The 69,973-nt window shown below is 46.1% G+C and overlaps 4 protein-coding genes and 2 long non-coding RNA genes across 8 annotated transcripts in view; 2 read left to right on the top strand and 4 right to left on the bottom strand.

Annotated features, from left to right (window-relative positions):
• Positions 1 to 395, bottom strand: part of LOC139216888 (heat shock 70 kDa protein 1) — a 2,052-nt gene extending 1,657 nt beyond the window's left edge. The window contains exon 1 of the mRNA XM_070848121.1: positions 1 to 395. This exon is cut by the window's left edge and continues 1,657 nt beyond it. Coding sequence (XP_070704222.1) covers positions 1 to 395 — 395 coding nt within the window.
• Positions 396 to 5,973: 5,578 nt separating this feature from the next.
• Positions 5,974 to 14,284, top strand: sh2b1 (SH2B adaptor protein 1). Its single transcript, XM_070848526.1, has 9 exons — positions 5,974 to 7,695; positions 8,416 to 8,517; positions 8,975 to 9,066; positions 9,814 to 9,896; positions 10,204 to 10,359; positions 10,554 to 10,765; positions 11,497 to 11,671; positions 13,120 to 13,210; positions 14,148 to 14,284. The coding sequence occupies exons 1-9, from the start codon at positions 5,974 to 5,976 to the stop codon at positions 14,167 to 14,169; spliced, it is 2,655 nt and encodes an 884-aa protein (XP_070704627.1). The 3' UTR covers positions 14,170 to 14,284.
• A 2,960-nt stretch (positions 14,285 to 17,244) lies between these two features.
• On the top strand, positions 17,245 to 37,057 carry atxn2l (ataxin 2-like). Of its 3 annotated transcripts, XM_070847964.1 has the most exons (24): positions 17,245 to 17,341; positions 17,733 to 17,790; positions 19,305 to 19,361; positions 20,753 to 20,824; positions 20,930 to 20,969; positions 21,000 to 21,143; positions 22,014 to 22,132; positions 23,094 to 23,185; positions 24,102 to 24,308; positions 24,600 to 24,910; positions 25,916 to 25,999; positions 26,651 to 26,791; positions 28,926 to 29,003; positions 29,799 to 29,860; positions 30,870 to 31,177; positions 32,068 to 32,137; positions 32,865 to 33,026; positions 33,125 to 33,188; positions 34,060 to 34,226; positions 34,355 to 34,487; positions 34,613 to 34,725; positions 35,383 to 35,565; positions 36,090 to 36,240; positions 36,627 to 37,057. In XM_070847964.1, exons 1-24 carry the CDS (start codon positions 17,325 to 17,327, stop codon positions 36,683 to 36,685), a joined length of 2,892 nt encoding a protein of 963 aa, XP_070704065.1. In that variant the 5' UTR covers positions 17,245 to 17,324; the 3' UTR covers positions 36,686 to 37,057. The 3 variants fall into 3 exon arrangements, with proteins under 3 accessions (XP_070704065.1, XP_070704066.1, XP_070704063.1); XM_070847965.1 differs by having other exon boundaries at positions 20,930 to 21,143; positions 35,482 to 35,565; XM_070847962.1 differs by having other exon boundaries at positions 20,930 to 21,143.
• Positions 37,058 to 38,558: 1,501 nt separating this feature from the next.
• LOC139217227 (uncharacterized) lies at positions 38,559 to 40,257 on the bottom strand. Its single transcript, XR_011585596.1, has 3 exons — positions 40,054 to 40,257; positions 39,589 to 39,619; positions 38,559 to 39,526 (listed from the first exon to the last, which is right to left on the bottom strand). It is a non-coding gene; the product is annotated as an uncharacterized lncRNA (long non-coding RNA).
• A 5,360-nt stretch (positions 40,258 to 45,617) lies between these two features.
• LOC139216170 (uncharacterized) lies at positions 45,618 to 50,597 on the bottom strand. Its single transcript, XR_011585561.1, has 3 exons — positions 50,515 to 50,597; positions 45,814 to 45,923; positions 45,618 to 45,660 (listed from the first exon to the last, which is right to left on the bottom strand). It is a non-coding gene; the product is annotated as an uncharacterized lncRNA (long non-coding RNA).
• Positions 50,598 to 55,470: 4,873 nt separating this feature from the next.
• Positions 55,471 to 69,707, bottom strand: spns1 (SPNS lysolipid transporter 1, lysophospholipid). The gene is made up of 13 exons (XM_070847534.1): positions 69,555 to 69,707; positions 66,262 to 66,471; positions 65,303 to 65,368; positions 64,250 to 64,386; positions 64,007 to 64,158; positions 63,094 to 63,160; positions 62,869 to 63,011; positions 61,506 to 61,658; positions 61,199 to 61,388; positions 60,528 to 60,593; positions 60,328 to 60,426; positions 58,293 to 58,461; positions 55,471 to 56,418 (listed from the first exon to the last, which is right to left on the bottom strand). The coding sequence occupies exons 2-13, from the start codon at positions 66,461 to 66,463 to the stop codon at positions 56,348 to 56,350; spliced, it is 1,515 nt and encodes a 504-aa protein (XP_070703635.1). The 5' UTR covers positions 66,464 to 66,471; positions 69,555 to 69,707; the 3' UTR covers positions 55,471 to 56,347.
• Positions 69,708 to 69,973: the final 266 nt, after the last annotated feature.

The following is a 69,973-nucleotide window of genomic DNA, read 5'->3' as shown; positions in this document are numbered from 1 at the left end:
ATCTCCTTCATCTTCACCAGGACCATGGAGGAAATCTCCTCCGGGTAGAAGGCTTTGTCCTCCCCTTTGTACTCCACCTGGATTTTGGGCTTCCCTCCTTCTCCGACCACCTTGAAGGGCCAGTGCTTCATGTCAGCCTGCACCAAAGGATCATCCATCTTTCTTCCAATCAGCCTCTTGGCATCAAACACAGTGTTGCTGGGGTTCAAAGCCACCTGGTTCTTGGCTGCGTCCCCGATGAGCCTCTCTGCGTCAGTGAACGCCACATAGCTGGGGGTGGTCCTGTTGCCCTGGTCGTTGGCGATGATCTCTACTTTTCCGTGCTGGAAAATCCCCACGCAGGAGTAGGTGGTGCCCAGGTCGATGCCGATCGCTACGCCTTTAGCTGCAGACATTTTCACTGGAGACGATCGACTGTGAAACAGTTCAGTAAAACTTTAGGAACAAGTTGAAGGAAGCAAACGTGTTCACTGACTCACAGCAAACACTTAACAGGCTGCAGTCTTACGTGTCATTATTTATGGAGGCTCATTTCTGCCAATGTGATGGAAAAAAGAACCTGAGTCGCTCTCAAGGTAATTGTTTAGTGTCTCAAAATAATGAGAAACTTTCTCAACATAAAAAAACTGATGATTTATTATTTTAAAGTAATGATTTAGTATTGCAAAATAATGACTAATTTGATCAAAATTAGAAACGTTAACAAAATAAAGAGAAAGTTCATCAACGTAATGACTTGGCGTTTCAAAATAAGACTTAGTATTGCAAAATAGAGAGAAAAAAATCTGAAATTTGCCCATATTATGCAAATATGAAAAACACATTATTTTTTACATATTAAGTCATTATTTGGATTGGAGGAAATGGGCTCCCAGAGTCATTATCTTAGTGAAATATTGTTCAATTTAATTAATTTGAGGCAGAAAATACACCAGAACATGTGGCCTGTGCATGGAAACATTTTTAAATGTTACATTACTTCAAAATAAAACACAAATATATGTATTTACCAAATCTTAAAGCATCAAACTTTCATTTCAAGATAAACTGAACTTTTCTAAGCAGAAAATGACAGTAGAACTTACAGTTCAGTGACTGGTGTGAGTGATGGAGAGGGTAGATCTTCTTCTTCCTCTGTGGATCCTCTGCTGCGGTCTGATGTGTCTCTGTTTCTGTCTCTGTCCTCCCATCAGCAGCTTTATACCAGACGAAGCGGACAATCTGGCTTCTTCCAGACGTTTCACACACACTAACTCCATCAAGCCGCCGTCTATGGCAGCTACAACTTCCTGCTACTGATTTCAAAATAAAATACCCTGCCATTAATACACTGTAAGCAACCTGCAATTGACATCTCTTTAGTCTTATTTTGAAGGCAAACTCTTCCGGTGTTGACCAATCAGCGCCGTGTGCGCAGGCTGTGTTTCCGGTTTGGTTACGTAATAAAACGAGTGTTTTCTGGCCGATGTCAGAAATTTCTGGACAAACGGAGTAAAACCGAGACAGAAACTTTTCCCTTTGAGTGATTCATAGTTTGATCCGTTGTTTTTATTCACTGGTTCCACAGTAAGAACGATAAAGTATAAATACATGTATATATATATATATATATATATATATATATATATATATATGTATAGATGTGTGTGTGTGGCATGTGACATATACACATCTTAATCTTTTAAATCTGTTTTTATATCTGTAAATAGTAGTTTAATGTCATGTCTACCTTTGTTCAGCTCTGATGTCTTTGTTTTAAGCTTGTTGTCTATTTCTGTGATTTCTGTGATTAGAGCTGGAAAGATGAGTTGGTTAATCAATTAGTCGATTGACAGGAAACTAATCGGCTACTGGTTTGATAGTCAGCTGATCATTTATGTCCATTTTTAAGTAAAAGTGTCAAAAATGTGATTGTTTCAGGCTGTCAAATGTGAAAGTCTGCTTCTTTTGTTGCCGGCCAGTGGTGGGATGTAACTTGCTCTCTACTTGAGCACAGTTCAGCTGTTTGTACTTTACTTGAGTATTTCCATTTGATCCTGTTTTATACTGCTGCTGCACCGCAGTTCAGAAAGAACCATTCACGTGTAAAGACCCTCCTCATGCTCACAGGTCTGGTCAATATTTCTGTGTGATATATATATTGTATGTATATTTAATGGCATATCTATTGAGTAATTTATTAAATTCTTTATTCAGTTTTGATTCTGGCAGCTTCGACCCTTCTATAAATTCATTTTTATGCCTCAGTGAAGTTTTTGCCCTTGTTGTAAATATATAAGTTTATGTTTGCTGGTTTTCATCCAAAGGTTTTGGGTTACATTTCAAAATAAAATGTATTTCATGTGTATTTAATGTGAAGCTTTGTGTTTCAGGTTTTATATAAAGGTGGTGGTGTTCAGTAATGACCCACAAATCCACAAACTTCCACCCAGCAGAAGAAAGGCCGTCGCTGCTGGAGCGGAAGAAGCCAGAAATCATTTCCCAGCTCTGGAGGTGATCAAATATTTGTCCTTGAGAAAACAGAAGAGCAGAAAACTGTTGGACTTCCCGACTCAGCGACACTTTACTTCAACAGAAACACTAGAAAGTCTTTGTGATCAGAGATCCGGACAGTTTGACTGTTAACTGATATTTGTCACCAAAGGAAGCTCCTCATGTGAGGCTTCTGTAGCTGCTGGATTTCAGGTCATTTTCTCCGTGGACTCCACCAAACAAACCAAAGCAAATATAAATCAATATTTGATCAAATCTGATGTTTTGTTGAATCATTTAAGTAATTTTTTCAGCGAAAACATTCCTTTCTCACATGTAAAGATTTGCTGCTAAAATATTAAGGTAAACAAACATAAACAATAATGATGAGAAACTTTCTCAAAATAATGACTAAGACTCTCAGAATATCGACATGAGTTCTTACTATGAGACACAAAAACCATTATTTTGACAAATGTTGTTGAGATACTGATGCTGCATTCACATGCAAACCAGATATCATTTCAGTAGACGAACTTCAAATATTTAACTTTTTGCTCTTCTCCATGACATCATTTACAACTGGATGTTATGTGGCCCCCCTACAGAATAGGGGAAACATGCAATAATTCATCAAATACTGTATAATGCCCTATTATACTATAACACTGAAATGCATATAATCATTTTATTCAGTATGTTTCTCCAATTTTGTACTCAATATGACAACACCACAGCAACATATGCTCATGTGTGTTTCATTTTGCCATCTGTCCACTCTGTTGTTCTCTCAGGTGTTATTATTCTGCATTCAAATGGATTGTGTGAATGCAGAATAAGTTATTTATTGTTTTACTAAGCCATTATTACCAGAAAGTTTCTCATTATAATGACTTTCAAGAGCTTATTTTTCATCACACTGACAGAAATGGACTTCCATGTTTAAGTTGAGGACTTCCTCCAGGCACTGCTGCAAATTGAATATTAACTAAAGTTTTAAAATGGACATGGTGGGGTAATATTTGTAGTGGTTTGTCTGCTCTGCACGGTGGAGTGGGATCAGTGATGGTCCAGCTCTGGGCTCCTCTGTCTGTTTGGAGGAGTGGGCTCTTCTTTTTGTGTCTTCTTTCTGTTTTTATTATAACAGTGTTGGAGGAGGAGTGGGCTCTTCTTTTTGTGTCTTCTTTCTGTTTTTATTATAACAGTGTTGGAGGATGAGTCCAACCTACTGAGTCCTGCAGGCGTTTGATTTCAACAGCAGGTCCAACAGCGATTCACCAAATATCGCGAGAAGACAGCACAGAGCGAGAAGAACGGGTCCAGGCAAGGCATAGCAATATTCATATTTAGCAACAACAACAACAAGCTTTGGGGAAATGAGTATTCCGTTATGTAGACTGAAAGAATGATGAAATGTGTGCCAGTTCCATCAAAAGACACTGATGAAAACACTGGACCGTGGTGTACAGGTAGAGGAAATACAGTTTCACTGTGGGGAAGCAATATTGATAGCTAGCTAGCAGGTTTATTAATAGCTAGCTAGCTAGCTAGCTGGCTAACGGTTAGCTTAGCTCGCAAAGAATCTTTCGTGATAGCTGCTGTTGGATGGTTCAATATGTGCGGCAGGTTACAGTAGGCATCACAGAAGAACATATACCCAGCCAACACTGCCAATTAAACATGCTAATCAATAGCAGGGCCAATAGCGAGCTGACGTGAGGTGTAGCTATTGTTAGCTAGCGAGCGTTACACGTCTTTAAAGAAGGCTCAATGAGCAACACTCACACATTGCTGGCTAGTTAATGCTACCAGCTAGCGAGTGAGGTGAGTGGGTATGATATTCATCTTTGTGACACATTACTAGCAGCTCTCAGGTGTGAATCTCTTGGGCTACCTGTCTTTTTGAGCAGCTGGTAGTTGGTTTGGAGGACATGTAACGGTGGAGTGTGCGAGCCTCTCACATGCCTCATTTAATCACATGGATGTACACTCAGTTTGCACTTCACTAGGAACACCTAGCTCCCACTCATGCTGTCTAATGCAGCTAATCCTGCTCCAAGGTGATCATGTTCAGCTTTTAGAAAAACTGAACTAGAAAGCAGTAACTGTGTGGTGCTGTTGAACTGTGCTGTGTTATAATGGCAGGTGCTTCTATTATTCTCTTCACCACACTTAGATCAGTGGGGGTTTGGCTAAATAACAGAAGAACCTCTCTGCTTACTACTATTCAGTGAGTGTGTGTATTGGTTTACAATAATTAGAAACCCCATCAGTTAAGTGCTAAGCAAGAGCCGACTAAACATCAACCAGCTGCAGGTTTATTGTCTGGAGTAGTAAATATTAAAGAAATGCTCAGATTTTACTGAAGTGAAGTAAAAGTAGTGCAATATAAAAACAGTTCAATTTCTAGAAAAAGTCCTGCATTTAAAACCCTAAAAATCCTGCTCTAGTGAACGTATTAGCATCATTATTGGTGCATAAGCATGTAAGAATGGTGTAGTTGTTGGAGCTGGAGATTATTGTAGCTGCTTTTTCAGTGCACTAGGGCTGCAGCTATGGATTATTTGCATTGCTAATTATTTTACAGTTGTCAGACAATTGTCTTGTCTGTAAAATGTTAGAAAATGGTGAGGAATGACTATTACTGTCTTGTTTTTGACTTTTTTTTTTCTTGGATTTTCTGTCAAATAATAGTGCAGCATCTCCTCCTGAAGTGTTGTGCAGTAGAAGTATGAAGAAGCACTTCATGTCTGACTTTAAATGAACTGGCTCCCCGCTACTTATCCAATTTTTTTTTACTCTACATGCTCCATCACGTCCTTTATGCTCCATCGATGCTGGTTGTTTAACTGGTCCAAGCTCTGTTTAGATTTTCAAATCCAGACTACAAACTCATCTTTTCTCTATGTGCTTTGGTCCTGCCTGGTTTCACCGGCTGATGTTGTAATAACTTTCTTCATTTCTTAACCTCCTTCATGTTGGAAAATTGCAGTATAAATAACCAAAAAGTTGAACTTAAAGTTTGTCTCTGTGCTTTTACAGGATGTGGCCACACTTCTCTGGATGTATGACAGACGGTGAAGAGGGAGCAGACCTTGTGAAACCACATCTAACCTCCTCTGATCGTCCTTTTACTGGCTCTCTGGATCCCATATTTACTTGGTGAAAAGTATTAAATGTCACAAAATAATGTAGCAGAAAAGCTCAGCCTTGGAGATATTTGACCTCTTTTATCCGCGGTGCGGTGCGGTGCGGTGCGGTGCGGTGCGGTGCGGTGCGGTGCGGTGCGGTGCGGTGTCTTTTTAACCCTTGGTTTTAGATGGGGCTGAGCACAACACTTCAGTTCACACTCGTTTGTAAATTATCAGACCAATGTGCCGTGTTTGCCCCCAGTCAGTTGCCCCAGCTGTGCTATCGCTTCAGGTTTCTGTTGTATGTCTAAAGTGACTTGATAGACCATCACGTCGATCAGCCCCCCCCCCCCCCCGGCCTTTCAGGAGAATGAACGGCTCTCTTTTAACCCCGCCCAGTCCACGGGCGGCAAACTCCTCTCCGTTACCTCCCTCCCCCTCCCCATCTCCGTCCCCTCCATCTCCCTCTTTGCTGCCCCTGTCCCCCCGGCCACCACCTCTCCCGCCTCTGGTGAGCCCTCCGCCCCAGCCTCACCCGTCGTCCCTGTCCGACACCCCCACGCCGTCCCCCTCTCCTTGCCTGAGCTGGACCGAATTCTGTGAGCTCCATGCCCGCGTTGCAGCAGGTGACTTTGCACGCCACTTTCGGGCTTTTCTCCTGGAGAACCCCCACTACTCCCCAGACTCAGCAGCAGCTTTCTGCCGGCGCTTCACCGACCGCTTTGTTCGTCACTTCCAGAGCGAGCTGGAGGGGGCGCTCCCACCAAGCTGTGCTTCTGGGAGGGAAGACATGGTGAGCTGGGCTCCCCAGTCAGATGCTACTTCCCTGGAGGAGGAAGCGGTGTCACCCCTGTCGGCGTCTGGGGGAGCTGTCCTACCGTGTCCCCCCACTAACACGACACGGGCCTTATCCAAGCCTGCACCGACTCGGCTGGTGTTGGAGAGCCGCAGTGGGGACAGGTTTCAAGACTCCTACGCCCACAGCCAAGTCCTGCCTCCATCTTCATCGTCGTCGTGTTGCTCCTCAGTGGGAGGGAACAACGGGAGGCGTGAAGAGAGGGGGGCCATTGTTGCCCCGGGGAATGGGGAAGCACCCGTTGAGGAAGAGGAGGACAGTTGGTTAGGGGTGTCGTCTGTGGGGGAAGATGTTGAGCCAGAAGAGAGGGAAGCAGAGTCCACAGAGGTGGACGGTGCAGACCCCTCCCACACTCCTCAGATTCCACCTTCCTCTTCCTCGGTCACTCCTCCACCTGGCTCCAAAGGTAACAGTACGCCCAACTCCTCCAAAAACAAACTGAAGAAGCGCTTTTCCCTGAGGAGTGTGGGTCGCAGTGTGCGGGGGAGTGTCCGGGGCATCCTGCACTGGCGAAGCTCCTCCAGTGACTCGGCCCAGAGCCAGCTGCCCTCCAGCTACAGCTACACGATGGGTGTGCAGGACGCCACCTTGGTTTCAACCTCAAAGAGGAACTCTGGTACGCAGCCTCCTACACCCACCTCCTCCATGCCTGTTTCTCTATCCATGCCCCTCTCTCTCCCCCACTCCTCCTCCTCCTCGCTGCCTCCCTCTTCTTCAAGCAGCGCCACCTCTCTGTCTCTCTCGGAGGCTGCTCGGGATCGGCGGCGGAGCAACGGTGAAGGAGGTGAGAAGGAGAAGTGGAGCCATCGTCTGGAGAAACTGCGACTGTCACGATCCCCTCCTCCTGTCCTCACCCCAACCACCGCTGGCGCTCAGTCCTCCACGCTGCCTCCCAGCAGCGCTGCCGCCGCTGCCATGGGTCCTCCGAGGAAGGTGGGCCGGCTGGTGCGGGAGGGTGGGGTGAGCGTTAGCTCATCCAGCGACGAACTAAGTGCAAGCCACGGCTTTTCCGGTTTCTCGTTCGGTCTACTGCATCACGGTACAGACAACAACAACGCTGCCTCAGCGTCATCTGCTGCAGCTCAGGCAGGACCAGTGCAGCCTCTGGCCAGCGGAGGGAACGTGCCCTGGAGGGGAGGACGCTGGCATAAATGTCGTCTGGTCCTCAGAGAGAGGGACAGAGAAGGTGGCGAGCGGGGAGAGGAGTACTACTTGGAATTCTTCATTCCACCTAAAGTAAGTGTGAAACACACTTGTTACACTTCTGATCTGATTAGGCAGAGATGAGATAAATGTTATTGATCCCATGCAGGGAAATGTAATCACCACAGCAGCTGAAGTACAACAGACATTAGTCTAGTATAGATAGGAAACTTATAAAAGGTGCAGATGGCAGCGTTGGCAGTCTGAAGTAGTGATATTCAGAGCCAACAGAGTTAATTCATCCTTTTCTTCTGTCATATGTGACATTAAACTGAATATTTTTGGAGGTTTTGAAACAAGCAGTTTGGGGATGTCACTACCATTTTTCTCTATTTTGTGACATTTAAAAAATAAAACGGTTAATTGAGAATATAAGCGGCAGATTAAGCAAAAGAATATGAAAATTATCATTAGCTGCGGTCCTAGTTGGCAGGTCTGTTTAAAGGAGCAGTTTGACATTTTGAATATGAAGCTACAGCCAGCAGTCTGTTAGCTTAGCTTAGCATAAAGACTGGAAATGGGAGGTGGGACACACCTGGCCTGGCTCCACCCAAAGAGAACAAAATCCACCTCCAATGCAGCTCTAAACCTCACTGATTCATATGTTATATCTCATTTGTTTAATCTGTGCCAAAACCTCAGCGTAAAAAGAACAGATAGTGATTTTATAGGAGGATTATGTTTTTGTATTGATGGCTAAGTAATGAACTCCACCGTAGAAACACCCGTCATGGATTTTGTTTGTCTCCACAGTCATCAAAGCCCCGGCTGACTGTCCCCTGCTGTTCAATCGTGGATGTGAGGAGCACCACAGCGCTGGAGGTCCCCGACAAGGAGAACACCTTCCTGCTGCAGGTAGTCACTCCGCCGTCACAGTCCTTCTGTGCTATTTCTCTTCACCGCTTGGTGTCTCAAGGGAAATACACAATAGCGGCTTTTTTAAAAAATCTCCTGCTGTCAACATGTTGTAACTTGTTATCTATACCTGTAATGATGGATCAAGGCCTCCAGTAGAGCTACAGTTGACATGGAGAAATGATAAGTGAATGAAAATAATGCAGTGTTCCTCCTGTACACTCCTCTTCATGGAGCCGACGGTAGAGCTGTTTTTGCCTGGTAAACCCTGCTGTCTTCTCTGCTGCCTCTGAGGACAGGGATGCTGTGACGGAGGACGGATTGACAAATGCACACAACAGCAGCATTAATTCTCAGTCAGAATGCTTTCACTCTGAGCGTATACTGCAGCGGTTTATTCAACCTTCAGAGACACCTGTGAGAATCATGTTTTTCCTCTGCTTTTATCCCCTCTCAGCTGGAGGGGACGGCGCAGTACGTGATCGAGACGCGTGACGCTGTACAGATGAGAGCCTGGCTGAGTGACATCAGGAACGGCATCTGTCTCAGGTAATGAATGAACAGAATGACAGGTGCAAAAAGTGTAGATCACCTCAGCTGGCAGCCACCAAACAGGCTGCCTTCAAGCCTTTGCTCTCTTCAAACACACCAGACTCCATTGACAATAATTGTAATCTTACCACGCAGAAGACAGGAGTTGCTGGGGTACTGTTCCGTTAGTTTGTTTGTGTTATTATATGACTTTGGTGTTTTAAAGGGTTAGATTGGATCCAACAAATATATTTTTGACACACACAATAACACAAACTAACAAATGAATCGAGGCAGCAGTTGACCAGCAGCTCCTGTGTCCTGTTCTCTAAAATCCCTGTTTTAGTGAATGTAGTCTGGTGTGTGTGCTGTTTGTGGTTAAACCAAAAGGATCTTCCAGGTCTCTCTCTGTAGGGATCCTTTCCATGATGCTGTCACACACTTAGAATAACACTCTGAGCCTGTCAGTGGATCAAACAAGCTCTTTTAGTGGACCTACTGTGATCAGGTGCAGTTGTCCCAAAGGATCACGTTGCAGCCATTGCAGCCCGTTTGGTGGCTGCTGGCTGAGGTGATCTACTGGACCAGTTCCAACACTTTTACCACCTACCAGTCACTCAGACACCAGGATGAGGACACAGAGGACCAGGGTTTTGAAATACTAGAGTTTTCCTTTAAAGTATGAGGAGGACAAAATGTGTGGGACAGTACAAAGCAGTTTGAAGTGGCTACTTGATGGTTAAAACCGCTGTTTTTCTCCCACAGTGAACAGGAAGATGCTGAAGGTGTGTGTGGGGGGCCGCTGGACATCAGTGGGACACCTGAGATAGTTGATCGTCTTTCACAAGGTATGTCTACGATACTGTGAGCTTCACAGTAAATCTCAGTGCGGTAGTGCTGCAGTGTTTGAGGACCGTAACGTCAGCTTCTTTTTATTCCCGTGGTTGTACTAAAATTAGTCATGAGAGAATGCACTCAGTCTTGGCTAAACACTTTGCGGGATGACGCTGTGCTCTTATTTTGAAATCACACTGATGGTGCTCAGGCTTGGAACTTTTCTTGGTTTTATTTAATTTAGCTTGTAGATGACAATGAACGGTTGTCTGGATCCAGCTGCTTTCTTTTACACGTCTGTGGTCCTTTTTGTCGTCTCAGTGTGTTATGGAGGTATTGGAGGCTCCTCACCTCTGATGGACCCTCTCCCACCGGAGCTGCCACCTCGAGCCCCTCTTGATGAACCGGACAGTCGGATTCTCGGCGGAGGCGGGGCTAGTCTAGGCACACCTTTTGCTGAAACACCAGACGCCACAGGTGAGTACAAAGACATATTTTTATCTAAAGCAGTAAACATTTAAATACTGAAAAACTGGGTTTACATGAACTGTTCCTAAGAGTCTAACTGCTTCGTCTTTTGTGGTTATAATAACAATGACTTGCTTTGAAAAGTGCTCCATTTACCATCTTTTTAAACTTTAAAGTATGACATGTACCATTTTCCCCTCTAGGCTCCTTCCTGTTCTCTGAGACAACCGCTGCAGAGACGGTGGAGCACCCGCTCAGTGAGTGTCAGTGGTTCCACGGCACCCTGTCCCGTCTCAAAGCTGCTCAGCTGGTGTTGGCTGGAGGCCCGGCGAGCCACGGCGTCTTCCTGGTTCGCCAGAGCGAGACACGGCGTGGAGAATATGTCCTCACCTTTAACTTCCAGGGCAAGGCCAAGGTGGGGCTGAGTGACTCTGTGTGTGTGTGTTCTTTTAAACTCCATTTACTGTCTTTTTGTACAAATACATTAATATCGCTCAGTACATACAAACCTTTGCGCACACATGCAGAGTTTCTTGGACGAGTCAGGTTGACTTCACACTAACGTTAGGGGTGTTTGACAAAATTTGAAAATTGGCACCAAATAATTTTCTCTAGTTGCCAGCGTTGTCGAGATGCAATCAGGCTGGCTGCTGCTTGGGTTTTGATGTGCGTCCGTTTGTGCTGTTACGGTAGCTGTGCTCTCTTTTTCTGGCCGCTCCAAGAGGCGCTACCGTAACAGCACGAATGGACACGCAGAACAGAACCGCTGATCCAAACAAGTTCACACTCAACGCTGCACTCCCCCAAGTGTGAAGCTGATCGGATGAGCTGTTCTGGAGAAAGTTGAAGAACAAACACACACACACACATTGTCACACACGGACAGACATCTGTAGTTAGACTTGAGAACAGTACAGACATGTATATCTCATGTATAGGAAGGGTAGAACCTGCTAATGTTTGTGTGTGTGTTCTGCTGTTCAGTATCTACATTTGAGACTTTAATTAACCTTCAAGAGCACATAGCTGCTTGTGTTGGCACATGTGGAGTAAAGTAAAACCATTGGCAGGGCTGCTTGATTTAATAAAACGCCAAAGACTGTTTGACCTGTGAGCCCTGGTCTGACTTTACTTTCTTCCCTTCAGCACCTGCGTCTGTCCCTGAACGAGGACGGTCAGTGCCGAGTGCAGCACCTTTGGTTCCAGTCCATCTTTGACATGCTGGAGCACTTCCGGGTGCACCCGATCCCCCTGGAGTCCGGTGGAGCCTCAGACGTCACGCTCATCAGCTTCGTGGGCGCCACCGCTGTTCGCCAGCCAGGTATGAGTAAACCCCACCCTCCTAATCTAAAGAGAAAAAAGCATAAAAGCTAAAACCGGCTGTGCGATGTTACTGTGAGCCGGTTTAATGCTCATTTCTGCCATGTCTGAGTCATTGACATAAAAGTCACAGTCTTGCCCGGTCGGACTGGTAACGTTTTATTAACACTTCCAACATGGATGTAATCACATTAAAGGAGAACAAAATCACACAAAGTCCCTTATTCTGCAGCAACTTGTGCCTTTTCTTTATTCATTTATGGTGGAAATGTCTGTTTTTATGTAAAGGAAGTTCTGGCACAGACCATTCAAAATGTAATGTAATGTAATGTAATATAATATAATAATGTAATGCTGTGAGGCTCTCTGGATCCTGTATCTCTTTCAAATATTTAATCTGCTGTAGATCAGCTTCCCTCATTTAATGTTCTCCACCTGTCGGCCTCATTTACTCTTCTGCTGTATCGTCTGTGTGGGGAAGTGACCTCTTTAAATGTGCACGTGGCACCTGTTTTAATTAATAATCCTCTGCACTTAAATAGCTCGGAAGTGTTTCAACAAGTAGGGCCAACATGGTCGCCTTTCATTGACCACCATCGTTAACATCGTGATTTTAAAGCTGCTGTAGCGTTCAGCATTCGTCGCTAGCTGCCAAGCCAGGAGCTCCTTGGACGTATCCATGCCTGAAAAGAACTTCATGTTACTATAATTATCAAAGTGTTGTTGTTGTACAGCAGCCAGTGTTTAGTCAGAGACTAAACCTCTCAGCCAGGTGTTTCACTGCCTGTGGTAACCTGGGGGCAAAAGCCAGCGTGAGTGTGTGAGTGTGTGAGTGTGTGAGTGTGTGAGTGTGTGAGTGTGTGAGTGTGTGAGTGTGTGAGTGTGTGAGTGTGTGAGTGTGTGAGTGCGTGCGTGTGTGTGTTGCTAAACTGGAACTAAATCCATCAAATGTCTTCTGTGTGTGTGTGCATGCTGGCCAGCTGTTTGTACATGCATACTGCACGATATCTACACGTCCCAAAAGCAATACCAGCCACATCATCTCTCATTTTGGGCCATGAACTCTCCTCCTTCATCGCTCACGTCATCCTCTGCTCTTCCTCTGTCCTCCACCTACCAGAGGATCAGGCTGTAGTGTAATCTATAGGAAGGGTTAGGGTTAGGTTTGTTTATGTGGATCATATAGAGGCATCACTATCAGAGTCAGACTGTTTCAGGAGCAGTTAAAAGTCCTTGTAGCTGCCCACTAAAAATTCATTTTGCTGAATGTGTCAAAGCTGATTTTCAGGAATGGACATTAACCACAAATATTTAATATTTTGGGTTAAACACAAACCGTTCACCATCGAGCTCCCGCAGCTTTTTCCATCTGCTCGTGTGTTACTGCTCCCATCGGTGTTCTGACCTCTCTGTTGTTGTCTGTTGTATCCGTTGGCTCATCCCTTGCAGGCCGGGACAGGGCAGGCAGTCGGCCCACAGTCTGTGAGGTCATCACCACGCGCCATCCTGACTCTCCATCAACCCCCATCTCTGACTGTGTGTAAGTGAGACCGGACTCGGCTGAGAGAGAGCGGAGGGGGGGGGGGCGTGTTTGGGAGTGAGTGGGTGAATGATTTCTTATGTGCTTGTTCAGAATGGACACTTTTATCACGTGTCACTTCTGTCAGGACGCTCATGTCGGGTTTTTAACCATTCGACCCGATTCTGCTCATGTGACCAATCTGAGGAAGCTCGAGTGACAAAAACAATGAATAATATTAACCGACGCTTTTATTCTTTTGAAATGTCTTTTACTTGAAAATGAATCCAGACAGCCGTTATGTCGCTCTCTTCAAAGACACCAGGTTCCATTGACAAAAAGAGGAATTTTACCTCACACCTTCTCATTGTGAGGATTTTTGTAACCGAGAAATTAATTTCTTTGGATTTTGGAATTTTGGTCGGACAAATAAGTCATTTGAGGAATAATTCTCTTGTTTTTCTGACATTTTATTGATCAAACGATGAATGAATGAATCTAGAAAACGATGGAAATAATCATTAGTTGCTGCGGCAACTGGATCTTGGATTGCTTGTGTACATCCCAGCTCTGTGTGTGTGAGTGTGTGAGTGTGTGAGTGTGTGAGTGTGTGAGTGAGTGTGTGAGTGTGTGAGTGTGTGAGTGTGTGAGTGTGTGAGTGTGTGAGTGTGTGAGTGTGTGAGTGTGTGTTCCTGGAGTTGGACTGCCTCCATGACTCCCATGGACTCCATGACCGCCGACCTCTTCCACCTAACAGGCCACTCACTGTCATTTTCTCTTTCTCCCTCTCCCACCTCTCACCCTTCTCTCCTCCGACTCCGTCACTTCACTTCTTAAACTTTTGGCCTTATTTCCTCCTCCTCCTCCCCCCTCTGCCTTCCTTTATTTACACTTTTCTCTCACCCCTCCCCCTTTTTCTTTCTTTTCTCTTTCTCTCCTCTGTTTCGTCTCCATGCAGACTTGACCAGCAGACCCCGTAGCCCTCCTCAGCCACCCCCTCCTCTGCCGCCAGGCCGGCCGCCACCCCCGACTCCTCCCCAGGAAAGAGGGAACGAGATGGAGGCAGCAGGAGGAGGAGCTGGAGGAGCTGGAGGAGCTGGAGGAGCTGGAGGAGCTGGAGCAGGAGCAGGAGCAGGAGCAGCTGGAGCGACAGTGTCAACGACAGGAGGAGGAGGAGGAGGAGGAAGTGGAGGCAGCGGCAGTGGCAGTGGAGGAGGTGTAGAGGACTGGGAGGAGAGGGACAGGGACACGCCTCTCCGCCAACTAGAAGCTGTGGAGGGGGAGGAGAGGGATGGAGCAAGGGTTCCCCGAGCCATCGACAACCAGTACTCCTTCTTCTGATGAAGGGAAGGCCAGGAGGGGGGAGGAGGAGTGTATGTATGTGTGCGTTTGTGTGTATCTGACAGAGCGCGTGTGAGCGAAAGTGAGATTGGATGAGGCGGCGTACATCATAGCCATTCATAACCAGTATTTTTATTTTGTTAGCAAGGTGGAGGAGAAGAGGAGGAGGAGGAGGAGGTGTAAAAGTACTAACACTATATGAGAGAAGGAGAGAGAGAGAGAGAGAGAGAGAAGACTAGGCAGACGGAGAGACGGGTGACAGCAGCTTTACAACACTAACGAACGGTACATTTCTTTTACTTCTTTAGACAGATAAGCTTGGTGTTTGCCGGTACGCCTCACAGCGGGCTCCTTCTTGTACGTGTAAGTGAAGCCCTGTGAATCCAGCAGTCCCAATACCTCACAGTGGTCCTGCCAAGACAGCACACGCTAGCCAGAGGCCAAACATACTCTACACACACCTGTCCTGTGGCAGGTAGACCCAGATTATTACACTCTCTCTGCTACGGAGGCGACGTCACAACAAGCTCCATTTAAAGGACTCTGCTGCTTTAAAAGGAGAGTTGGCGTGTTGTTACATCTTGATCCTTGACGTTTTCTCTGCAGTCTGTGTAATGTGTTGGGTCCATTAGAGCAGGCAGGAAGCATTTACCTCAGACACACTCAGCAGCATCGCTCAGTATATATATATATGTATGTCTCTCTCTCTCTTCTTCTCCCCGACACACACACACACACACACACACACACACACACACACACACACACACACACACACACACACACACACACACACACACACACACACACACACACACACACACACACACACACACACACACACACACACTACACTACACTACACTACAACACTAGCTGAACTGGGAGACGTGTGTTTTCTTTCACAGAGAAATTATTGATGGTACCAATAACAATAATATTGATGGAAATAATAATAATGACGGTCAGAATAATAGTATTAATTTTATTTGTTTTTACGACACCTTTTTATTTTGTATGCTTACTCCATGTACGTGTAACACTTGTTCCGACTCCATCTTGTAATTCAATTGAAAATGTGTTTGTGCCTTTTTTTTTTTATTATTATTTTCGGGGTAAAAAGAAGGAAAAAAATATTATAAGATTTGCTATAAATGCCTCATTGTCAAGGCGACAGTTTCCTAACTCTCTTTTCATGCTGTCTTCTCCTCCTCAACCTCATCCTCCATTCATCAAGGGTAAAAAAAATATATATATACAATTAGCAGAAAATGTCAATGAAAATACCTACTTTTTCTACTTGTGCCTTTTTGTGTCTGTCGTCCCGTCATCGGCCTATGCCTGCATTCACGTCGCTCCGTCTTCATCCGTCACTCGTTTTAGAGCTTTCCTCTTCCTTTATGCACCACATATAACCTCCCCAGTCATTTCTACCGGTCTTTTCTTTGCTCATGTATTTGTCTATATGCACCCCCCCCCCCCCTCCCCAGTCATCATGTTCAGTGTCCTTTTCTCAGTTTCAAAACTCTTTGTGCCTTTCTCTGTCTCTTTTCTCTCTTTGCTGGGACCGTGTGTTGAGGGTGGGCAGTGTTGTCTGTCCACCCTGTGTGGTTAGTTTCAGGTACTACATTGAATTTAATGATATAATATAAATATAGTGAAACATACTGCTCGGTGTGTGGTCTTTTTTTTTTTTTTTGTTTCTCCTCTCCTCCAAGCTTCAAATGCTGTTCTTCTTAAATGGCAGTGACACTGACGGGCCTTTTCGTCAGGTTTACATACGTCTGGATTCTGGTGTTTTTAACCTTGAGCCCTATTTGTACAGGTGTCTAGATGACTGGTAGGCACAAAACCAATATCCACTGAAGTAATCAGAACCTTAAAGAGCTTTATACTTGATTTTGACGATCGTTATTTACGCAGATTCTGTGTTTAAATGTTGCGCATTCCTAAATCAAGCTGCTTTAATCAAATTACTGCCAGAAGCACATCAGTATATGGACAATTTGCGAAAACACTTGTCAATATTACGGTACATGAAGTTTCTAGAATTGATCATCTCAGGCACGGACATCGCCAGGTCACCATCCACACCACGGGATGTGGTTGGGAGCTCCTTAAAAAAAACTATAGAATTACTTTGTCAAGGTCAACAATGAGATTTTATGCTGATTTAATTTGTATTCAAATTAATGTATTTGGTGAATAACTTATAATACTCTTTTATTACTTGTTCTGGGGATAAAACTGAATAAAGTTAGTATTTGTAGCTAAAGGCCGAATAAAAACATGCTCCAGCATCAGTTTCCTCAGGTGACCTTTGTGTTTAGGAATCAGCTCGTCAGATAAATGACTGACATCACAACAAACCAATCAGGAAGAAGGACGCACATGATTGACTGGGAAGCTGTCCAATCAGCTTCTATATTTAATCAGTAGGCGGGGTTTGCGATTGGTGCGTTCGTTTCAGTTTCTCGGCTGAGCCCGGCCGCTCTCTAGCTACTGTTGATAAGCAACGATCTTCACACTTTCTGAGTACCAACACCACTGAAAATGATGACTTAAGATTCAATAAAAGTATTTATAGAATAAATCCAAATGTTCTCATGTTTTTTTAATCCCTGGGGCCAGTCTGCTTGCCCGGTTGGTGCCGCATCACATGGACAGCACTTACCGGGTTTAGTCAAATCGAGCGCCCCCGCTGCTGTGTTTTGTTGTTTTTCAGCGGTGTATCGTGTTTGGCCTGTCAAACCGTGTGACTTTTCACTGGGACGACGAGACTGGAACACCAGGGATGCACATGACTAAAAAGTATAACTTCTTTACCAAGACTTCTTCAGCTGTCGGCCTCTAAAGAGCCGCCAGCACATTTATTAGCGGTTCCTTTGTGTCTCGGTTGGTTAAATTCGACGTCTGCGCCGAGCTAGCTCCGTTAGCCGATTTAGCTAGCTGATTGTACAATTCTGTAACGTACAACCAAAACAGAAAGCGTCTCCGACTTCATCCTGTAGAGATGCGGTTTAGAAGATGGTAGTTATTGCGATGTTTGTCAAAGCATGTCATGTCAACCTTTAAGTCGCTCGCCTGCTAGCTGCAGAGGCTGCCAGGGGCTTGTGTTTATTGTTCTCAGTGCTGGGGCAGCTGGCACCTTTAGCTGTTAGCTCACGTTTATTATCCCCCCCCCCTCCCTCCCTCTCTGCAGGACCAGGACCACCATGAAACCTCCATCACAGACCCAGTCATCCCCTGTCAGCAGCCTGGTGAGTAGTAACAGCTCAGTGCATGCTGTGTGTCCTTTATGACAGCCAGGTGTGCACACCTTTACCTGGACCTGAGCAGAACACCTCCCTGTCATCATGCTGAAGAGTCCATAAAGGTGCAGTCCGTAGACCAAATGTAAACACATGGGCGGACGTAAAGAGCAGGACAGGAAACTGTCACTAGTTACTGAGTTATCTGCCCACTAGTTTATGGATTAACACATTAATCACTCGGTCCTTTAAAACATTAAAAAAAAGAAATGTCCACCACCATATCCCAGAGATATGGGTGACCTTCAGATAGTCCAATACCAACAATATTCAGTAACGCTGTCATTGGGCTCTCCCAGAGGAACAAACTGAATTATTTAATACAAGGTAAGAACAAGGAAAAGAATAGAAAGCCTTTATTGTCATTCTACTGGGTACAATGAGATTAAAGGGCAGCTCCTTAAAGTGCACACAGTATACAAAAGGTAGCAGAAAAAGTGAGATTCTGGTATAATAAGTAATAAAAGGTTGACACTGAAGGACCTGGAGCAACCACATTATTAGAACCTTTGTTCAGAATAGGACTTAAATGATTAGTCAATTATCAAACTTGTTGATTAGTTTTCTGCTGATCTACAAATCGACTAATCGTTGCAGCTCTAACTGCCATCGTCTCAAATTTACAGTATCAAAAGTAGTTTGGTGTCATTATATCATTATTGGGTTGTTTGTGCTGATATGTTTGAGCCATTTTAGCTATTTTAAAAATAGATCTTAATTTTTAAACGAGTCACTGTGTTCTACACAGGGAGCCCACTGATCCTGGGATTTCTGGAAAGTCATGGAATTAAGCAAAGCCTGTTCCAGGCCGGGGAAGTCAGGGAATTTGTTTAATAAATCCTTGGGGCGAGTACTGGACAATCAGGGTTTACTTATTCTAAAAAATGAGAATTTGATTATTCACTAAACAGATATGTTTTGTAACATCTTTTTCAGGTTGTTAGCGCCCATTCCTCCTCTTCAGCTCCTGCTCTAATGTCAGCGACCTTCTGCTGTTTATTTTATTTTTCTTGTTTTACCGTTTTAAGTGTTATGGTTCTGTGCTTTGTGCTGCAGTTTGTGAATGAATTGTGCTGTATAAAGTTTATTATTATTATTACTATATATTACTATTATTTGGTCTTTAAAAATGTCACAAAATAGTTTTTGTCCAAACAACAGTTCAGAACACGGATACTGTCCGTCTGCTTTCATAAAAGACAAAGAATAAAAAGACTTTGAGACATTTTTGGAGAATTCAGACGATTTTGGGGAATTTTTCCTTGAAAGAAAATTAATTAGATGAATAATCATTCAACAAAACTTAATTGTCTCAGCTCCATTACAAATTGGCCAATATATCCCTATTAAACTCTCCAACATGATAAATGATAATGACCACGCCACCTGTCCTGACCTTTGACCCGCGGGTGACAGTTGATACTTCACTGTCCAACATGCCGACATGTCATCTGTATCTGCAGGTGTTTGAAGGCGTCTACAACAACGCCAGGATGCTTCACTTCCTCACGGCCGTCGTGGTGAGTACAGCTCTGTCCTCCAGTCCTGCTGCTCTGTTTTTAATGTGTTGATGCTTTGGTTTTGGCAGAAGCACCACATGCAAACAGACGGAGGCTGAACAAGGACAACGACGTCCATACTAACACGCCTGAAAACTCATAACCTCCCTCACTCACACTGAGGCGAATGTAGTGAACAAAGAAAGCAGATTTTATTCCTTCCTGGTTCCTGTCGCCTCCGCCTCTCTCACATCAAGCTTACTTGAATGGTAACACATCAGAGTTTTACTACCTGAAGGGTCAACACATGTGGTCAGCACAGCTCTCACATCGGTCTCTGCTCGGTTCCCTTGCTGTCTGCTCTCACGCTGGCGCCTCTGCTGGACGTCGTACTGGAGAGCAGGATTTACCTTTGTTCCCTCAGGTGTCCAGCCCTTTTGTTCGCTACCTGCGTTTCTTTGTGAACTGGCCGCTTGTATAATAGCTTTGGGATATCCCCATGCTGGTACTGGTACTGGATACAGACTGGTATAGCTGGACTGGGGATGGATCAGCTTTTAGCATTATTCACTTCAAACAAGCTGCCTGGAGAAGCTCCTGTTCAGCTGGTTCCAACGCTAACGCTACCTAGCCTACGTCCAGGTGAGTAGAAAGAAGGACGGGGAGGGCTGGATGGTGGTAGATTAGTGGTGCTGCCGCCTAAACCACCGGGTCACTAGACAGAACCTCTCATACCTACAACTATCGACCTTATGGCCACCAGTGCAGGCTGCCCTTACAGAACCAGGCTGAATGACACAACATTCGGACCGTCAGACCTGTAGGATGAAGGTCAGACGTCAGACAGACGACCTGCTGCTGCGTTTAAAACGTTTCAACACCTGAACTGTTTATTGCGTCCTATTTATCACTTTACTAACAAGTCGGTAAATGTGTATCTGTGTGTTTGTTTGTTGCCTTTTAGTTTTACAAAGTCAAGAAAGTAATGTTTCAGTCCAGCCTTACAAATAAAGTCTCCACTCGGCGAGGCTTATTGATTAAACCCTGGTAATTGATCGGTACTCGCTATCCGCCGATGCCCAAAGCTCAGGTAAGGGACTCTGAATCAGGACTGAAACAGCTGGATTGGTGCCTCTGTATAAAAGCTTGTATCCTGTGCATGTAGTCAGAAGCAGCATAACAAAGTGCAGAATGTAAAAGGCTGCTAGCACAGACGACCAGATCTGCTCTGGCGTCGTTTGTTTTCTTCCAGAAAAGGGTCACGTGATGTGGCGTGACGAATCAGGATAAGACCCAGTCAGGAAGCAGACGTGGGTGTCTGCGTCACTGTGTTAAATCAGAAGTAATGCTGTTTAAAATGAGAACATGGTGGCGAGGATGGAGCCTGAATCTCTCCCCCCTGATGGTTACAGGGCTCCACCTGCGATGTGAGAGTGAAAAATGGAGCAGTGTATGAAGGAATCTTCAAGACGTTAAGCTCCCAGGTGAAACACCTCTTTACACTGTGCTGCATCCTTCTCTCTTTGGCCCCACGTGCTCCGGGCTGCTGCAGTAACTGATTACTCTGTGTGTCCTCCTCCGTCTACCAGTGTGAGCTGGCTGTGGATGCTGTTCACAAACAGAGCGATGGTGGAGGAGGAGGAGGAGGAGGAGGAGGAGGAGGAGGAGGAGGAGGAGGAGGAGGAGGTGGCAGCCAGTCCTCTTCACCCAAGATTGAAGACATCACTGACACAATGATCTTCAGCCCCACCGACCTGGTGACCATGACCTGCCGCGATGTCGACTTAAGCTTTGCTGTCAGAGGTAACCAGACTCGTGGATGGAGTTTTTGATCTTGGTGGTGCAGAAGGAAAGTTCAAAGTTACACCAGCGCCTGTAAAACTTTTCTTTAAACCTCAGTCCTATCTCTACACATCCTGGTGTCTAAATGACTGGCGGGTAGGAAACGTGTTGGAGGCTGCGACGGCTGAAAAACAGTTGTTTTCCTCGCATAACATAGGACTTTGTGTGACTTTGATGTTTTAAAGGATCAGTTCACATAAGAACTAACCCTTTAAAACACACTGACTGATGGAGGCAGCAGCAGAGCAGCAGCTCCTGTGTCCTGTTCTCTAAAATCCCTGTTTTAGTGAATGTAGTCTGGTGTGTGTGCTGTTTGTGGTTAAACCAAAAGGATCTTCCAGGTCTCTCTCTGGAGGGATCCTTTCATGATGCTGTCACACACTTAGAATAACACTCTGAGCCTGTCAGTGGATCAAACAAGCTCTTTTAGTGGACCTACTGTGATCAGGTGCAGTTGTCCCAAAGGATCACGTTGCAGCCATTGCAGCCCGTTTGGTGTCTGCTGGCTGAGGTGATCTACTGGACCAGTTCCAACACTTTTACTACCTACCAGTCACTCACACACCAGGATGTGGACACAGAGGACCCAGGGTTAAAAAGAGGGGTGTTATCCTTTAATTTGGACACAAACAGAAACGTAGCGATGTAAAGTTTTTGGTTTTAGGTGGATTTACGTGTTTATTATTTTTCTCTTTTTGTTTTATTTTATTTTTCTAAAAGTCTATCCTTCCGCCCTGATAAACTTCTAATCTCACTCTTAGAAAAACGAAAATGAAAAACTGTCCATTTAAAGCTGAACCCGTTCATGTATTTGTTTGTCTGTGTGTTCAGATGCGTTCACTGACTCGGCCATCAGCTCGTCGCGGGTGAACGGAGAGCACCGGGAGAAGGTTCTGCAGAGGTGGGAGGGAAATGGAAACGGAGAAAACTTCGAGCTGGAGTCGGACGCAGTGAGGGAACACACACACACACACACACACACACACACACACACACACACACACACACACACACACACACACACACACACACACACACACACACACACACACACACACACACACACACAGATACCAGGGACATGAGAACATGGGAATGAGTCTGTATCAACGTTATACAGCATAATGAGACTGTAGGAGGACAGTGAAAAGTTTATTTATATGGAACCTTTCAGTCAAATTTTATTCATAGAACATCTTTCAAACACAGAATTCAATTAAAAGTGATTCACAAGTGATCAATTAAAGGAAGGATGTTTAAAAACTGATTTAGAGACTAAAGAGACACCAAAACAACTAAATAAGCATAAAAGTTAATTGAGTAAGACAACAATAAAAGATGTGCTTTTTTTTTTATTGTATTGTGTATTTATAAGAAATATATAATACAAGCAATAGAAATAACAGTAAAAAAGATAAAATACCATATAAAATAGAATAGAATAGAATAAATACTAAAGGATGAAAAATAAAAGGTATAAATGATAAAATCCTATAATTATATGAAACCAGACTATTTTATGGTTATAAAGTTCAATATTATCAGCTTTCAATTAAAAAAAACAATAATAGCAGCAAATAAAATCCAAAACAGAAAATATGAAACCAGATGAATTTAAAAAAAAAAAAAAAGACAACAAACATAATCAGTTTAGAAAAAGCTGGAAGATGAAAGAAGAGTTTTAGTGTAAAGACTCAGAGGGAACTCAGCTGATCACAGAAACAGGCAGGACTCCGTCACCCAGGGCTTTAAACAAGCAGTCGGATTTAAAGCTGACCAAGGTGGAGCACAGAGCAGATATATGGCTGCAGCCCCCACTGAGTCCAGTGTAAAGATGATGTCAGCAGCAGGGAGCAGAGAGAGTCCAGCTTCCACTTTAACGTCTGTCTACGTCTCTGTGTTTATTTTCAGTCAAACGGCTGGGACGCCAACGAGATGTTCAAGTTTAACGAGGAGGCGTACGGCGTCAAGTCCACCTATGACTCCAGCCTCTCCATGTACACGTGAGTCAAACTTTTACATTTACACTTACCCCTGGGTCCTCTGTGTCCTCATCCTGGTGTCTGAGTGACTGGTAGGTAGTAAAAGTGTTGGAACTGGTCCAGTAGATCACCTCAGCCAGCAGACACCAAACGTCTCTCTGTAGGGATCCTTTCCATGATGCTGTCACACACTTAGAATAACACTCTGAGCCTGTCAGTGGATCAAACAAGCTCTTTTAGTGGACCTACTGTGATCAGGTGCAGTTGTCCCAAAGGATCGTTTGGTGGCTGCTGGCTGAGGTGATCTACTGGACCAGTTCCAACACTTTTACTACCTACCAGTCACTCAGACACCAGGATGTGGACACAGAGGGACCAGGGGGAGAAACACCACAGTTTCCCTTAAATGCATTCAGGCTGTGATCTTATCCAAACTCAGTCACCAACATTACAAGAACAACTTGACATCCTGGCTTTATGATATGTTGTTATAATGTTGGCGTTTGCCTCATTCCTGTCAGCCAGGATAATATATTACTCACCACCTTTATGACTGAGACTTATGCTGAGGTATAAAAGAGAGCAAAATGAGGACATTTACAACAGGCAGGCGGGGATTTTAAAGTTTATCTCATTGAGTAGAATATTATCATAACTGATGGGAATGATGGCCAAGCTATAAATGTTAGAGAGTTGTTATTGTCACCTTTTCAACCCTGATATGAAAGTGTAGTAAGTTGTAGTGTTTTGTAGTCTGAGTGCAGGCCTCTATATTGGAGTCTTTTCATTTTCAGCATCAGCTACACTGTACAAGACGAAAGACCAACAGTGCTTCAGTCTAACTCTGTTCATGGCCAATCACTGCTCCACCGCCTTTCCCATCAGACAACATGACCCTCATGATAATCACGTTTGTTTCTCCTGTCTGGTCTCCCAGCATGCCTTTAGAGAAGGGGAACTCCGAGGTCTACCGTCAGCGGGAAGCGCGAGCAGCCCGGTTAGCCAGCGAGATCGAGAGCAGCCTGCAGTACCGCCGGCGGGTTTCTTTAGAGAACGACGAGGGCAAGAGCGAGGAGGACAAATACAGCTCCGTGGTCCGAGAGAGGGAGGACAGGGCCAGCCCGGGGTTCTCCTCCAGCAGCAGGTAAGAGCAACCCACAGGAGGTAAATCGCTGCCTTCAAATTGATAGCAATTCTACCTATCACTGAACTTTTTGTAGCGGCCATTTAGACCCTAGAATATGTAGACATAGGGCCCAGGTTTAGAAATATCTGAACTGCCCATTATTCCACAAGAAGTGAGAAATTGCCAGATGACATTTACTTGAAAACATCCGTCTGCTCTGCTGCCTGTGCACCTCCCTCTCTGATTAAAAACAGGATTATCCAATCAGCTTCCAGGAATTCCTCTCATTTCCTCCTTCTGGTTTTGCAGGGAAGGTAAATACATTCCTCTCCCCCAGCGGGCTCGAGAGATCGGCCTGTCTGGCAGCAGCATGAGGCCCGGAGGCTCCGGTCGGACCGCTGCGCCGCCCTCCGGCAGACACCCGCCGCCCGGCTCGTCTTCCCCGAAGCCGCCCTCCGATAGGAGCAGCCCGCTGTCCGTCAGAACGGCCTACTCTCCTCACCAATCACACAGCAGCCCGCCGGCTGTCGGCAGCCCTCCCTGCACCAATCACGTTCTCCCGCACTCCCTCTCCCACCCTCAGGCGCTGGCTGACGTGACGCGCTCGTCTGTTAATGGAGGTAAGGAACTGTTGCTCTGATTTCTGCTGTTCTTTAAGTGTGATGGTGAGATGGTCATTTGAATCCGGCGTGTTGGAGCAGGGAAACATCTAGAACAGTGCACCAACAGTGCCGGCACACCAAACGACCAAGTGATTTCACTGATTTCCAATGTCAGAATAAAATCATGAGAGTTTTGGTAGAGTTGGGGCGTGTTCCCGTCATCCCGATCATCAGGTGGTCAAAAGCATCTTTACAGACGTTGTTTTATGTTTCTTAATGGAAACTAGAACTAGATCTTCTAGAAGAGTGCGCTCCTCTTGTGTCCCCTCCTGGCATGAAGCAGGTGGGGGGGGGGTGGGGCACTTTCTCTAAGCATCTGCTAGGACCCCACATCTGCCTCCCCAGTCCTCTCTGCAGTTATTTCAATACAATCAGCTGTTATTCCTCCTCTGATTAGTGTCATGCAGGTTTTGTGGTGGAGGTCAGAGATCCAACGTTGCACTGAAAATACCAGGTGGAAATGTAAGGCGTGCTGGGGAAAAACAAAGTGGACTAAGACGACCACTACTAGGAGAGGAAATAGCTTGGGGAAGATTGTAAACATGAGCTGCAGGATCTGGCAAGGCTAGAAGCCAACAGCAGCAGCTTCTTGTCAAATACTGTATCGTCACTGAGCTCCATCACTGCTCTCACTCCAGCCAAGAGGCTTCGTTTTCACCTGCACTTATGAAACAAGCACACAAACACACTAGATTTCCTGAATGAGAGCTCATTCACTGAATCCATCCAGTGGAAAACTAGTGAATTGCTTTGCTCTGTGTGTGTGTGTGTGTGTGTGTGTGTGTGTGTGTGTGTGTGTGTGTGTGTGTGTGTGTGTGTGTGTGTGTGTGTGTGTGTGTGTGTGTGTGTGTGTGTGTGTGTGTGTGTGTGTGTGTGTGTGTGTGTGTGTGTGTGTGTGTGTGTGTGTGTGTGTGTGTGTGTGTGTGTGTGTGCATTGACTTCAACTGCTTGTCGCTCTCTCAGTTTCATCCAGAACTTCCCCCAAATCCCAGAGAATTCAGAGCAACAGAAGCCTGAGAACCCCAAACTCCCAGTCCTCACCTGCAGGTAGGTCCAGCACACACACACACACACACACACACACACACACACACACACAGACAGCTGTAAAAAGCAGACAGTTGGTGTGCAATCATAGTTCATAGTAAGTGAAAGTACTAATACCACACTGAAAAAAACCCCACTTTTACAACTAGAAGTCGTGCTTTAAAAATGTTCCTCCAGTGAAAGTCTGAGTTTAATCAGGAAACACGTCCTTAAATTGATAGTCCTCACTCTACCTGATGGGTTTGACTGTTTTCCTTCACCTGCACTTGTTTTTGAAGTTTAATCGTCTGTAGTCATCAATCTTGTCTGTGTTTGTTTGGCTGTCAGCAGAGACCAACCAGCCACTGCTAGGTTACAACTTTCCAGTTGGTAATACCACAGAATACTACAGATATACAGCAGTGGGCTAGATAGAGAATTAACATTTATTTGACTGAAAAACTTAAAAGTAGTGGAGCAGTAAAGTGTCCCCTGTGCCTGTTGAACTATTATAGATTCTATCAGTAGAGTATTGATCCCCATCATTGATGGAGAAGCAGGTTCCACAGCCGTAAACCAACTCACCCTTCACTTCAGTGATGAAGATGAAATCATAGAGTCGGGTCACTTCTCTTTCTCTCTCTGTTTATCCCTCCATCCTCCTCCCTCCAGTCTCTCGTGCTCCAAAACCAGACGCCCCACCTCAGGACCCCCCCCTGGTTGGCCCTGCTTCCTCCTCCCCTTCCTCCTCCACTGTCACCACGGCAACCACCACCAATCCCTCTGGCCCCACCCCGCTCTTCCCTGTCGATGGTGAGACATTTATTTTCTACGTATTTATTAATCAAGGTTTCAGATCTGGGATCATACAGATATTTAGAGGAAAGCTTCATACACAGTTCTGTTCAAAGGTCTTAGGCAGCTGTGAAAAAAGAAAGAATACTTTTAAAAATATGAAATCTAATCGTTTTTATCAATTTACAAAATTACAAAAGTGAGTGAACAGAAGCAAAATCTAGTTTTCTATATTAATCAATATTTGGTGTGACGTCCCTTTACCTTCTAAACAGCATCAGTTCTTCCAGGTTCACTTGGACAAAGTCAGGATTTAGTAGGATCATAGTCCAGTTACACCAAACAGGTGCTGGTGGTCTTCAGTTTCATGTGAAGGTTGAATCACAGTCATTAACTGAAACAGAAAGAGCTGCAGGAGGATTAAACCTGGGGGGGGGGGGGGGGGGGGGACAAACTCTGCTACCAAGGTGACAGTCTGATGTCACACAGGTCATCATGTTCACACTGAGCGCAGCAACAAGACACCAGGTGGTTCTCCTGCATCAGCGAGGTCTCTGCCAGGTGAAGACTTCAGCATGTGCTGTTCGAGCTCTCCCGAAGAAGCACAAAGAAACGCAGCGGTCGGCCGGAGGAACCTCAGTGCGGCAGATCAAAGACACGTTCTGTTTACTTCCCTTTGGGAGCCGAAGATGTCCGGCAGCCGTCGGCTCAGAACCGGCAGAGACCAGAGGGACCGGGTTCACCGTCCGCTGAAGTGTCTTCATGGAAGAACTGCAGCCAAAGAGCCAAACCTCTGACGTGGAAACACGGACAAGAGACTGAAGTGTGCATGAAACCAGGAGCTGTGGAGCAGAAGCACGGCAGCAGGAGCTCTGGACCGATGAGGACGTTTGTTCTCTGAAGGTCGGAGAGCAGAACGATACCGAGGGTCTGCAGGCAGCGGTGGAGCTGGTGGAGCTTCCTGACAAGACTGGGGCTGCATGTCTGCAGATGGAGCTGGATTTGGTCAGAGTTAATGGTGTCCTCAGTGCTGAGACATCCAGGCAGATACTGATCCATCATCAGCACCATCAGGGAGGCGTCTGATTGGCCCCAAATGTCTTCTGTAGCAGGACAACGACCCCAAACACACAGCCAGTGTCACCAGGAACCATCTTCAGCGTGAAGAAGAACAAGGAGTCCTGGAAGTGATGGTGCCCCCCCCCCACAGAGCCCTGATCCACCATCATCAGTCTGTCAGGGACCACATGAAGAGACAGAAGACCTGTGGTTAGGTCTCCAAGATGTTTGGAACAACCTTCCTGACGAGTTCCTTCAAAAGCTGTGTGCAAGTGTCCCTGAAGAACTGATGCTGATTTTAAGGCAGCGGCTGGTCACACCAAATATCTTCTGTTTGCTCACTTAGGATCCAGATTTAAAAGTACCAGAGTTCTCCATTAACTGTTTGTACTTAAAATAGTATTTCCATAAGGTTAACATGTCTCGAGCCAATAGGTTTATTTTGAAAAGGTCTAATTTTCCTGATCCGAAGGAAGGAAAGACAGAATTCCTCATTGTCTAAACGTGTTTGGGACTCTTTCAGCTCCTTTTTGAACCACATAAATAACAATTCATGTAAGATATGTCCTGTAAAACGTGAAGTGGCTTCAGGCAAAATAATGAGAGAATGAACACTGTAAAACAGACAAGACAAGACAATTGTCTCAATGGCAGAATAAGAAATGATGACTACAGAATACTGAGACGAAGAAATAAAAGAATAGGAAGGTAACTGCTTTAGTGCGACTTGTGGTGATTATTATTATTATTATTATTAATTTTAAATGATTTCCTAAGAATTAAAACAAAGAAAGTGGTCACTGTTTAGGAGAGGAAAGGTTTTTTCTATCTTAATAGATCAATAAGTGGTTATGAAAGTGAATGTGCCGAGTCTAGAAACAACAATGTACTTCACGTAAAAGGACGAGATGAAAAGATAAAAGTGACGTTTCTTAAAACAGTTCAGACATTCAACAGTCAATTATTCAGCCAAAGTGAAACATAGAAGTTAACGGGCACTTAGACCTTCAGAGTCCACAATCCCGATTTGTTAAATATGTCGTTCCTCTCCTGGTGAGAAGGTTTCAGCCGCCCCCCTCTCTGTCCTCCACAGTGAATGAAATCCTCGGCTCAGCAGCTAAAGAGCCGACTGAGAGTCTGTCCAGTCCACAGGAAGGAAAGACCAGCAAAGGTAAAACACTTCTGTCCTTCGCTCACTTCGCTCACACTCGTCCACTGGAGGAAAGCTTCACATTTAGACACATCGTTCAGACACAGTTCCAGAGAGATTAAATGAGTAATGGGTGTCTTAACGCATACATTAATATTTAAGGGTAACATGGGTGTTTTTAAACCTGCGTCCAGTTTGTGCACAAAGCTTCAAACGGGCTGCAGTGTAATGCTTCTGGGCATCTGCACCTCATTTTACCTCGCAGAACACAGGACTTTGTGTGACTTTGGTGTTTTAACACATTAGTTTGGATGTGAACTGACCCCTTAAAACAGCAAAGTCACAATATTACAATCTAACAAGCAGGCCAGCAGCTCCTGTTCTCTAAAATCCCTGTTTTAGTGAATGGAGTCTGGTGTGTGTGCAGAGAGCGATAGAACGGCTGTTTGTGGTTAAATAGAAAGGATCTATTTCACATTTGGTTGGATACTGAATTGGTAAATCTAATCTTGAGGCTGGACAGACAAGCGTGTTAAATTCAGTGTCAAATACCAAAATACAGACGTTTCCATGTTGTCCAATCTTATGTCCCCCTGACGTACAGAACAAATGTAGACATGAATACAAGCAGACAGCCCAGGTTGTCAATAATTCAGTCAGTTATTGTCAGAAATGGTTACCATGTCTTATTAAATGTACCTGTACCTCTGTGGTGGTGGTTCAGGCAGCTGTGATCCATCCACAGCTGTACTTCTGTCACAGTTTAAAACCTTCCCACTGTGGTGTGTCTGCACTGATCTCTCATCACTCTCTCAGCTCCCACGGTCCAGCAGAGATCACAGCTGGAGGAGCTACGCAAGTTCGGCAAAGAGTTCAGGGTAAGAAGAATGTGATGCTGGGGGTCAGGGGTCACGCAGAGGGTCCAGGATCAAGACATCATGGACTCATTGACATTTACATTCATTAACATGCAGTTAGTGCTACTTGCAAACAAACGACAAGAAGTGTCGGTGTCCTCTGGGTCTGAACAGTGAAGCCGATGCTGAAGAGCCTCAAAGCTGCTTCCTCTCCAGTGTCCAGCAGGGGGCGACTCCACTGGCTCCAAACAGGAGTCTGATTGGATGGAAGTCAATGAGGAAATGAGGAGACTTCTCTCCTGATTCATCAGCTCAGTGAACAGTTTCTGCTCTCAGTCTCTAGTTTACAGTCTTCTTTTAGTCAATGATGGTCCATTTAGAGGAAGATAGACGATAAAGCAGGAGAAGCTTAATGTGCCCAATTACCATCACAGTCACCATGAATTACACATGCACCTTGATAACCCAGCTAGCTCCACCCTCTCGTCCAAATATGGTCACTCCAAAAAAACAAGATGGGGACGGCCAACAGGTGACGTCACGGAGTAATGTGTGTACCACACAAGGGACTGTTTTACATATTGTGACAGTAGAAAAAGTAAGAGATGTGGAGGGTTTGGGTGTTTAAATCAGCTTTCTAAACAATTATTTACAGTAACAGGCACAAAGAAGTGGTTCAACAATGAACTAAACTGCAGCTGTGAGTCAAAACAATCTGGTAAGAGCTTATTACAGAGACAGACCTGTAAGATCCTAGTGGTTTAACCACTTCAACGCACCAGACTCCATTCACAAAAACAGTCATTTTACCTGGCAGAGCAAGAGAGGGGCTGGTCTACAGCTGCCTTGATCGGTTGGTGTTTAGTGAGGTAAAATAGCTGTTTTTGCCTACAGAGTCTGGTGGCTTTGCAGAGAAATATGTAGAAACAGGTCCCAGGTTTAAAAATCACAGCTGAGGGAAATATTGTGTCTGAGATGAAGATGTTGGATGTGTTGGTGATGTTTGAGTGTCTTCCTGTCTGTGTCTCAGCTGCAGCCCAGCTCCTCTCCCTCGGCGAGTCCGGCCTCTGCAGATCCTCCTCAGCACACCTCCACGTCACCTGCTGACTCCTCCCCCTCCTCCTCCTCCTCCTCCTCCTCACCCAAACCGCTCACCACCTCCGCCCAAGACCTGCAGCGCGCCTCAGAGACCGCTTCCCCCAACACGACCCCCGCCGCTCCGACCCCCGCAGCTCCCGTTCGCCCCCAGTCTTCGGGGCCAGAGGGGCCCGGGGCGACTCAGTCGGCCCCCGGCAGCGAGGAGGCCTGTCCAGAGGGCGGCGAGGCTGCGTCTGCCGCGTAAGTGACGACTGTAGGCGCCATGACAACGTCCACGCCGGCGGTGTCGACAGGCGTGCAGGGAGAAATTAAAGGACAAGTCTGATGTTTTTTAAGCTTCAGTCTTTGTCTGTTGTCGGTGTTCATAGCTGCTCAGAGCAGTCAGAGGAGGGGGGGAGGGGGCCGATGAGATTTTATTGGTGCCAATGCCATTATCGATTCTGCTTATCAGTCCGATACCTGATCAGCTTTCTTATTGATTCCTGATCAGTTTTTTCACCACGTCGGCCGAATATCATTTGAACATGTGAGAATAAATTTCAGTTAAAAAGACATAAACTGGAAAACAAATGTGAAACTGACAGATAAAACAAACAGTTCTTTTTTTAGAAAAACACACACCTGGTAACACAATCGCTAACGTCATTATAACAGGATATTTCCCCGCGGTTATGGACTAGTGGGTACAGAGTCCAATACGTGACGGGTTCGGAGGTTAAGCCCATGTTGTGTAGACCGATGTTTCAACGTGTTGCTCGTCTTTGCCTCTTTACTTGAAATGATGATTCCACAGACATCACAACCAGCACTGTTGACTTCTCTCTTCATGAAATGAAGCCAGTGAGTTTGACGTCACTGTTTTGCGATCTGTCAGAGTAACATGCCGGCATCGATTAAAGGACGTGATGAGCTCGGAGGTGTGCCTCTCATGTTATGAAGAGAGCTGAGAGTGAAGTGTTTTTGATCCTGACAAACCTTCAGACTGTTGCTCAGACTGGACTTCCTATTTGAATATGTTGTGTGTCCCATCTTCACCTGAAACACTCCTGACAGCTGCTTCTGTTCTGTTATGGCTGCCTGGTCTTTTTCTTAATATATTTTGATCTTTTCTGTTGTTTTCTTTGTTGCAGGCAAGTGAAAAACTCAACTTTGAATCCAAATGCAAAAGAATTTCTTCCTATAAAAGGAAACGCAGTCCTGGTCAGTTGGTCTCTCACACACACACACACGAACACACAAAAACTTAACATGGATATTAAACAGTGTGATTTTACATGTATTTATTAAATGTATATAAATTTATGAGAAACCTTTCAACCCCTCCATGGTTTGTAAAACCAACCAACAGTCCAGATTATCTGAGATGTGTTTATATGAGGTTCTTCTCCATAGACAGCCCTTTCAGAGGGGGAACTAAAGCTGTTCTCCCTCTCTCATTGCTCTCTTTAAAGCCACCAGACTCCTTTGACAAAAACAGCTATTTTACCTTGCAGAAAACAGTAATTGCTGATGTACCGCTGCCTCGATCTGTTAGTTTGTGTTACTGTGTGACTTTGGTGTTTTTAAATGGTTAGTGCAGACCAAGCTAACGGGTTAGTCTGTTGATTGAGGCAGCAGTAGCACAGCGATGTCCCATGTTCAGTGAGGTAAAATTACTGTTTTTGTCAATGGAGTCTGGTGGCTTTGAAGAAAGCAAAGGGAGAGAGAGGACCGCTTCAGTTCCCCATCAGAAAGGGCTGTCTGACAGCAAGGCAAAGTGTTGAATGTACTCTAAACATAGCACTTAAACTGATATGGATTCTTTTAGGTGGACCTTCACTCTGACTATAGAAAAGGACCCGATACAACCACACTTCAGATATTCTGGACTATCCCTTTAAAGCTACTTCAGATTGTCCTGACGGTATTCATTTCTCTGTGTTGACAGAAGCCTGCGACAACCCCCACGCCTCCCCGACCGACCCCCCCCAGCCCCTCTGTGGTTCTGCCTCCTCCGGGACAGCCAGGAGGGGGAGCCATCTACGGCAACCCGCCTGGACACTACCTGTCCTACGTCTCCCCCATCCAGATCCAAGGACCCTCAATCCAGGTTTGAGTCCGTCTCTTTGGTGAGCGTCATGTTGTCAGATGGCGGCAGAGAAAACTTAACTCTTTACTCTCTTTCATGTCTCCTTGTTTCCTCCTCAGGCTCCTCAGATGTATCAGTACGCCATGTCAGCTGTCAACCAGGGCAAATACGCCAGAGCCAAAGGTAAACACTTCACACTAAGACGTTATGTCTGTCACTTTGAGTGTTGAAGGCTAATGTCAGTACTTTCACAGATTTTGGTATCTAAATGACTTGTTACTAAAAATGTTGGAACTTCAAAGAACCAGACTTCAGTTGCCAGTTTACTGCTGCCTCGATTGGTCAGTTAGTTGTGTGACTTTGGTGTTTTTCAAAGGTTAGTTCATGCCCACACTAAACCTTTAAAACACAGCAGTTACACTAAGTCAGTTGTTCCACGGGGTAAAAGTGAGAGTACAACAGTGATGAGGACCTTACAGGTCTATCCCTGAAGGTTTACTAACACCAGCGTTGTTGTTGGATCTCAGTACACAATATGACAACGCAGTTATTGCAGTTTAATCAGTGACTTAAGCGATTTAAATCAATTGCTGCAATTTGTGTCAAAACCTGCACTCATTGTCCTCAAATCTGAACACAGACATGAAACACGTTTTTTATTCAGAGAGATGTACATTTTCAGAGGATATCATCATCATCTCCGTGGATGTCCATTACAAATAAACGTCAAACACAAATCTGCTAAGAAATGACAAAAAGATGCTCCTTATGACTGCAGAACTTGCCTGAGATTCTTCTAAATGGAACTAACCCTGGGGTAGTTGTCTGTACATCCAAGGCTACACTGCAGACAGGAGCTGCTACCAGCTGATTCGGCTCACTTTCAATGGTTGTAAACACAATCTAAACACACGTAGGCCCGCTGTGTGAATTTTGAATCCATGACAGCTAATAAGATTGTTCCTCCAGTTTACATCCACAAAAGCCCCACATATATATATAGAAATAGAACTCTATATATCGGAAACGGTGACCACGTGTTCTTCCTTTTCAGGCCCGGTGGTGGGACAACGTCCGGAGCACCACACCTCCCCCGCCTCCCCCATGATCTCAGCTACAGCCTCAGCAGCAGGACCCCCGCTGGTGGCCTCCCCGTACCCCCAGTCGTACCTGCAGTACGGCCAGGTGATCCAGGCCATGCCCCCACACTACCACCAACAGGTACCGAGGCGGCGAAGGGAGCGCGTCTTGAACATCAGACGCGTGCAGGACTGTTTAAAATCTGTGACCTGGCTTTGGTTTGATGTTGTTGTTTTAGATCTGTCGTCTGTCTCTTTGGTTGTTTCCAGGCAGTTTACTCGATGCTGCAGGGGGGTGCCCGGATGCTGACGCCTGGGGCCCCTCCTCAGCCGATGGGTCCTCCTGGCCCCCAGTACCCCAGCCAGGCTGAGGGCCAGGCGGGGCCACAACAGGCCATGTATGGTAAGCACAACTGTGTAATGGTGTCACATTCTTTTTACCACCTGTGTTTTTGTTTGGAGTATTTTACCCTCGATGGCTCACAAGTCGCTGAATTCTCTTTTCTTTATTTGGTGTTTGTCTCTCAGCCCAGTCGTTCTCTCACCACTCGGGCTCCATGCACCACCCGCAGCCCTCCAGCACCCCCACTGGGAATCAGCCCCCTCCCCAGCACACAGCACCCAGTCCAGGACACACTCAGGTAAGGCTGCTCATGTGCACCGACGTTAATGGTAACCAACAGCAGGGGCTGTACCGAATACGAACACTCGAGTGCAGACTACCGCACAGCTTTCTTTCTTTTCTTTTTTAGAATATCTGTTCATCCTGTTAAAATCCACCATGTTTACCGAATGTCTGCACATTTGTGACAGGGGAGCCACTGTACGTGTACAGTATTACACCATCAGACGGCATGCTGGGTGAAGTTAGCTAGCTAGCAAGGTAGCATACCTTGAGCATCGATTTTAAAACACTGTTTTCTCTATGTCGATGTCACAAAGTATGACAGCAGACAATTAAAGCTTCACTGAATTCCTCAGTACAAGCTTTGAATTTTGAATAATGACACTGGCTGCAGCCCTTCTAACGGCTGCCGGGTGATGAGAAATCATTTTGTTCCTATAGTTTGTTGATGCACAAAGTCTCCAGTATCAGAATTTAACTGTGTTTTACCTTAAAATGTCTGAGCTGCGAGGGGAGGGACAAAAGAAAAGAAAAGTTAAGTTAGTGCTATAATTTAGTACAGCTTAAAGGAAACCAGGCATCTATGTGACGTCCTGAATGTTTGCCTCAGCCATCTCTGATCAATTATTTGATCAATCCTCAGTATTTTCAGTGTGTTTCATTTATCTTAAAGTCAAGTCAGGGTGGTCCTCAACCTCAGTCCATGTTCCACTCTGGAGGCTTGTCAGCTCCCACCCCTCCTAACCTGCAGCCGGGCCACACCTCCCCACAGGCCTCCTACACCATGCAGGGATACAGCCTCCCCACCCACCAGGCGCTGCCGCACGGCTTCCCCACCATCAGCCAGCTCACACAGGTAACTTTGGCTAAGTTACCCTATTTCTATGTGTTTTGGTGTCTAATTGACAATCAGCCAGCAGCCACCAAACGGGCTGCAACGTGATCCTTTAGGACAACTGCACCTGATCACAGTAGGTCCACTAAAAGAGCTTGTTTGATCCACTGACAGGCTCAGAGTGTTATTCTAAGTGTGTGACAGCATCATGGAAAGGATCCCTACAGAGAGAGACCTGGAAGATCCTTTTGGTTTAACCACAAACAGCACACACACCAGACTACATTCACTAAAACAAGGATTTTAGAGAACAGGACACAGGAGCTGCTGCTCTGCTGCTTTCTTCTTTGGTTAGGTGCAGTTGTCCCAAAGGATCATGTTGCAGCCACTGCCACTGTCAGCTGAGGTGATCTACTGGACCAATTCCAACACTTTTTCCACCTCGTAGTCCAATTAGATACAAAAAAATGTGGCCCCTGTTCAAAAATACCAGATCATCCTTAGACCCTCAGTTTGTCTCATGGCGTCTTGTTTGTCCTCTGCAGGCTCACGTCACAGGAGGCATGTCAGGACCTCACCACTCTGCGGGGCACGGACTGCCACCTGTCATGCTGCACTACGTCTCCCCCCAGCAGGGCAGCGGCTCCAGCCCCCAGCAGGGAGCACCACAACACTTCTACATCGGACACCCTCAAGGTAAGACACAGCCCTGGACACAGACGGGCTTACCCGTTATTTCGCTTTGTTATTGTGTGTTACACACATATTGTGTTGGATCTGACCTAAACCTTTAAAACATCAAAGTTACACAGTAACAAACACACCGACTGATGAATAACACTCTGAGCCTGTCAGTGGATCAAACAAGCTCTTTTAGTGGACCTACTGTGATCAGGTGCAGTTGTCCCAAAGGATCACGTTGCAGCCATTGCAGCCCGTTTGGTGGCTGCTGGCTGAGGTGATCTACTGGACCAGTTCCAACACTTTTACTACCTACCAGTCACTCAGACAGCTGAAATAAAAGTTGTCATTAAATAAAACATGATTTTTAAAAAAGCATTTGTGTGTTTCCTGTCTTGCAGCTGTTCAGGTTCAGACTCACCCCACCCAGCAGCTGTCCTTCCACCCGTCTGCAAACTGAAGCCGCCCCTCGTCACAGCTGGATCCAGCAGCGAGGAAGAGGAGCGTTACGGCGTGACGACAATAAGCAAAACTCTCCAACAATTCATAACATTCCCACCTCCTCACATCGAGCTAACACGCCCTTCTTTTTAGCCACACCCTCTAGAAAAGCAGACGGAAACCTCCTCCACGCTGCCTTTCTGCATTTTAATGTGTAAATACAAACCGTTTTCACACACGAGCATGAAGCTGGACTGACGGCATTAACTGGTGGAATCCTTTGGACTGACGGCAGTAGTGGAAACACTTTTTTCTCCCCTTCCCACCTCTGTCCTTTTACAGACGAAACCAGTTCATTAATAATAAAACCATTGGGAAAAAAAACCCTACAAATCTGTGAATTCAATCCACAGCTGGGACGTTGTTTCTTTGTACAAACACAGAAACACTCTTCATTTTTCCTCCTGCACTTCTACATTTCAACACAACTGACAGATTTGAAAGTTGAGCTCTGTGATGAGCGTCCTGTTATTTCTACCACGTTGATTTTCTTGCTGTAGTGAATGAGTGGAGGTTGACGGCTGCCTGAATGGCAAGAAAATAATAATTCAGCATTTACAGAAGTTCACTTTTTGCTTTCTATGCAAGCATCAGGCTGTTAGATACAGTTAAACTAGCTCAGCATAACGACTGGAGGCAGAAACCTGAATAACACGTTCACTCTTTCCGTTTGTTGTTGCTCCGTCAGTGAATCCCCCTAAAAACACAAACTGGTGATTGTCCGCTTCAGGAGGGTTGAGTCCGTTCCCGGTGTCCAAGCTGAACCCGACCGGACCGACTTTTATCACAATGAGACGTTGTGGCAAATTAAAAAGTGTCCTACATCACCGATGGTGGTGACTCCCTCCTGTGTCACAGCAGGAATAAGGAATGTGACACTAACATATTGTGTTTCAGCTACAAATGGAGCCACTGCTCTTTGTTTTTAGCATCTGTGTCCGTGTCCACAAAGCGTCTGAGGTCCGGTAACATCGCAGGATTCCACTTGATAGATTCTGAAAACTAAAACAGAGGAGGCGGAGCTCTGTATGAGGTGGTCAGGGATCCCCAGGAGGAGCTGGAGGACGTTGTGGTGCAAAGGGAGCTCGCTGAATAAGAGGCAGAAGATGTTTCATATGTGATTGTTACTAACACTAACTACATGTGTGAGAGATATGGACGTAGAGACTCAGCCATTTTAAAACTCAGCAGCAGGTGTGTCTTTTCTCCAGAAATCAGGACTCGGTCACTCCAGGCGATCAGACCTCGTTGTGAGCAGTTTCATGTAAGAATTCTTTTCTACCGAATGTCACCAGGTGTTTGGCACAAAATGGTTCCTACATGAAACTGCTCACAACTGTGTCTGTGGATTATCTGGAGTAACCAGGTCCGGATTTCTGGAAAAAAGACACTACTGCTTTTAGAAGATTCTTATTTGTTTGGGTGCTGTCCAGTTCCATCCTCAGGGTCAGGGAACCATCTAGATGGAGAAACGGCTCTACAGGTAAGAGGACAAATACATATTTGTGTTTTTGGGGTGAAACGTCCCCGTACTGTGGGAAGTGGAGTTCACAGCATTCACAAGCAGTTTGTAGAGAAGAGTCAAACATACACTGCTGGTTATAAAGTCGATTATTAGTAATATTTAGGAAGATTTGAGCTAATTATCACAGCAGACTTATTGGATTCTGACATGAATATAATTTGCCCTACAAATAAATTATCAAAATGAGACGATGATGCGACACGATCGTCACACAACAAACTTAAACGGTGAAATAAAGAAAGTAGAGGTGTGTTTGTTACTGTGAGGAACGACATCTAGTAGAGGTTAAAGGTTTGTTAAAGTTTAATTGAATTCTGGTTAATTAAAACAACATTTGTAGTTCACAAGGCGGATTACAGATTAGTTACCGTGGCAACGACACATAAATACACTGTAAAAAATTATGAAAAACTATGAATTTAGACATTCTCAGGAGTTGTCATGAAAAATGAAAGTAAAGCTCAAACATAAATGCTCATCTTGTCAGACAGACTGGGGAGGGAAGGGTTAACCCCACTGATGAGTGGCTGCTTTTAAAAATGACAAAAAGCTGCAGGAGAAACCGGCGACGCTGAACTAAAGAATGAATTTTGTCCTGAGTGACAATCTGTCACACTTCCTTCATGCTTATGTTCTGTCCCAGAAACCCTTTACTCCTTCAGGTAACGTCACGGGGATATAAAACGGACTGAATGGACGACAAAGGAACTTATTTTAGAGACACTACAAGATCTGAAATGTTAAACATGTCATTACTTTTCTAAGCTGTTTCATATCAGTCAGGACATGTTAAATATAATCTAGGACGGGATTAGAATTGTTAAATTGTTTGTCTCAGGTGTTAATCAGACAGACCGCCATCTTGGAAATGGTCACTGGGTCACATGACTGCACCAGGAAGCTCAGTAGCTGTCACTGAGGGACTTCTGGAGTTACATTCAAGGATAAAAGCTGTAAAGGGACATTTCCAGAATATCTAAAAGGTGTGTGACACCTGTGGGTTCTTCTGGGTTAAAGGAAAGGTTCACAGTTTTTTTCCTCTATGGATGGGAACATCAGCCGGCTTGTCAACAACTGTTGGATGGATCACCAAGAAATCTGGTTCAGACATTCAGGCTTCCTGTCAGATTCATCTAAATAACTGTGGTCCTTTTCATTTAGCGCCGGGTCACAAGGTTGTTAGCATTTAGCTCGTGTATATGGAATGCTATTTGGGCAAATGACATCTTAAGTGAACCTGCTCACTGACCAATCAGAGGAGGGTCCCGTCTAAACCTGACCAATCAGAGGAGGGTCCCGTCTAAACCTGACCAATCAGAGGAGGGTCCTGTCTAAACCTGACCAATCAGAGGAGGGTCCTGTCTGAACCTGACCAATCAGAGGAGGGTCCCGTCTAAACCTGACCAATCAGAGGAGGGTCCTGACTGAACCTGACCAATCAGAGGAGGGTCCTGACTGAACCTGACCAATCAGAGGAGGGTCCCGTCTAAACCTGACCAATCAGAGGAGGGTCCTGTCTAAACCTGACCAATCAGAGGAGGGTCAGGACTGAACCTGACCAATCACAGGAGGGTTAGGACTGAACCTGACCAATCAGAGGAGGGTCAGGACTGAACCTGACCAATCACAGGAGGGTTAGGACTGAACCTGACCAATCAGAGGAGGGTCCCGTCTAAACCTGACCAATCAGAGGAGGGTCCCGTCTAAACCTGACCAATCAGAGGAGGGTCCCGTCTAAACCTGACCAATCAGAGGAGGGTCCCGACTGAACCTGACCAATCAGAGGAGGGTCCCGTCTAAACCTGACCAATCAGAGAAGGGTCCCGACTGAACCTGACCAATCAGAGGAGGGTCCCGTCTAAACCTGACCAATCAGAGGAGGGTCAGGACTGAACCTGACCAATCAGAGGAGGGTCCCGTCTAAACCTGACCAATCAGAGGAGGGTCCCGTCTAAACCTGACCAATCAGAGGAGGGTCAGGACTGAACCTGACCAATCAGAGGAGGGTCCTGTCTAAACCTGACCAATCAGAGGAGGGTCCTGTCTAAACCTGACCAGTCAGAGGAGGGTCCTGTCTAAACCTGACCAGTCAGAGGAGGGTCAGGACTGAACCTGACCAATCAGAGGAGGGTCCTGTCTAAACCTGACCAATCAGAGGAGGGTCAGGACTGAACCTGACCAATCAGAGGAGGGTCCTGTCTAAACCTGACCAATCAGAGGAGGGTCCTGTCTGAACCTGACCAATCAGAGGAGGGTCCTGTCTAAACCTGACCAATCAGAGGAGGGTCCTGTCTAAACCTGACCAATCACAGGAGGGTTAGGACTGAACCTGACCAATCAGAGGAGGGTCAGGACTGAACCTGACCAATCAGAGGAGGGTCCTGTCTAAACCTGACCAATCAGAGGAGGGTCCTGTCTAAACCTGACCAATCAGAGGAGGGTCCTGTCTAAACCTGACCAATCAGAGGAGGGTCCTGTCTAAACCTGACCAATCAGAGGAGGGTCCTGTCTGAACCTGACCAATCAGAGGAGGGTCCTGCCTGAACCTGACCAATCAGAGGAGGGTCCTGTCTGAACCTGACCAATCAGAGGAGGGTCCTGCCTGAACCTGACCAATCAGAGGAGGGTCCTGTCTAAACCTGACCAATCAGAGGAGGGTCCTGTCTAAACCTGACCAATCAGAGGAGGGTCGTCTTTAAAAGTGGAAACATGGAAAAGTTAAACGCAACTTTTGGTTCCAAAAAACCAAGATAGTGAAAGCCGAAATGCCAAACACAGTCTATGACGATAACAGCTTAAATCAGAGAGCTGATTATTAAAAAACTGATACTAATAAAGACAGATTTGGAGAAATTGTGCCTATTTTTACATTGAGGCTGGTTGAGTGTGGCTGATTAAAGGCGTCATCGACCTGAAACATCTCACTGACTCACAAAACTGTATGAGACACGTTCCCTCAGCTGAACCGTTAGGATCTGATCCAACCGAAAGAGTCGGTCTTCATCATCAGTCTCTTTTCTCAGGCGTTCAGCAGGTTTCAATTAAAAGCATCACGAGTTAAAGGTGGAGGGAGGAAAAAGGAAGTGGCATTTAAACAGCTCACTGTGGTCGTTCTGTCTGTGTGCCATCCTGCACATTGACGTAGTTCCCCTCGTCGTCGTCGTCGTCATCATCGCTTTGTGTTGACAAATCTGATGCTGATCCTGATGGAAAGAATGAACTTTAATATTTCAGCTCCATCTAATGATGATAATATCTTCCTGACCATTAAAGGTACAGTATGTCATTCCTGCCGCTAGGATTCTCTCAATGAAAACAACAACAACAAAGATGCAGTTTGGTGACATCATTAAGTAGCGTCTTCGCCGCCATCGCTGGTGAAAATATATCTGACGAGGCGATCAAGTTTTATCCATTCATTGTTTTGTCACGGTTATTCATGTTAAGTCATTTAATTCAATAACAAATAAGCTGCTGGTGTCCTGGTGGCCGGCAGGAGCCATCAATATATCAGGAGTCTGTTGGATCACTGTTTTGCAAAATGGCTGCAATTAATGAACACGTGGTGCTACGTGGCAGAGAGAAAGCTTCATCTGTATTTCTATTTTTAAACATATTTTACATCATCTTGGTGAAACTACAGCAACTAGAGGGCGTAAAGGGGACACGGCGCCATTGACGGGTGAAAGGCAGGAAACATTTGGGTTAATGCAAGTACACAACTCATAAAACTAGATAACACAGGTCTAGTCATTTTTCCATTTCATTTTTCATCGGCATTTCAATTTTGCATCATGAAAGTTTAACGTTAGTGAAGCTAAAACCATCTAATTTGGGGGCATTTTGCTTGAAAATTGACTTCAACCGCTAATTGATTGTGAAAAAAGTTGCCAGTTCATTTTTTGTTGACTGACTAATCGAGTTCTGGGCAAACTGCATTTGCTGAGAAAGAAAAACCAGGAAGAGCATCACATGATCTGAAGAGTGAAAATCCAACTCACTTGGAAAGTGCAGCAGCTCCACATTCAGATAGTCCTCTGAGGGGGGGGGAGGAAAGAGTTTCTAGAGTTCATTTCTAGCCTTAATAATAGCCAAAATAACCAAACTAGGAGTCAGTTTGAAGTGATAGACATAAAAACAGGACAACTGAATAGAACTAAAATGGAAAAGTAGATCGTTTAAGACGATAATACTCAAACTGAAAATATCAGCTGTGAAACAAATTAAGGAATGCCAACTAACACAGCACGACCCTTCATGAGCACACATTTAGGAAGTCCTCACCTTTCTTTGGGACGTTCTCATAATCGTGTTGAACATCTGTGGAAGAAAACAAACAGCTGATCAGTTCACACATGACCTCTCATGATAGTAAACACTTCAATTCATCTTTACATTAACTCAATTCATCATCAAATAACTGGACGTCTCAGTCATGCTGTCATTCTGTGCAAGCACATGTAAATAGTCCAAAGCTGCTGGATGAAACTCCACAGTCTGAGTTGGTGTTTCTGTTTCCCAAACTGTACCTGAACTGGGCGTCGAGGCTCGGCTCTGATTGCTCTTGCTATCGGGCAACACGGTTCTGCAGAAACCAAAGAAGAGATGCTGATCAGATCAGACGCTGATTTGCTGCTGCAGCCTTAAAAAAAACTCCTCCAGGGGTCCATCTGAAGGGGGACACCTACATGTATCCAGGGTCTTCTGGGTCACTCTCAGTGTTTATGTATCCACCTCCTGCAGAAGACAACACGTCAGCTCAACAGCATCCAATCATCACCCAACACTGGCATCACGTGGACGTATAGGGACGCTTAGATAGGCCGAATAATTCAATCTGTTCGGTTCCTCTCTTCCTTCAGGGACCTCACTGAGACTGGAGTTCCCAATGTTGAGTCCAAGTTCCGGTTGAATCCAACGAGCTCCAAGTCAAGTCCAAAGTCCTGCCAGTCAAATGTCAAGTCCTGCCAATCACATCTCTAGTTAAAGTCACAAGTTTAGGACGACAGAGCTGAGGTCGGACATGCCACAGGCAAGTCTCAGGTCCCAGGTGACAAGTTATATAGTTGAGTCTTAACAAGAGCCAGGTCCTTGTAATCAAAGCTGAAGTCCAGACCCAAGTCGAATTTAACAAGTCCTTAGTCAAGACCAATAAGTCCAAAGTCAAGTCCAAATAGTCCCATGTCCATGCCACCGGGTCCCAAATCCCAACATGGTTGTGAGGTTAAAAATGAAAATGAACCACTGAAAGAACCACTGAATCATGGGATGCTGACAGCTGCCACTGGGTTTGTCCTCAAAAAGTTCAGGGCTCATCGGTCTGCCATGATGTTTGGATTCTGTGTTTGGTTGCACTTAGTTGTAATACTGAATCAGTATTAGTCAGTAGTAGCGACAGAAGAACTGCTTCCTAACAGCACTTTGTGTACCATCATTAAACTGTTAGAACAAACATGATCTCACCATCTGCTGGATTCTCATAACTCGGGTTACTTTCTGACGATCGGTGACTCCGTTGAGTTCCAGGATCAGCTGAACGTGAGCTGAGTGCGACCAAAACAAAAACACATCACATTTTACAAAGTGAGGGACAAAGGTTCAGTCCAGATAAAAGCTCTGACGGGAGGAGAATCTGTACGGAGGTGCAGAAGAACGGCCGCCTTCATCTCTGAGAAATAAGAAGGTAAGAACGACCTGAACGCCTCCTGAAATCACTTCTGGTAGCCAATAATGTCGGCCTGCCAATGTGTCGGTCAGTAACTTGTTCCAGTTGAACAGCAGCACATTAGGAAGGTTAAAGAAGAAAGTAGGAGTAGTATTCTGGGAAACAGCTCGGAAATAAAGACAGAAATGTGTGTGTAAAAAGAAAAAACATTTCTTTAGAAGAAAATTGAGACAAAGGAAAGAAATTCTCTGACATTAAAAGTTAAAAACTGAGAAAAAAAAAAAACTTATTTGGTCATGAACCTTATTTGGGATTTGAAATGTGATATTAAAGCACCATTTGAGGTCAATACACAGCAAGTGGTAACACCTGTGGTGAGATGAAGTTGGTGCAAATTTATGACTTTAAAATCTCAAGTTTATAGTTTGAATCTCGTAGATATGTGAATTTACAGTTTTTCTGAGAATATTACCCCCCCACCTCTCCTAACACTGTCAAAGAACATCAAACATTGAAATAGAAACTGTAAAACCAAGCAAAGCTCTGGTTTTGACTTCGGCTGTAATACAGCTTTGTTTTAGACTACGCTCAGGCACACAGGAGTGTTTATGTCTCCTTCTCCTTCAGCTCTGGTACTGATGAGGCTCCGTAGTCTCGGTAAGACGTGAACCACGAGTGTCTTGTTATGAAAAGTAACTCACAAATGTGTCAGCGGGTTGGAGGGAGGGTGGATATGGATCCGGTCACTGTTTGGCTGGTCTGTTAATTTAACAGAGAGAAAGCCACCGTCATCATCAAAACCAAAGACCAACGTAAAGGTCAACATCATCAGCGTAGAGTCGGTGTCACCGTCATGAGACACAAACACTGATATGATCTTATAGACCAAAGTGAAAATTGTGACCCCATGTTGACGTTGAATACAAAACTGAGGTGATCCTCCACATGACTACATTCACAAACAAACTAAACTGCCGTTATGTCGCTCTATATCTCCAGACTCAATGAAAAAACAATATTCTTACCTCCCAGAGCAGGGGAGCTGCTGGTCTGCTGCTGCCTTGATCAGTTCGTTAATGCTAACATGTCACTTTGGTGTTTTAAGTGCTTAGTTCAGATCCAAACTACTGTGTACGTTTGGCAGCAGTAGACCAGCGAACTCCAGTGTTCTGCAAAGTAAAATGACTGTTTTTGTCAGTGGAGTCTGGTGGCTTTGAAGCCAGCAACTGGAAAGAGAGAACGACTTAAGTTCCCCCTGTCAAAAGGCCTGTGGACATTTTCTAGGTGGTAAAAATGTGTTTTCCTGCTGCCCCCGTCCACGGCAGTACATCTCTTCTTGTCTGTGCTGCTCCACACCTCCATCCTCTGTAGGTGATACACTGACTGTGGAGGAGGAGCTCGGATAAGCACACTATCCCTTTAAGTACTAGATATAAATCAATTTATAGATTTAGAGCATTTTGAATTTTGGCTGATGTTAGCCAGCAGTGTCCTGTTTTACAGACTTCTTAGACAAAGACAGAAGCAGACTTTTATACTTACATGGATAGATGCGTCTGAATTCAGTGGATCCGATTGAAAGAAAGAAAAGAGTCAGTCAAACTGGCACAGTCCAAAATCAATAAAATCATTTTCAAGTAACTATTTGGTGTCAAACTGTTGATTTCTTTAGCAGGAAGCCGTGTAAAAGGGCAAAATACTCACGGTATGTATTCATCTGAAGCGTTCACTTGCCTAATGGAGACTGGGGGGAGGAAGAGAGGAAATGAACATTTAATTCAGATAATGTAACAATATAATCTGTGCAGCTAGAAAATCAAAGAGTCAGCAGCGACCATCTGGTTTAAAACCACAGGATGTAACACTTAGATCATTATGAGCGAGCGCAGCGTCCCACCCAGAGGGCCTTTGTGCCTGCAGCGCAGACAGCCGACGACCAGCAGCACCGACGAGACGAAGACGGCGGCCGCCATGACCAGGAGGAGCCAGGAGACGTCCATGTTTCATCTGAGGGGGACAGAGCATTCAGTCAGTCCTTCAAAGAAACAAAACCTAGATTACCATGAAATCTGGTTCACACGTTCGTGCTCCCCTCAGGATGAACTGTAGTTACTTTATTAACCCTCAGACTTTTCCCATTTCTGTTAGTGATGGAAAAAACATCCTGAGAGTCATTATGATGCAATATAGGACAGATACTAAGTCCTTATTTTGAGAAAGTTTCTCATCATGACGACTTATGAGGTGTTTGTTCTGTCATTCCACCGTGCAGCGAACATCATACCTGCTAAACGGCACCATGTTAGCATGCTGGGGTCAGAGAGCGAGACCTTCTTCACTTGTTAAATTACATTTTAGATCCTGCGTGTGATTAGTGGCACAGTTCAAATGGGCTCAAACCATTATCTGTCGCATGCCGCTGACAGCCGTACATGATATTTCTGAAGTAAAGTGTCATGGTGGACTTTGCTTATCTAGTGGCTCCTGCTGAGGATGTAGATCTTTAAAAAAATAAATAAATGAAAACACCCTGTAAATATTTAGTGTCATGTTTAAAAAAGCATCCTGTAACAGCTGTAGTTATTTTACAGTCAGACAAACAGGAGGAAACGGTGCATTTATTGGGGACTATTTTCAGTGGCGGATTAATACACATTCAGTGTGTTGCTGAGAATTTACCAAAGCCAGAAATAACCTCTAGCGCCACACTGAGGACGTTTGGTGGATAAAGTGCTGGAGGCCAACTGAGTGACATTTTCAGTGTGAAAGTGAGTGAGATGGTTTTTTCTTTTCAATGACTGAAATGTGATTAAATACAAAGGAGCAGTAAAGTGTCTGTCCTAGATTCTATCAGTAGATTATTGATCCTCATCACTGATGGAAAAGCAGGATTTCACTGTTGGAGCTGCTTGGAGCTCATTTTGAACTATTTAGTATCAGACTGCAGCTGATGATTCTTTTCATTCTGGATTCATCTGCTGCTTATTTCCTCCATCAGTCCACTGATTGATTGGTTTGGAAAAATGGTGAAAAACGTCGTCACAATGAGCCCAAAGTGACAAAGTGACTCCTTCACTGTGAACCAACAGTCCAAAGATCAGCGTCACTCAGTTTACTGTCATTTAAAACAACAACATATTTAACAGTTATTAGTATCATGGACGGACGAAGATTTGTTCATTTCTTAGTTTAACATTTCCTGCTGGAAAGAAAATCTAATGACCACAGAGAGACAACAGCGGCAATAAAGAGAAACCAAACTAACTGATCTCACAGTTCAGTTTGTAGATGATGACAGTAACAGTGAAAAAACGACTTCACGATTATTCACATCGTGGACGGATCAAGATTTTCTAATTTCCAAGATTCAAATTTCTTGCTGGAAAGTCAATGAACAGAGAACAAACATCTTGACGGAGACACAAGATGATGGTGAGAAAGTGACTCCCCATTGTGAAAACCACAGGAACACATGAACGACACGACAGAAGCAGGGGAGCTGTGTCCAAGTAAAGGGCTAATGCACCTGGTCCTCACAGTGAGCTGTATTCATGAAGCCTGTGTGGTAGCTGCCGTTCTAACCAAGGCTCCATGTGATCTCTGGTCTCCATGAACACTTAGAACGAAGCTGATTAACAGACAAATCTCTCTCTATCTCACAATATTTCTCAGTATGAAACAGTCCAGTAAAGAACCTTCTCTTTCTCCCTCGGCTTCCATCATGGCTAAAACTGACAGGACAGGAATCTTTCTCACGTTTGGACAGGAGATCGTGCTGCACGCCTCCAGGCCACCGTGCTTTAGAAGGTCTTAGATATGTGGTGGTTTGACTTTCCTGAGGCACCAGAAGAAGAAGAGCGGTGATGATCTACCTCCTGATGGCTGAGGTGCGTCACACAGGAAGGAAAACCATTTCACACGTGCTTCGTCTGACTGGTGCAGCTCGTCTTCCCTCCTCTGCCTCCTTCAACTCTCTGAAACAACCAGCGACAGAACCCCCCCCCCACATGGTGTCAACATGGACACCTCCAGCCCCCCCCCTCCTCCTCCTCCTGCTAACAGTGAATACTTTAATATGTGCTCTCAGTCTGAACCCTCATCGTCTCCACAGAGATCAGCAGTGCAGCACCGATGGCGGCCATCTTAAGAGCTGTGGCTCCATCTTTAAGCTCATTTTGTGTTTTTTCTTTCCCACAAAAGCCCCTGAAAGACTTCTGAAATGAGTGTAAAGAGGTTGAAGAGCTGAGAGGAAATGTGGCAGGAAAAGATTTCATAGATTTAATCAAACTGTTGAAAGTTAAAGCGACAGCTGAGCTGCACGTTCTCACCCAGCTCCTAAACTCTCTCTACAAAAACCTGTGATGAGCAAAATGAAGTTGTTCCTTAGAAACTTTGATGTTACAACAAAATGTTTTCAATGTTAATTAGAACTTTAAAGTGTTTTATACGTTTCTCAAACGTTGAAACTGCTCTGTGAGGGTGAAGATGTACAGGTCAGACCAGTGTCTCCTCCACTGTTTAAAGAAGCAGATAGATAAAGGTGTGATGTCTTTGATTGTAACAAACAGAAAGTTCTTGTTCTGTAAACATGTTGGATGGGCACCTACGCAGACAACGCTGACGGACCCCCCGGACCAATCGAGCATGGTTTAAGACCTTTAAGATCTGTTGGCTAACTCAGCTCAGGGCTCCTCTGACAAGCACCCCCCCGAGGGCTGTCATGAGCCCAGCGCTGTACTGCTTTATGTGTTCCACCTGAATTAAAGGCCCTTCTGAGACCGACTGAACCCTCCGGCTGATCTGTGAACAACCTCGAGCTGTCCATTAAAGAACGTGGGTTCGTACAAAGTGATGCTAGACATAATCTAAAAGGGTGACTTATCTATTTCTACACATTTCGGTTCCACATGTGACTATATCGCCCTCTTCAAAGCCACCAGACTCCATTGACAAAAACGGTAATTTTACATCACAGAACACAGGAGTTTCTGGACTAACGCTGATTCGAATATTTAGCTAGTTTGTGACTTTGGTGTTTGAACGGGTTAGTTTGGATGCAACACAATATTTGCATAACACACAATAGCACAAACAAACTAAGTGACGGAGGCAGCAGCAGACCGGCGGCTCCTGTTTTCTGAGAGGTAAAATTACTGTTATTGTCAATGGAGTCTGGTGTGTTTGAAGACAGCAATATAACGGCTGTTACAGGTCTGTCAGACACTTAGAATAACAATCGAGGCAGCAGTGAACCTTTTGTCCTCCACACAGCTTCAGTGTGTTATTTTGACAATGGACCCGATTCCCTACGCTGTTCCCGTGCTTCGGGGGTGCTTCTGAAACGTGCCCCATCGCCTCTGAAGCATTAACTAGAGAGGGCGCGATCGGCTCCGGCAGGCACGTCCCAGTCGAAGTGAGACGCAGACACCCCAGGTGGAATCCCAGCGTAACAGTCTGGGGCTGTCAGTGGCTGTCTGGGTAAAAAACAGCGAAGTTACCCTTTAAAAGCAGCATTCAGACCCTTTACTAACGTAAAAGAACAGTAAACCAGTAAAGTGGTGAATGGATCCTATTAATGGATGTTCTAATGTTGGAGCTCATCTCATCTACATCTTTAATAAAACCACCACGTTTAACATTTACTGTGTGGGACGACTTCTTTATCTCTGTTAAATCACTTTAGCACCCAGCAGCTTCCTCTCTGTAACCTCAGCGTGATGACAAGACTGCAGGAAGTCACTGCTCCCAGCCAAACCCCCCCCCCCCCCCCCAACCCCATTATTCAGCAAGGGGGCTATAAGAAGGTGGCTGCTGAATATGAAGCTGTCAGTAGTGTCGTGTGTTCTGTCCTGACACCAGTGGAATCACACAAAATGCCCCAAACTAGCCCTTTAAAAGACGTTTCTGAAATGGGAATTCAAACTGGAGGGGGGGGGGGGGGGGGCAGCAGACATTTTAACTCGTCACTGCAGGAAGTGTAACCACTGACATTAAAGATGGCTGAGCTCCCATAAGCCAGCATGTTTAACCCCTAACCTGGCCTGGCCTGGCCTGGCCTGGCCTGATTACACCTGAGCCTTTCAAAATGTCTGCCGTCAATCAGCAGCAGAGAGACGGCAGGAAATGACGGGACAGAGAGGCGAGGGATGACCTGCACACCAAAGGTCCCGGGTTGGAGGTGAGCGTCTCCGAGGCTCCCAGGGAGCACACGGTCAGGTGTCAGGTTCAGACAAGGAACAGCCTGCTACATGTGATGGCTTTTAAAGACTAAAGTGAACAGCTTCCACGAGGCAGAGCGACACCTGTGACGCTACGAGTCGGGTCTTTAGTTATTTAGCGACACGTAAAATTCAAATAGTTTGAGTTGACTGAAGCTTCGGATCCTGTTGAACTGTTGGTTCCTTGTTTGTTGCTGCCGGACGGTGAATTAAAGGAGCAGCTGGCCTGAAATGACCAACAGCACAGGCAGCGAGTGCTGGTTTGACTGTCCCGACCCCCCCCCAGTGTTCACAGACAACCATCTCCCCCCATGTGCATGCTGGGAGCAAACTGAGCCCCCACCAGCTGAGTTATTATCATAGAACCACAGAGGACTCACCTACACCTGGGGACAGACGGCGGATGGGGAGGCGGTGGTGTGTCGACGATGAGGACGGAGGCTCGGTGAATTTTCGTGGCCTGCGGCAGGTCTTGTGTCCCCCCCACGGTATCTGGTCCACATGGACGACTACTGTAACCAAACATCCGCCATGTCTGAAGACTCCTTCGCTCACTTCTTTTCTCTTCTGTCCGCCGACCTCGCCCGTCTGTCCTCCCCGCTGGTCTGATCGGGTGTGGGATCTTTGGCGGCCCACTTCCCTCCCTCTTCGTCACTCCTCCGTTACCGTGGCACCCAATCACCTCCTGAGTAGAGATGTCAGGCTTCGGGTCGCCTCCCGCCACAGATCCTCTGATGCTCTGTCGTCTTCCTCAGTGGTTCCTGTGAGGAAGGCGACAGTCGACCATCAACTCGGGTCCAAAGAGCCCGAGGAAACGCAAAACCCCTCACCTGATCAGCGACACACCATCAGCTCCACATTACAGTCACAGAGTGAGTGCGAGGCAAACGTCTGTGAAGGTTGACTCACCAACCAGGTGACTCACTACCCAACCAGAGAGCATCACAGTTCGCAGCTCTCTGGCGGCGAACGCTGTGTGGGTTGATCAAACTGCCCTCGTTCAACGAACAACTGCAAACTGCAACCGCTGGTGGGAGCTGGGAGAGAGGCCTGCAGCTCAGAAACAGACAAATGTTTCACACAAACACCTCGAACCAATCAAGAGACGCAGCTGTGAAACCTCAGAGCGTCGCCGGTGTCAAAAAGCTGCAGCGCTGCTGCAACCGTCTCAACATCCTCCCACCTACAAACAGGAAACCACACCGAGGGAAGGAAGCAGAGTCCTCCTCTCCTGTCCCCGCTCGGCCTCTTTTCTCCTGCCGAGACTAGAAGAGGGGAGGAAAGAGAGACGAGGGGGAAGCAGAGCAGAGACTCCCCCATGACTGAGGGAGGAGGGGGGGGGGGGGGACACCTGGTGAAGGGAGGCTGGAAGACGCATGATGACAGTAGCCAGACTGGAGCCGTTTCCCTCCCCAGCTATGAGAGATGAGCTACGTCTCATTTGATTGTGCAGGTACAAGTAGCTCAGGACGCTTCCACAGCAGAGTCTCATTTAAAGGACGAGCCCGCTGTTCTCCAACTGTTCTGTAACTGTTCTGTTACTGTTCTGTAACTGTTCTGTAACTGTTCTCTAACTGTTCTGTAACTGTTCTCTAACTGTTCTGTAACTGTTCTCTAACTGTTCTCTAACTGTTCTGTAACTGTTCTGTTACTGTTCTGTAACTGTTCTCTAACTGTTCTGTAACTGTTCTCTAACTGTTCTGTAACTGTTCTGTAACTGTTCTGTTACTGTTCTGTAACTGTTCTCTAACTGTTCTCTAACTGTTCTGTAACTGTTCTCTAACTGTTCTGTTACTGTTCTGTAACTGTTCTCTAACTGTTCTGTAACTGTTCTGTAACTGTTCTGTAACTGTTCTGTAACTGTTCTCTAACTGTTCTGTAACTGTTCTGTAACTGTTCTGTTACTGTTCTGTAACTGTTCTCTAACTGTTCTGTAACTGTTCTGTAACTGTTCTGTAACTGTTCTCTAACTGTTCTGTAACTGTTCTGTAACTGTTCTCTAACTGTTCTGTAACTGTTCTGTAACTGTTCTGTAACTGTTCTCTAACTGTTCTGTAACTGTTCTCTAACTGTTCTCTAACTGTTCTGTAACTGTTCTGTAACTGTTCTGTAACTGTTCTCTAACTGTTCTCTAACTGTTCTGTAACTGTTCTCTAACTGTTCTGTAACTGTTCTCTAACTGTTCTCTAACTGTTCTGTAACTGTTCTGTTACTGTTCTGTAACTGTTCTCTAACTGTTCTGTAACTGTTCTCTAACTGTTCTGTAACTGTTCTGTAACTGTTCTGTTACTGTTCTGTAACTGTTCTCTAACTGTTCTGTAACTGTTCTCTAACTGTTCTCTAACTGTTCTCTAACTGTTCTCTAACTGTTCTGTTACTGTTCTGTTACTGTTCTCTAACTGTTCTGTAACTGTTCTGTTACTGTTCTGTAACTGTTCTCTAACTGTTCTGTAACTGTTCTCTAACTGTTCTGTAACTGTTCTGTTACTGTTCTCTAACTGTTCTCTAACTGTTCTGTTACTGTTCTGTAACTGTTCTGTAACTGTTCTCTAACTGTTCTGTAACTGTTCTGTAACTGTTCTGTAACTGTTCTGTAACTGTTCTCTAACTGTTCTGTAACTGTTCTGTAACTGTTCTGTAACTGTTCTCTAACTGTTCTCTAACTGTTCTGTAACTGTTCTCCAACTGTTCTCTAACTGTTCTGTAACTGTTCTCTGACTGTTCTGTGACTGTTCTGTAACTGTTCTGTAACTGTTCTCTAACTGTTCTGTGACTGTTCTGTAACTGTTCTGTGACTGTTCTGAGACTGTTCTGAGACTGTTCTCTAACTGTTCTCTAACTGTTCTGTAACTGTTCTGTTACTGTTCTCTAACTGTTCTGTAACTGTTCTGTTACTGTTCTGTAACTGTTCTCTAACTGTTCTGTAACTGTTCTCTAACTGTTCTGTAACTGTTCTCCAACTGTTCTCTAACTGTTCTGTAACTGTTCTCTAACTGTTCTGTGACTGTTCTGAGACTGTTCTGAGACTGTTCTGAGACTGTTCTCTAACTGTTCTCTAACTGTTCTCTAACTGTTCTCTAACTGTTCTGTTACTGTTCTGTTACTGTTCTCTAACTGTTCTGTAACTGTTCTGTTACTGTTCTGTAACTGTTCTCTAACTGTTCTGTAACTGTTCTCTAACTGTTCTGTAACTGTTCTGTTACTGTTCTCTAACTGTTCTCTAACTGTTCTGTTACTGTTCTGTAACTGTTCTCCAACTGTTCTGTAACTGTTCTGTAACTGTTCTGTTACTGTTCTCTAACTGTTCTCTAACTGTTCTGTAACTGTTCTCTAACTGTTCTGTTACTGTTCTGTAACTGTTCTCTAACTGTTCTGTAACTGTTCTCTAACTGTTCTGTAACTGTTCTGTAACTGTTCTGTAACTGTTCTCTAACTGTTCTGTTACTGTTCTCTAACTGTTCTGTTACTGTTCTGTTACTGTTCTGTAACTGTTCTGTAACTGTTCTCTAACTGTTCTGTTACTGTTCTCTAACTGTTCTGTTACTGTTCTCTAACTGTTCTGTTACTGTTCTCTAACTGTTCTGTTACTGTTCTGTTACTGTTCTGTTACTGTTCTGTAACTGTTCTCTAACTGTTCTCTAACTGTTCTGAGACTGTTCTCTAACTGTTCTCTAACTGTTCTGTTACTGTTCTCTAACTGTTCTCTAACTGTTCGCACATCACTTGGTGTCTGTAAGAGTCCTCTGGTGGAGAGACCATCTCTCATCTGGTGTGGGAACCAACCCCCGGATCAGAGGCCGGCCGGCTCACGTTCCTCATCGATCTATCTTCAGCTCACTTCCTTTTGTTTCATCCTTTATTGATTACAAATATACTAATTTGGGGGCAACTTGTCGACCCCCCCCTGCCCCCCATGGATGTTTGCCAAACATGTTTCTATGTTCACAGTGAGGTTCAGGCTATGCAGCCCAGTGAGTGTGAGCAGAAGTGTTGGTCCCAGCATGCCCCTGGCTCAGCTGGGCTGGTTATCGGCTCGTATGTCAATAAAAAGGTCGTTTTCAAGGTTTTGGAAAAGTTCCACAAAGATTTAACCCCCACGGCTTAAAGACACCCCCACAGAGTGACAGCTGGCTGGAGGCGTCCCGTCAGACGGCTGACAAACGTCTATGGAGAAAAATGCTGTTGAAATACGGCGAGTGGCCAGTAGCCACTTCATCCCCCCCCGCCCTGTGCTGCTGGTCTCAGGGCTGTGACACCAGCAGAGGAAGACATACAGCTGTATTAAAAGGGGGGCAGGTTGTGCCAGCGGACTGGCTGCTTACTGACACTTTCACTGACATATAACATATAACAAAGTGAACTTGCTGCTGATCTCTGGCCTGAAATCACACGTCCACCTCCCGCTGTGACAGACACTCTATTCTTAACGTCTGCCATGTGTTCAGTCAGCTCAGGTACCAACAGAGGATTAGATTAATGTTAGCGCTGCTGCGTTAGCCTCTGAGGCTAAAAACAAAGATCAGCGTCAGGACTTCAATCCAACTTGAGCTTTCTCCACAACCAATTATTGTTAGAACCATTCTAAAATACTACTGATAGGAATAAGAACAATAATGATGTGATGTTAAAATATTCAGAGTTTTGATTCTCATCCTGTTACTTTTGCTGTTGTAGAAGATTCTTTTCTCCTCTTGGATCATTAACATTTCTTAATTTTTACATATTTGTTCATCTGGGTCCTCTGTGTCCTCATCCTGGTGTGTGAGTGACTGGTAGGTAGTAAAAGTGTTGGAACTGGTCCAGTAGATCACCTCAGCCAGCAGACACCAAACGGGCTGCAATGGCTGCAACGTGATCCTTTGGGACAACTGCACCTGATCACAGTAGGTCCACTAAAAGAGCTTGTTTGATCCACTGACAGGCTCAGAGTGTTATTCTAAGTGTGTGACAGCATCCTGGAAAGGATCCCTACAGAGAGAGACCTGGAAGATCCTTTTGGTTTAACCACAAACAGCACACACACCAGACTACATTCACTAAAACAGGGATTTTAGAGAACAGGACACAGGAGCTGCTGCCTCAGTTTGTTCGTGCTGTTGTGTGACTTTGGTGTTTTAAACAACTTGAATCCAACACAATATTTGTGTAACACACAATAACACAACTAACGGATCGATCTACTGGACCAGTTCCAACACTTTTAGTCCCTACCAGTCATTTAGACACCAGGAGGTGAACAGATAGGGAGCAGGTTTAAAAATACTGTAATCCTCCTTTAATAACACGTTTACAGGGCAGACATGTCGCCTTCATCGAGAGCAAAACAGACAAACATGTGACAAGTTAATTCTCATTTAATAGTTCACAAAAAATAGCTAAAATAATTTGAGGTTAACAAACAGCTTTGATTATGAACATGAATGTAAAAGCTTTTTTCTTGTTAAATAATCAATATTAACACGATATTTTCTGCAGCGTGTGCTGAGAACCACTGTGGAATTAGTCTCTCCTCTCACTGTGAACCAGACCGAGCTCCTGGTGACCAGAAACAGACCTCTAGGAAAGAGTCCTTCAAATGAAATGTCCCACTCTTCAAACACTGGCTTCATTTTAAAGTAAAGAACCTGGATTAAAACCAGCGCTAATGTTTGTAAAAGACAGACAGATCGATAAAAAAGCTGCAGAGGTCCTTGCTTTTCTCTGACTGAAGGATTTTAGTGTTCTAACAAAAGCTAACGTCTATAAATCCAAGGTTATGGAAACTGATTAATGCAGCTCTCTGGAGGTCTGGGAGCACGGCCAGGCTTTGGTTACACATGGTCCATTAATCAATTTACAGATCGTCAGGTCCACACGCTCCTCAGCGTCCCATGAAACCAAACAGAGCAGCTTCTGTCGAGTCTCCAGGGCTCATTTCCAAAGTCATGTCCGCTCTGAAAACATTTCCCATCATCCTCAGGTTGAGCTCACGTCAAAAATAACATCCAAAATGTAAAAAGTTCTCCCCAGACGTGTTCCCGGGTCAAAGTATAAAAACTAATGTCAAAAATGTAAAAATAAACCCACTCTTAAACTTCCCGGCGTGGCAGATAGTCCAGCTGGAGTTCAGTCCTAAAACAGGAGATAAAAGAACTGTGTGTGTGTGTGTGTGTGTGTGTGTGTGTGTGTGTGTGTGTGTCGGCTGAACACCAGAACCTCGTCAGGTTTCTGCCGTCAGATCAGAACGCTGGACACGGGCACTCTGGTGGACCGGCCGCTTTTCGGGACGACGATCGGCTCGTCATCTGGTAACAGACAGAAACAAGAGGAGACTTTATGGATTCTGCTGAAGACATCATCATCATCATCATCATCATCATCACCACTATGTCAACTTGTGTGGAAAACACTGTACCCACCAGGACTGTACGGCGCTTTTCCAACAACAAGCCGCGGATCTATCCTGACATAAAGGCTCTCCTGAAGGAGAAGAAGAGGGCCTTTAGGTCAGGGAACAAGGAGGAGCTAAAGGCTGTGCAGAAGGAGCTGAGGAGGAAGGTCAGGGAGGGAAAGACACCTACAGAAGGAAGCTGGAGGATCAGCTGCAGCAGAACATCATCAGTGGAGTCTGGAGAGGCCTGAAACCATCTCTGGGCTGCTGGGGACCAACAGTGGGCCAATGGCCGCAACTCCTCCTTCAACAGGTTTGATCAATCATCTGCCCCTCCCCGGTCAGCCCTACTGCAGCCCCCACAGCTCACCTCATCAGCCCAACCCCCCCACCACCTACACACTCCAGCTCACAGCCCCCCAGGTGAGGAACCGGGCGGCATCAGCTCCAGGCTCCTGGAGTCCTGTGCAGACCAGCTGTGTGGAACACATTTTCAACTTGAGCCTGAAGCTGGGGAGGGTGTCACAGCTGTGGAAGACATCCTGCGTGGTACCTGTCCCCTAGACTCTGCACCCCCAGGACACCCCCGGGTGGCATTAACATCCCGCCTGATGTTTGCCTACCACCCTGGCATCAAGCTCTCCCTCACCTGGAGAAGCCTGGAAGCACTGTGACCATCTTGTTCCTGGATTTCTCCAGTGCAAAGTATGTGAGGACTCTGCTCAAGACTGCTTCTACTGGCACTTTTCCATCACACAGTTTTAGCTCCACTCGCCTTGACTCGACTTCGGTCGTTTTCCATTACAGTAGCGTACCACCTCACGGTGGGGGGGGGGGGGGGGGGGGGGGGGGTCGTCATAGCAAGGCGGCCCCAAACACAACTGAGGACATGGAGCGGTTGGTTTGTGTGGAGCCGTTTACCTCGTTCACAGAAATAATAAAAACACACCGTCGCTGTTGCCAGGGTTTTAAAAATGGCAGGTTTGATTCTTGACTCGTCCAGTGACATCACTCCCTGGCCAATCAGAGGCCTGCAGTCTGGTGACGTCACATTGTCGGATACCAGGTACTATCACCTAGTGGAGAACCAGAAAGACCGAGTGGAGTCAAGCAGAGGGTGCTGGTGGAAGAGCGCCATGACTCCGCTGTGACATCAGCCATCTTATATGGAGCGTTGTGCTGGGGGGGGAAGCATCACAGCTGTGGACGGGAGGAGACTGGACAAGCTCTTCAAGAAGGCCAGCTCTGGTCCTGGGTCGCCTCCCCTCGACCCACTGGAGGTGAGGAGACAGGATGACACCCCCCCCCCCCCCCCCGCGCTGTGCAGCACTTTCTCATTTCTCCCACTAGATTGTTTCTATGTTCACACTTCCTCTTCAGATTCTGCTCATTGTCAATACAGAACCATCACCATCATCAGCCATCTGTTTCGTTACTGAAACTTAAACCTGTGAAATATGACTACGTGCATTAGGTCCCTTGGAGGTAAGAAGGTCAAGGACAAATATGTCCTCCTCAATGTGTGGTGTTAACTTTTTTTAAAAAGTTTCTGTTAAATGCATCACTTTATAGTCTCAGAGGGTTTTTTTTTAGTAGTAAAATACTTTTCGGTTGTTATCAGTGTCTAGAGCCTGGAGAGAGCTGGGAACACATGAATGAAAAACACTATTCTAAGATTATTGATTTTTTTCAAAAATCTGTAAAAGAAACGTATCAGAGGAAAGTACACGAGGCAGTCGCTGACCACACGGCGACACCTGTACAGTTAAAGTCCACGGTCCGTCTCACCTGTAGCGATGTAGTTCTCGGCACGATGGCGGTCCCTTTCGATGAAGAGGGCGGTGGCGAGGAAGAAAGCCCCGCCCACCACGGCCACGAAGGCACAGAGCAGCAGAGAGAGCTGCAGGGAGCGAAACTGCCACAGGAACGAGTCCGTCTTCCTCAGAGAGTCAGAGACCTGAGCGGGAGGACAGAGAGCAGGTTTGACCACAGAGCTGGAGGGGGGACACAGGGGGGGGGGACACAGAGGGGGGACACAGAGGGGGGACACAGGGGGGGGACACAGGGGGGGGACACAGAGGGTGGACACAGGGGGGGACACAGAGGGGGGACACAGAAGGTGGACACAGGGGGGGGACACAGAGGGTGGACACAGGGGGGGACACAGAGGGGGGACACAGAAGGTGGACACAGGGGGTGGACACAGAGGGGGGACACAGGGGGGGGACACAGGGGGGGGACACAGAGGGGGGACACAGGGGGGGGACACAGAGGGGGGACACAGGGGGGGGACACAGAGGGTGGACACAGAGGGTGGACACAGAGGGGGGACACAGGGGGGGGACACAGGGGGGGGACACAGAGGGGGGACACAGGGGGGGGACACAGGGGGTGGACACAGGGGGTGGACACAGAGGGGGGACACAGGGGGTGGACACAGAGGGGGGACACACAGGGGGTGGACACAGGGGGGGGACACAGGGGGTGGACACAGGGGGGGACACAGAGGGGGGACACAGAAGGTGGACACAGGGGGTGGACACAGGGGGTGGACACAGGGGGGGGGACACAGGGGGTGGACACAGAGGGTGGACACAGGGGGGGGACACAGGGGGTGGACACAGGGGGGGGACACAGGGGGGGGACACAGGGGGTGGACACAGAGGGTGGACACAGAGGGTGGACACAGAGGGGGGACACAGAGGGGGGACACAGGGGGGGGACACAGAGGGTGGACACAGAGGGGGGACACAGGGGGGGGACACAGGGGGTGGACACAGAGGGTGGACACAGGGGGTGGACACAGGGGGTGGACACAGAGGGGGGACACAGAGGGGGGACACAGGGGGGGGACACAGGGGGTGGACACAGAGGGTGGACACAGGGGGTGGACACAGGGGGTGGACACAGAGGGTGGACACAGAGGGGGGACACAGGGGGGGGACACAGAGGGTGGACACAGAGGGTGGACACAGAGGGGGGACACAGGGGGTGGACACAGAGGGTGGACACAGGGGGGGGACACAGGGGGGGGACACAGAGGGTGGACACAGGGGGGGGACACAGAGGGTGGACACAGGGGGTGGACACAGAGGGGGGACACAGGGGGTGGACACAGAGGGTGGACACAGGGGGTGGACACAGGGGGTGGACACAGAGGGTGGACACAGAGGGGGGACACAGGGGGGGGACACAGAGGGTGGACACAGAGGGGGGACACAGAGGGTGGACACAGAGGGGGGACACAGAGGGTGGACACAGGGGGGGGACACAGGGGGTGGACACAGAGGGTGGACACAGAGGGGGGACACAGGGGGGGGACACAGAGGGTGGACACAGAGGGGGGACACAGGGGGTGGACACAGAGGGTGGACACAGGGGGTGGACACAGGGGGTGGACACAGAGGGGGGACACAGAGGGGGGACACAGGGGGTGGACACAGAGGGTGGACACAGGGGGTGGACACAGGGGGTGGACACAGAGGGGGGACACAGAGGGGGGACACAGAGGGGGGACACAGGGGGTGGACACAGAGGGTGGACACAGGGGGTGGACACAGGGGGTGGACACAGAGGGTGGACACAGAGGGTGGACACAGAGGGGGGACACAGAGGGGGGGACACAGAGGGTGGACACAGAGGGGGGACACAGGGGGTGGACACAGGGGGGGGACACAGAGGGGGGACACAGGGGGGGGACACAGAGGGGGGGACACAGAGGGGGGACACAGAGGGGGGACACAGAGGGGGGACACAGAGGGGGGACACAGAGGGTGGACACACTCAGAGTCATCGGCGTGTGTGTGTGTGTGTGTGTACATACCACCCCTATCAGGTACGGACTTCCTGCATCTCCCAGTAGATGTGAGATGACGATCTGCAGAGCTTCGGCTGTGGAGCGACGGGTGGGAATAACGACGTACTAAGAGACAGACAGAAAACGATAAGTCAGGTTTATTGTAGTGCCACTCTATCCCAGCATGCATCAGTGATGGGCAGGACAGAGGGAGGCGCGCTCCTCACCAGCAGTATATCAGCCACGATGGCCCAGTTCATGGACAGGAAGGTCTCTCCGAGGAAAATGAAGACCTGGGGGAGCAGAAAGAAAACACACTCAACATCTGCAGCTTAGAGGATAAAGTGTTGGAACTGGTCCAGTAGATCACCTCAGCCAGCAGCTGCCCAATGGGCTGATCACGTGATCAAAGTAGGTCCACTAAAAGTGCTTGTTTTAGCCACCGTCAACTTTCAAAATAAAATGCAGTCTCTAATCATATACCACAGCGCTGCAGCAATATTACTCTGTAGTCGGTGGCACCAGGACCAGGAGCCAACCAGTCAGAGGGCTTCTGACACCATGGACGATGACAGGAAGTGGAAAAACACTTTTTCTGCAGGCTACAGCACGACAAAGTAGGAAATGATGAGCACAATAATCAGTAAGCCAGTAAACCATCAGCCAGGCAACGGCCTCCACTCTGAAACCCTCCCGGTGGGTTGTGAAGCCGTGTGGAGGACGAGTGGTTCACCGCTGCCTCCATACGTTTGGTAGTTTGTGTCATTGTGCGACTTTGGTGTCTAGAACTTTGCATCTCGGCGAGCCGTCTTCCTCTGAGACCGACTAGTGGATGGAAATGAGCACAAATGAGCGTTTCAGGTGCAGAAAATGAGAGTATGAGAAGGGGAGGACTCACGTATGTGGCGATGGTGCTGACCTCAGCGAAGACGATGGCCAGGTAGAGGAAAGGTGCCGAGATGAGCAGACCGGCGGCGCAGACCAGCGGGTCGGCTCTGGGCGTCCTCGTCCTCAGCTGTCGACTGATCTGCACGCCGCTGGCGACACCCAGCACACCTGTGATGCAGGTGATGGCCCCAAAGATCAGACTGTAGGAGGAGAAACACGGCGTCAGGGTGCTGCTCGCTTCCAATAACCATAAAAGCAGTTTCTCCCCACTGGGGCACGACATGCTGCAGGAGGCAGACAGTCCAGGTGAGCGTTACCTGTCCGTGGAGGCGCAGTTCCCCTCCACGCAGGGAGCTTTCTGCCCAGCGAGCACGGCTGCTCTGAACAGGAACGTTGGCGCCCAAAGAGCCAGAGAGCCGGTGACAAACGCCACGGCTGTGAAGCCAAAGGTAGACAGCACGAAGCTGTAGCTGCAGAGAAGCAGAGAGCAGATCAGCAGCAGCTAAAACAGAGAGAAGAAGACCGTTTCTAGTCACCTGCCAGGTCAGTGAGGGCAAACACAGAACATTCAGGTTTAAAGTTCCCTCTGTGTCTGAACGCAGACGATCATCTCAAAGTAGACACAGTGCTGTGTATAGCAAAATAAGGAATACTGGAAAGCCACACCAACAACAAGCAGACAAACTCAAACACCACACTAAAGGTACGAGCTGCAGTATTCAGCGTTTATGAGCCCCAGGTTTTGTAGAATTTCTTAAACCCTTCGTATTTTCAAACTCAGCGTGGAAACGTGATCGTTTCTAGCAGGAGTCACAATATTTTGCTCGTTGTCTGGAACCTTTTTCAGAGGTTGATGTGTTCGGTGACTTTGCGTCATTCAGATATGAGTTTCCACGATGACTCAGGCCAGACTGGATGGTGACACAAACAGCCACAGAGATGCTGCAAAGAGCTGCAGATTACAAATGACAGTCAGTCCTTTGTCCCTGCGCTGCGCTGCTCTGCTGTGTTCGTGCACAAGTTGTAAAAAACCAAGCAAGATGAAGCAAAGATCTGCTGCGAGTTTGGTGCGACACGTCTCCGGTGTGTGTGTGGGGGGGTGATGTCGTTAGAAACCTCTCAGTGGAGCAGCACCACAAACTACATCCTCTAAACCATCACACAATCGAGTCAGCAACTCTGTGAAACAGCCTGAACTCCTCTGGGTGCATTTAGCTGTTATTATAGAAACTGAGGGGAGGCTGATCTTGTGAGCAAACATTTCTGTGAACAGAGGAATAAATGCAGGATGTTCTGTACATTTTCACACAGGTGAGGTGCCGTCACCACCCTGAACAGCTGGGGACACCTTCTACATGTTTTAAATTGACTTCTGGTTGGGTTTGTATATTTATTTTGGCACTGCAGTGTCGCTTCCACTCTGGGGAAGTGGGGAACATGGTTTGTCTTTATCGTTTGTACTGATAAAGTGAAACTAATAAAGAGTATCTACAAAAACACAATAAAACGACAGGGTATGGGGACATAGAATTAGCTACTGAATGTTCCACACTGAAATTGTATTTTATTGGTGCAAATTCTTGGAGTTAATCAAATTAGCAGAAGCATGGAGAAGCTGGTTTCTCCCCCCAGCTGGCAGTCCAGCCTTGTGTGTTATTAGAAGTGCGATGTTGAACCTACTTCTTGCTCAGGGCATGAAGGTCCATGAGCCAGCTGGTCTCGTGAAGCTGGTGCTCCGGTCGGGCTTCGATGGCTCCTCTCTTAGGCTCCTGGACCACGAAGAGCAGCAGCAGCACCGCGATGAGTCCCAGCCCTGGAGTCACCTGAGGGGAGGAAGCACCGTGAGGAGGCCGGCCAACAACACCAACAACAAACAAAACAACAACAAAAGCCAGTGAGACTCACCCGCAGAGCCCAGTGCCAGTCCTGCGCCGCACTGCTGACTTGTGAGCCCACGATGTACCCGAGACCGCTGACAGGAAGACAAGACACCAACGAGACGGTCAGGTGAATCACTTCCTGTTCACCTTTCCCATACGACACGATAAATGGTGTTTAAGTGCACACAGTAGATCACTGACAGGCTCCGAGTGTTATTCTAAGTGTGTGACAGCATCGTGGAAAGGATCCCTACAGAGAGAGACCTGGAAGATCCTTTTGGTTTAACCACAAACAGCACACACACCAGACTACATTCACTAAAACAGGGATTTTAGAGAACAGGACACAGGAGCTGCTGCCTCCATCAGGTAGTTTGTGTTATCATGTGACTGACTTCCTCAGATATCGTGTTGGATCCAAACTGATCCTTCAAAACACCAAACAAACTAACCGATCAGTTGATATTAAGAAAGTTTTTATCAATTTTTCACTCATGTAACCTGTAATCTGGTTATAGGTTAACTGTTTGCTGCTGTCCATGTTGAGTGGCCCAGATTATTTAGAAAAAGATGTTCATTAGCATTAACACTGACAAACAGTCAGATAAAACTATATTTAAAACACTAAATACTGGAAACTGCCATCAACGTGTTGTTCAAACGCTCCAAGTATCTACATCTTCTTTGAAGCCTCCACAATGTTTCCACATCACGACATGAAAAACACCAATAAGAGTGACTCTTGAACTTGAGAGACGGGACCATCCAAGGAGCACATGGATGCAGCCTTTTCACAGTGAGGAAGAATTCACCGTACGTCAGATGGTTCCAGCTCTGATGTGCGAGCAGGGACGGACGCAGGACAAGTTTAAAGGTCCGTCATCTACAAGAGACAGGCAGATCCAAGGGAAAACCAGAAGCAGTGTTATTGAACCCACCTGCCGACGGGGATGGCAAAATAAAAAATGGAGAGCATGTTTGTCCTCTTCCCTTTGACATAGAGGTCAGCGATGATGGTGGGAGCGATGGTGGAGTAACTGGCCTCTCCGACTCCGACCAGGCCTCGAGTCAACAGAAGGGCCCAGAAATGCTGCAAGACGACAACAGAGGGAGGGAGCGTTCACTTTCTACCGGGTTTCTTTAAAGCTGGGAGCAGCACGAGCAAACAGCATGTGACTCACTTCTTTAGGAGTGTAGGAGCTGGCAAGTGTCACCACAGACCAGAATGAAATACCAAAACTCATGATGACCTTCCTGTTGTACCTGTCGCCCAGGTACCCAAAGACCGGAGCCAAGAACATGTAGCTGCAGATAAAAACTGGAAGAGAACAAAGAGCCTCAGAACTGATCCTCACATCAAAACTATTCAACATCTCCTTCCAAGGAAAACTACAACATATTAAAGGGCAACAGGCACTCCCAATGAGCAATGTATTTAAAGGAGACCTTCAGTGTTTCTCCCCCTGGTCCTCTGTGTCCACATCCTGGTGTCTGAGTGACTGGTAGGTAGTAAAAGTGTTGGAACTGGTCCAGTAGATCACCTCAGCCAGCAGACACCAAACGGGCTGCAATGGCTGCAACGTGATCCTTTGGGACAACTGCACCTGATCACAGTAGGTCCACTAAAAGAGCTTGTTTGATCCACTGACAGGCTCAGAGTGTTATTCTAAGTGTGTGACAGCATCATGGAAAGGATCCCTACAGAGAGAGACCTGGAAGATCCTTTTGGTTTAACCACAGAGAACGACATAACATATAGTTCATCTTAAAAGCCACCAGACTCCATTGACATAAACAGAACATTTGACCTACCAGGACAGCTCCTGTGTCCTGTTCTCTAAAATCCCTGTTTTAGTGAATGTAGTCTGGTGTGTGTGCTGTTTGTGGTTAAACCAAAAGGATCTTCCAGGTCTCTCTCTGTAGGGATCCTTTCCATGATGCTGTCACACACTTAGAATAACACTCTGAGCCTGTCAGTGGATCAAACAAGCTCTTTTAGTGGACCTACTGTGATCAGGTGCAGTTGTCCCAAAGGATCACGTTGCAGCCATTGCAGCCCGTTTGGTGTCTGCTGGCTGAGGTGATCTACTGGACCAGTTCCAACACTTTTAGCACCTACCAGTCACTCAGACACCAGGATGTGTAGAGCCCAGGGGGTCTCCTATGAGTACTTTATTCTATGGCAGCGCCTGCCAGGCTTATCTAGGGGTATCTGATGAGTTTGGTCTTCTTACCTGTTTGGAGTAATCCAGACTTCTCATCATTGATTCCAAAATAATGCTCGATGTCAGGGAGAACACCTGGTGGAGAGCACAGAGGTGAATTGAACAGTAAGTGGGTGAGTTAAGCTCCACCCCTTCCACATGACTGAGTCACGGCTCATGATTAGCCCCATCAACAGTTTCAGGTACTGATTTACTGTCATTGTCTCCAGTGGGGCGGTTTGCTGTTGTTCTCTGCCTGTGATCACAGACTGAACCTCTTTGGGCTTTGATCTGCTGGTCGCACACATCAAGACATTTGAAGACGCCACCTTGGACTCTGAGGAACTGTGATTAATCACTGACAAACATGATCAACAGTCTCAGCCATTAAACGTCTCCTCCTGGGATGTAGCTGAGCACAACTACACCACCTCTGATATTCAGGGCAGAGCAGTGATACAGGAGTATTTACCAGACAAACCTTCTGACGGGTTCAAACTACTTTAAGTTACAGTATTTTAGAATGAGTTGATTCTGTCTGACGGCTTTTAGTTTAACAAAAGACTCCTCCTAAACTCCACTACTGCATGACGTAGGTTAATAGTAATATATTCAGCTGTTTCCTGTAATACGTTTCTTTTGTACTGGATCTGTAACATCTGAATCATTTCCCAATGAAAGAACATCATTTGAACCAAATATAATCACTGTTTTAATTCATTACCAGTGAGTCTTTTAACTGATTTGACTCATGAACATGCAAAACATTAAAATCTGGCACGTCATTTAACACACATGAGGAACAGAATATTAACTCATTAAGGAAAAACCAGAACTATCTATTTGGGTTTAATTGGAGCTTTTCTATCATCCCTTTCTTCTAAATGTGTCTCCTCATTCTGCCTGTCTGGGACACACGTCGTTAAGAAATAATAGTTTTCCAGGAAACCAGCTTCTGATTGGCTGAGGCGAGTCAGCGGGCGGCGTACCTGCCACAGTGAACCTGTCCATGTAGTTGAGCAGGTTGATGTAGCAGAGGATCAGGACGGTCAGCAGCGCCCGCACTCTGGACACCCCGCTGGCCTCCTCATCCTGGGGCCGCTGCCCCGCGCCCTGCTCCTCCGGACCCTCCGCCTCGCTGTCATCGGAGAGGAACGGCACCGAGTCCGACGTGGGCTCGCCCAGAGACATGGCCGCCACTGAGGGAGGGGAGGATCAATGAAGACGATTAACACATCACCATAATTATTTGTTAAAACGATGATGATAACTCTGGTGTTTCTCTCTCTGTCCACATCCTGGTGTGTGAGTGACTGGTAGGTAGTAAAAGTGTTGGAACTGGTCCAGTAGATCACCTCAGCCAGCAGCCACCAAACGGGCTGCAATGGCTGCAACGTGATCCTTTGGGACAACTGCACCTGATCACAGTAGGTCCACTAAAAGAGCTTGTTTGATCCACTGACAGGCTCAGAGTGTTATTCTAAGTGTGTGACAGCATCATGGAAAGGATCCCTACAGAGAGAGACCTGGAAGATCCTTTTGGTTTAACCACAAACAGCACACACACCAGACTACATTCACTAAAACAGGGATTTTAGAGAACAGGACACAGGAGCTGCTGCCTCCATCAGGTAGTTTGTGTTATCATGTGACTCACTTCCTCAGATATCGTGTTGGATCCAAACTGATCCTTCAAAACACCAAACAAACTAACCGATCAGTTGATATTAAGAAAGTTTTTATCAATTCTTCACTCATGTAACCTGTAATCTGGTTATAGGTTAACTGTTTGCTGCTGTCCATGTTGAGTGGCCCAGATTATTTAGAAAAAGATGTTCATTAGCATTAACACTGACAAACAGTCAGATAAAACTATATTTAAAACACTAAATACTGGAAACTGCCATCAACATGTTGTTCAAACGCTCCAAGTATCTACATCTTCTTTGAAGCCTCCACAATGTTTCCACATCACGACATGAAAGCTCATGAAAAACACGCTCTCTGCACACACACCAGACTACATTCACAAAAACAGGGTTTTTAGCACAGAGCACAGGAGCTGCTGGTATAAAATGTCAGAAAACATCAAAAAACAAAGTCATTTCGTGTCAACTTGGCACCAGCCACAAAAAACAAAATGTCTTGCTGGACTGTAACATGCAGCGGCGGAAAGAACCCACAGAGTAGTTTATTCTCATCCATTCTCATTTTACTAAGAGCTTTAGTTACTTAAATCATGCTGCCAGTGAAAACCATGTCCCACAAAATTTGGTGATCTAATATCAAACAATTTAATATAAAACAACAATGAAATGCACGATGTAAAGAAATGTTTTACCTGAGAACACCAACACACAGAAGTTGAATTATTGGTCTAAACAAGACGAGCAGCTACACTGGAAAGTCCTGCTTAGAGGTTCCTGTTGTCTGATCACGTGTGTCTGTTTGGTGTCACTTCACTGTCACAGAGAGGATCTCTGGGTAAAAACTCACATGAGGAGGGGATGACAATTATTACACGTCACCTATAAAAAGGTGTATTGGATGTTTTATCTCATAACACTGAATCAAAGTGGGTTTAAAGGAGACCTGGACGAACCCTGGAGTCTGAATGACTGGTGGGTGTTGGAATATCTACAAACAAAGCAAAGCAAGTGCGGAAGAGGAAGATAAATTAGGAGGTGAAAGACGTGGTGGTCATCACATGTCGGAGTGAAACTACCGTCATGTGAGCACACTAAAGTCATTAAGTACAAATTTGAGGCGTCCTCCTTCTACTCCACCCGCACCTCAGAGTAAATATTGTGTTAGTACTTTATTGACTTGGAATGAAAGTGTCCCTCTTTAAGAAAGCCGAGTGGTTTATCCTCCTCTGCGCGGCGCTCAGATAAACAGAAAACCTTTGTCTGGTGTCAACACTTGCACTGAGAGTAACAACACAGTTCCTCTAAAGCTGTGCTGAAATGTCCATTTTATTTTCCTGGGAAAAAGAGGAACGTTTTGGGGGGAAGTTGCTCATTTTCTTTCTTACTTTATCAGCTGTAAGATCCTTTTCTTTTTAACCTTAAATAGCCGTTACGTCGCTCTCGTCGCTCATACCAGACTCCATTAAAAAAAAACACTGATTTTGCCATGCACAGTACAGGAGGTGCTGGTCTGCTGCTGCCTCCATCAGTTCGTTTGTGTGACACACAGTAACTCAAACAAACTAACCACTTGATGTTAATTGATGATCAGAAATGTTGGCGATTAATTCTCCTGGTGATACTAGATAAAGCAGGGAATGCTCCTAATGATCTTAATTTGATCTTTTATTTGCTAAATGTTTGGGCTCTACAGAAAAATTAATAAATCAGCAATAACTTTGATCAATGACAGTTCACTTAATTCAAGTAATTTTTAACAGAAGGAATAAAAGAAATTCCACCTTCTTAAACAAAGAGATTTTTCGGTTTTCTCTGATGTTGTAATAAAAAGTTGATTGAGTATTGAAAATCACACGATGAAAGTCTTGATTTGTGTCATCTCACTGGCTCGGACACATTTAGGACGACGGTAAAGGTTTAAGCCTATAATTTACCAGACTGTCATTTCACAGATATTGATTTTTCTCCCACCATACATCAATATACAGACACATTGAATGACTTTATCACATTATTGCCCTCTTCTCCTTCAATGTGGCTAATTAAGGAGAAAAGCCAGGCCCCCCCACTCACTTGTCTTGAACTTTGACCCTGAGGCAAACACAGCCCTTTGATCAGAGAGCTATCAGCACCTGATCAGGTCCTCATGGATCCACGTTCAACAGCCCTAAAAACACCCACTGCTAGTCTGGGTGGTGGACGCCAATCCGAACTCCATTCACAGTTTTGCTAGTTTTATGTGCCACGCTCTGCAGCAAATGTGTCCCTCAGAAGTCAGTTCATTATTCTGCCAATTTTACACACCCTGATTTGCACGGTACTGGGGGGCGACATAGGGGTGTGTCTTGATAAATTCGGCAAATAACGTATATTGGCAAAGCAAAAGCACGTGCTTAAATCGGAAATGTTACTTTTACAGATTATCTGGTTGGTTTGTGTATGCATGCTAGCAATGCATAACTCGTTTTAAAGGCAAATCAAGGAAAAGCTAAATTCGCAGACTTTTGACTGGAGTTCGTCGTGAGACTGACTGGCTAAGTCCTACAAAATAAGGGTGTGTAGTGGAGGAAATGACACAGAAAGAGGAGTCCCGTGAGCAGCGTGAGTGTCAGCCTGCTGTTGTTGCTGTTTACCTCGGAGGATGAGTCAGGGCTGACGCTTCTTTCTTCTTCGTGCCGCAGCGCCGAACCTCTTCTTCTTCGCGCACACTTATTAATGTTACTCAAAACCCCATGGTGATGGTTTACAATAAAAACTCTCCCAGTCAACACCGTTTACCGGGATACAGTGCGGATACAGTGGGGATAAAAACCTGTGTTTACTTCGGAGCGCTTCAGAGATGACGCTTCTGTACCGCCGCCATGTTGGATCTGACCGAATTTCCGCCTCGTCGCTCACGTGACTTCTATCTGCGAGTCACGTGACGACACCAATAGATTGACTAATCAGCGGATGTTAATCATTACGGTACTTTTTAGTGGACTGAGCACGGTTACTGGAGTACTGCAGGACAAGTACAGTATTAAAGTATTTAATACTGTTTGACAGCTAC

The sequence above is a fragment of the Pempheris klunzingeri genome, chromosome 17 (assembly GCF_042242105.1).
Source record: "Pempheris klunzingeri isolate RE-2024b chromosome 17, fPemKlu1.hap1, whole genome shotgun sequence".
Classification (NCBI taxonomy): domain Eukaryota; kingdom Metazoa; phylum Chordata; class Actinopteri; order Acropomatiformes; family Pempheridae; genus Pempheris; species Pempheris klunzingeri.
This window is presented reverse-complemented; position numbering and strand designations above follow the sequence as displayed.

Coding starts and splice junctions, on each gene's coding strand:
- sh2b1 (XM_070848526.1), top strand. CDS start 5,974: ATGAACGGCTCTCTTTTAACCCCGCCCAGTCCACGGGCGGCAAACTCC. Junction 8,518..8,974: donor AGAACACCTTCCTGCTGCAG/GTAGTCACTCCG, acceptor ATCCCCTCTCAG/CTGGAGGGGACGGCGCAGTA. Junction 10,766..11,496: donor ACTTCCAGGGCAAGGCCAAG/GTGGGGCTGAGT, acceptor TCTTCCCTTCAG/CACCTGCGTCTGTCCCTGAA.
- atxn2l (XM_070847962.1), top strand. Junction 21,144..22,013: donor CTTAAGCTTTGCTGTCAGAG/GTAACCAGACTC, acceptor CTGTGTGTTCAG/ATGCGTTCACTGACTCGGCC. Junction 22,133..23,093: donor TCGAGCTGGAGTCGGACGCA/GTGAGGGAACAC, acceptor GTTTATTTTCAG/TCAAACGGCTGGGACGCCAA.
- spns1 (XM_070847534.1), bottom strand. CDS start 66,463: ATGTCTCTGGGCGAGCCCACGTCGGACTCGGTGCCGTTCCTCTCCGAT. Junction 63,012..63,093: donor ACTGGCACTGGGCTCTGCGG/GTGAGTCTCACT, acceptor TCCTCCCCTCAG/GTGACTCCAGGGCTGGGACT. Junction 56,419..58,292: donor CGAGAACTACATCGCTACAG/GTGAGACGGACC, acceptor GTCTGTTACCAG/ATGACGAGCCGATCGTCGTC.